The following is a 60,948-nucleotide window of genomic DNA, read 5'->3' as shown; positions in this document are numbered from 1 at the left end:
CTCTGGTTCACACTGAATGCAACTTTGAAATCGCACTACTTCACTTGAAGTAGCATGATTTCAGAGATGCAGATCAATGCGATTTGTACCTTCGATTTCACTGTGGCTTGCAAATTAATTTAACAGAAGTCAATGCAAGTCGCAATGAAATTGGAACTATTTTTGAAATTGTCCTACTGATTATTATTATTATTATACAGGATTTATATATTATTATTATAATACAGGATTTATATAGCGCCAACAGTTTGCTCAGCACTTTGCAATATAACGGGAGACAATACAGCAACAATACAGTTCAATACAAGAGGGCTAGGAGCAGGGGCGGACTGACAACTCATGGGGCCCCCGGGCAATAGGGGATCATGGGGCCCCTGTGTCCTCACCCACACTCAAACCACACCCAAAAAAGCCTATAAAAGGTACCAGGGGCATCTCATGGGGCTCCCTACTGACCCCGGGCCCTCAGGCAGTTCCCAAGCGCCCGAATGGTCAGTCCGCCCCTGGTTAGGAGGGCCCTGCTCCTTGGAGCTTACAATCTAAGATTAGGACAGGGCCATAGAAATACATTAGATGTGACTTCAGGTGGGATTTGTAAATCGCACGTCGCTCCAGTGTGAACTAGGACTAAGTCACCGGTCACACTGCTGCAATTTGTTTGCAATTTCAAACGTAGTTTTCCCAATGCTCACGTTCCTGCAAGTGTTTGGGTGCTGTAGTGACTACGGGCTGGGAACCGCAGACAATCCAGAAAGAAAAATGTCACCAGCACACCAAGGAATCCTCAAAAGGGTCCGAAGCTTTATTTAGTGGTCACAAAATATCAACAGCGGCAAATTTTCGAACATATTGTCTCATTGTTAGTATCAGGGGAAGGATTTGTGCCCTATCATTGGTGTCCATAGTAAGAATAGCACCCTGCTATTGGTGTCAGTGGGAGGAATAGTGCCTTATCATTGGTGTCTGTGGGAGGAATAGTGCCCCATCATTGGTGTCAGTGGGAGGAATAGTGCCCCATCATTGGTGTCAGTGGGAGGAATAGTGCCCCATCATTGGTGCAGTGGAAGGAATAGTGCCCCATCATTGGTGTCAGTGGGAGGAATAGTGCCCCATCATTGGTGTCAGTGGGAGGAATAGTGCCCCATCATTGGTATCAGTGGGAGGAATAGTGCCCCATCATTGGTATCAGTGGAAGGAATAGTGCCCCATCATTGATATCAGTGGGGGGAATAGTGCCCCATCATTGGTATCAGTGGGAGGAATAGTGCCCCATCATTGGTATCAGTGGGAGGAATAGTGTCTCATCATTGGTATCAGTGGGAGGAATAGTGCCCCATCATTGGTATCAGTGGGAGGAATAGAGCCCCATCATTGGTATCAGTGGGAGGAATAGTGCCCCATCATTGGTATCAGTGGGAGGAATAGTGCCCCATCATTGGTATCAGTGGGAGGAATAGTGCCCCATCATTGGTATCAGTGGGAGGAATAGTGCCCCATCATTGGTATCAGTGGGAGGAATAGTGCCCCATCATTGGTATCAGTGGGAGGAATAGTGCCCCATCATTGGTATCAGTGGGAGGAATAGTGCCCCATCATTGGTGTCAGTGGGAGGAATAGTGCCCCATCATTGGTGTCAGTGGGAGGAATAGTGCCCCATCATTGGTATCAGTGGGAGGAATAGTGCCCCATCGTTGGTATCAGTGGGAGGAATAGTTTCCCATCATTGGTATCAGTGGGAGGAATAGTGCCTCATTATTGGTATTCGTGGGAGGAATAGTGCCCCATCATTGGTGTCAGTGGGAGGAATAGTGCCCCATCATTGGTGTCAGTGGGAGGAATAGTGCCCCATCATTGGTGTCAGTGGGAGGAATAGTGCCCCATCATTGGTGTCAGTGGGAGGAATAGTGCCCCATCATTGGTGTCAGTGGGAGGAATAGTGCCCCATCATTGGTGTCAGTGGGAGGAATAGTGCCCCATCACTGGTGTTAGTGGAAGTAATAGTGCCTCATCATTGGTGTCCATGGAAGGAATAATGTCGCATTGTTGGTATCAGTGACAGGAATTATGCCCCATTTTTGGTCTCTGTGGGAGGAATACTGCCTTGTATCTGTGGTAGGAATGGTGCCCCAAGGGCCGGATAAAAGCAAACAAAGGGCCACATCTGGCCCCCGGATCGCAGTTTGGGGACCACTGAGCTACAGCATTCTCTAAGAGTGTAGATTCTTCTGTTGCCAATGCAGCTATGGGCTATGACATACATCCTAGATTGAGCACCAGCTCCACCGAGGGTGGTCACTTGCTGATGTGGCAGAATCCACAGGATGCTCAAAGCAGAACTCCAGGCAAAGCGTTGTTTGTAATATTAATTTAAAATGCATTTATAAAATGATGTATATTTTGTTCTATGAATGACTGCTATAAAATATTATATTTTACTTTATTTGTTTAGAAGCTTCTGGTGTATTTCTCTTTCTTGTCCCTGAAAAAGATTCAAAATGTGAATTGAAACGCGTTGGGGCTATATCAATTTTGGAGATAATTCTCTTGAGTACAGATGAAGCAGTTTCCTTTGGCATTGATCCCTATGTATATCCCATGTTGTCATTTCATTTATGATGTGTGTTTTAGCTATTTTTAGGATAAGAATAAAACTCTATTTAACCAGTTATTGTTATTAAATTATGGTGCTGGGAAAGTCATTTTCCTAAAAGTATGTCTTTAGAAAGATTTGATCGTCATGATCAAACACGTCAAGAATAATTACCTAAGCCTGTAATATACCAATGCTTAACCACTTCCCGTCTGGCCGCTGTATATAAACAACCGGACAGTGGCAGTGCAGGGGCGGGTTGCCGTTCATAAACGGCACCCGCCATTTTGGATTGTGCTCGCTCCCTGGGAACACACGGCACAGCGATCCAGTGCCCACTGTGTCCTCCGGAAACAAAGGAACACCGATCGCTGTACGTGACCTCTGTGTGAGGTCCCGATCATGTGATCACTGATTGGCCAATCAGTGATCACATGAATAAGTGTAAGCAAGATATCACTTCTGACATCATTGCTTACTATGTATCAAATCTGTGAATGATCACAGAGATCACATGGTACAAGGCTATTCACAACAGCCTTGTACCATGTGACAAGCTGTGACCAATCACAGCTCTCACAATATTTCTCAATGGCTGCAAGAATGCAGCTAGAGAGAAGGAGAAATGATTGCTTTTACAGCCTTTATGGGTATAAAAGCAATCAGTGTAAAAAAAAAAAAATCTTCATCACCCCCTACAAGTAGTACAGTGTCGCTATGGTGACACTGTACTGCTAGGGTGACAGTATGTTTTAAAAAAAAAAACATAAATAATAATTTAAAAAAATAAAATAAAAATGTAAAACAAATTTTTGAAAAAATGTATAGTTTTTGGTTAAAAACTAATTTGGTTTTTTTTTTTTGCTTAAAAGATAACTGAATAAATTGTGGCCAAGATTTTTGAAGAAAGATTATTTATTTGCAAAATTTTATAAGGTAAACACTTTTTTTCTAAATTTTCTGAATTTTTCATATATATAGCAAAAAAAATAAAAATCCCAGTGGTGAATAAATACCACCAAAATAAAGTTTCATCTGTCTAAAAAAAATGCTAAAAAAATTCATATGGGTACAGTGTTGCATGACCGCGCAATTGTCATTCAAAGTGTGACAGCGCTGAAAGCTGGAAATTGGCCTGGACAGGAAGGGGGTGAAAGTGTCCGGACTGGAAGTGGTTAAGAAACAGCATGGTCTCTAAGCAGATCTCAGAGTCTATATGGCATATTGTTCATTCTGAGTGCAAAGATGACGTTCTTTCTTAGGTGCAGCAGATAGCACAGAGTATGTAGAAGGCTTTAGAAATCTATTTTTATACTGTTCTGCTTCAAATGCCTATATATGCAATGCCTTACCTCCTATACCCAGTCTGTAGAGACCAGTGGTTCTCAACCTTCCTAATGCTGCGACCCTTTAATACAGTTCCTCATGTTGTGGTGACCCCCAACCATAAAATTATTTACCCAGTAATTATAATTCATGAAGTATCGTTTTACCTCCAATACTGCTGCTTTCAACACAGTAGCTGCTTTTAACAGAGTAGCTGCTTTTAACACTGTAGCTGCTTTCTACACTGTAGCTGCTCTTTACACATCAGAAAAATGTGTATTCTAATGGTCTTAGGCGACCCCTGTGAAAGGGTTCGTTCGACTCCCAAAGGGGTCGTGACCTACAGGTTGAGAACCACTGGTATAGACAATATAGCCACTTGCTATTGATTTTGAGTTGACAAAATCCACAGGCAGCTTAACTCTTCAATAAGACACAGAAGTTAAAGCCAACTATTTTCATTTAGTTAAATATAATACAAATATTTTTTCACAGTCTTTTGACATATAGGAAGACTTTCACAAGCCCTGTTTCTGCAGTGTAAAATGAAATGAACTGTATAACGGGGTGAGGTAGGGAATGTCTTAAATGCTGTCTGAATGGCAGCAAACAGGAGGAACAGTGGAATGTACCAACATCATGAAAAAAAATGAAAACTCTTCTGCGGCAGCATGTAGAACTAATTACAGGCAGCAAGCTGACATTTCCTATCACTGTCTCCACCAGAGACTCCAAGAATGCAGAAGGTAATGAAGATCCAGTCGGAAAGTTCCACAGGGCCATCAGCTCCTCACACATCAGCAAAATATATTGAAGTCAAGGCTCAAGACATGACATGATGTAAAATACTGTATAAGCACTGGCAGATGGCTGGAATGGTTTCAATATTGTCCCACACGTTATTCCACTGTACAGATTATGATGTTACCCGTGGTCTTGGTATAGGCATCTAGGACAACAGAAATGTAATTAAGACCTGTACTTTGGAGAATTAATTCATTTGTCAATGTATCAGATAAATCCTGAAGCAGGGTACAGATATTTCATCATAGTGGTCAGTACTCTAGTATCTACTGTCATATAAGTCTATGAGAACCAGGGGCGGACTGACCATTCGGGTACTCGGGCACTGCCCGAGGGCCCGGGGTCAGTAGGGGGCCTCATGAGATGCCTTTCATAGGCTTTTTTGGGTGTGGTTTGAGTGTGGGTGAGGACACAGGGACCCCATGATCCCCTATTGCCCGGGGGCCCCATGAGTTGTCAGTCCACCCCTGATGAGAACCATCACCCTGGTATGGACAGTCTTCATTCTAAATACCCTGTATAAGAAAGATGTCTATACTTACCTATTCTAAGGGCGCTCCAGTCGGCTTCAGTGTAGAGGAGGGATGGACGACAATGGGTATCCCATAGTAAGTCCATGGGTGACGTCACCCCCAGGCAGTGTCGGGACAAGGTCATCTAGCTCCCTGGGCAAAGATGCCAAATGGTGTTCCCCCTCTCCAGAATGTTTGAGCATTATGTGTCAGGAAAAATCCCCTCCCTCCCCCCCAAAAAGTGTGATCACTAATCTGCACGCTTACACCCAAGCACAAATTCTCTTTGCAAGCCAAAATCCTCTCCAAACAAAAATCCCCCCTTTTCCAGTACAACCCCCCACTGCTGAAATCCCCAACCCAGCACAAATTTTCGCTTCCACCATCCCCCCTCCAAACCTCAAATCCTCTCCCTCCAGAGGCGGACTGACCATTTGGAAACTCAGACACTGCCTGAGGGCCCGGGGTCAGTAGGGGGCCCCATGAGATGCCCCTGGTAACTTTTTCATAGGCTTTTTTGAATTTGGGCAAGGACACAGGGGCCCCATGATCCCCTATTGCCCAGGGGCCCCATGAGTTCTCAGTCCGCCCCTGTCTCCCCCCCAACCCCCCTCCTAGCACAAATCCTCCACCTCAACCCCAACCCCCAATGCAAATCCCCCTCCTAGTACAAATCCCCTCTTCGAGTACAAATCTCCACTCGCAACATAAGTCCTCTTCCCCCATCCCCCCTCTACCCCTCAAATTTCCCCTCTGAACATAAATCTTCTCCCCCCCAAAACTATCCTCCTAACACAAATCCTCCACATCAAAGCTCCCCTCCTAATGCAAATCCCCCCTCCTAGTACAAATCCCCTCACCGAGTACAAATCCCCAATGCTAGCATATGTCCTCTTCCCCATCCCCCCTTTACCCCTCAAATTTCCCCTTTGAACATAAATCTTCTCCCACCCCAAACTGCCCTCCTAACACAAATCCTCCCCATAAAATCTCCCCATCCTAATGCAAATCCTCCCTCCTAGTAAAAATCCCCCCTCCTAGCACGAATCCTCTTCCCCCATCCCCCCTCCCAGCACAAATCCCCCCAAATCATCCCTCCTAGCACACTCCCCCCAGCACATATCCTTTTCCCCCTAAAAAAATGTTGCATCCTAAAATAAATCATATGTCACTGCAGCCCCTTGAATTTTCGCCTCCCAGTCAGGGGCGGACTGACAACTCATGGGGCCCCCGGGCAATAGGGGATCATGGGGCCCCCAGGCAATAGGGGATCATGGGGCCCGTGTCCTTGCCCACACTCAAAAAAGCCTATGAAAAAAGGTACCAGGGGCATCTCATGGGGCCCCCTACTGACCCCGGGCCCTTGTGCAGAGCCCAAGTTTCCAAATGGTCAGTCCGCCCATGCTCCCAGAACAAATCTTCCTCCCTCAATTCCCCCTCCTAACACAAATACTCTCATCTCAAGCACAAATGTTTATTACACTGAATCTGCTCTCATTACGATTGCCAGCTTGTAGGTAGGAGCTCTCCACGCAGAACCCCCCTTCCTCCTACACCTCACATGATACCACAGTGCCCAGGGCAGCTGCCCCTCCTGCCCACCCCTTTTCCAGGCCCTGCCTCCAGGCATTGTAGCCATTGTTAGTTTCAATGCCTATTCACTGAAGCTGGCTTTCACTCTCTCCTCTTCACTGAAGCTGGCAGCTGAAGAGCTCATGCACCTTCTAAATAGGTAAGTATAGACATCTTTCCTTTCCAGGGTAGTCAGGGTAGGCTTAGCATGGGGGTGGGAGCAGGTTTAAGCTTTGTATTTGACTGGACTTTTGACAATTCATGGGCCCCTGGGCAATAGGGTATCATGGGGCCCCTGGGTCCTCACCCACACTCAAACCACACCCAAAAAAGCCTATGAAAGGTACCAGGGGCATCTCATGGGGCCTCCTACTGACCCTGGGCCCTCGGGCAGTGCCCCAGTTCCCGAATGATCAGTCCACCTCTGGTTAAAGCTAAATTCTATCTAGGAAAAATGAAATTAGGAAGGATTTTTATATCAGAAGAAACATAATGGGGTTGGTTTACTAAAACTGGGGAGTGCAAAAATCTGGTGCAGCTGTACATGGTAGCCAATCAGCTTCTAATGTCAGCTTGTTCAATTAACAAAAAACTGGAAGCGGATTGGTTTATATGCAGAGCTGCACACGATTTTGCACTCTTCAGTTTCAGTCAATCAACCCCAATATGTCTCTTCTGCACTAAGTACTTTATACTTGTTGGCTCTCAAACTTCTCATGGGCGGGAGTTATGTCAAACAAGGTGGACCAATCAAGATGGCCTAAGATGCTGACCCTAGAAGAAAAGATGGGCAAAGATCTCGAAACTAGGAAAGGTAGCTTATAGATATCACGGGAAGGGTGGGACTGTGTATGTAAACCCTAACAATTAACTTCTCTTATTAAGGTTTGCTTAATATGCCATTGAAGTGTGTTACTAGATCTGTTCCGAAAGTGCACAAAACTCTTCACCATGCTCAGGAGCATGCTGACCATCTCCTCTTCCCCATCATGTGTCTTACCTTTTCCTCCTAGGCGCCCATGATCACCATGGTGTAGACATTTTGTTACGTATCAAAATTTGCATTATTGTGATATTCATATGTATCCGAATCTCTGAATCATAATAGTAACTAATTTCAATGAATCCAAAATAAATTATAACGAAACAATGAGTTCATTCGTATTTATTTGTTTCATTAATGCAATAGTTTGGGCCTTTTGATCATGTTGGAAGCTTCCAAAATAATGTCATGACATTTCAGATTGATTCGGTCCATTTTATATTCTAATAATCAGCCAATTCTTTTTGTATTAACATTTTTTCAATATTATAATGCAATTAAATGCAATACATGTGAAGTGGAAACATATTTCAATAAATACAGTAAGGTATAAAAGTAAAATAAGAAGATGATTCCTACTTATTGTGTTTGGGTTGGATGGAAGTGGATCTATCAGAACCTCCGAATCATAACATATTGAATGAATCCAAAATTAATTCTGTTAATTCATTACTTTTGGATGCACGCATCTCCAGTCGATATCGTCCAATCAGGTCATTCCATTTTTCTTTGTGGGTTGGACTAGCAGGGATGACTCAGAGTGCATACATAATCTCCCAAAATAACGAATTAACATTAAAATGAATATAATTGTAATGCCCTCCAGGTTAGTTAGATAATTTTTTGGTTAGATAGAGGCTGAGTAGCAGCCTGGGGATGAGTCAGCCTGGGAGTGAGGTAGTGAGGTTACCTCAGGACACAGGGGTGGACTGACAACTCATGGGGCCCCCGGGCAATAGAGGATCATGGGGCCCCTGTGTCCTCGCCCACACTCAAACCACACCCAAAAAAGCCTATGAAAGGTACCAGGGGCATCTCATGGGGCCCCCTACTGACCCCCGGGCCCTCGGACAGTGCCCAAGTTCCCAAATGGTCAGTCCGCCCCTGTCAGGAGAGGCTGCGAGGCTCTAACAGATCAGGGCTTCTGGAGCACTCCCACCTTTCCAGAAACCTATGAGATTTCTGGAGGAGGGGAGGAGGTCCAGATCTGCATGTCTGAGGGACCCTGGCCAATCCCCTAGCAGGAGGCTGGGCATGACCAGAACAACCCTCAAATGTGGAAGAACCTGGGGGGAGGCAGGCAGTGCCGGGGGGAAGATTGATTGAGGAAGGCTGGTGTGTGAAGCCTGTGAGGGGGCCCTAGGGAGGGGAGCACACCTACAGGCTGGTTGCTGGAAATGAGGATCTCCACTGCCTCAACATCTTTAAGGGATGACAGCCTGTGTAGCAGGGAAGGAGCCAGTCCAACATAAGGCCTGAAGGCAGCCACCAACCCACCAAGCTAACAGGAGAGGACAGTGTAAGTACTCTTACACCCCCTGGGCCAGATAAGGGGAGAGGGCAGTCAGGTGCAAGACCCAACTAGCTTCTCATTTGGGACTCTTCTAACAGCTCTTTGGCCCCCTTGCCCAGGGATACCCTCAGGCATGTGGATAAAGAGGAGGAATAACCCTGGGTCTGAGGAGGTACACCGAAGAGCCTTTGGTGCTCTTCAAGGAAAGACTGTTGCTAATCCAAATCTTTGTACATAGTTGCTAAGGAGTTGTCCTCAAATTCCACAGTTCCTCGAGCATCCTATATACCCCTAGATCCCATCCAAGTTGTTAACTCCTCAATAAATCACAAAACCAAGCTCAAGGACTGTTCACTGACTCCAGTGTGCAAAGTGTGAAAATGTGTGTTGCCTGGCCATGCAGAGCAGGGGGGACCCAATTCAAATCCAGTGGCCCCTAAGGGGGTAGTGCTACACAAATACTGTATGACATAAGACATAAAGTGACACAAATGTCCTCTTGGACTAGGAAGGGCAAAAGCAAAACTCTTTGAGTCAGTGCTCAAGCTTCTTAGTCCAGGGCATCCTGGGATAAGTAGTGCCCATGTTCCAGCTTTCAAGATAACAGTACACTGCTCTTGTATCTCAGGGTTGATTCATACTTGTTAATATTGTAAAAGCAGCCTTATTAATATAGTGTGGAGTGTAGCGAGAGTACGTCTCTCTGGTGATTTGCTCTTACCTTACACCGTGGGCTCACTTTCACATTCACCTTCTCCTTTGTGGACGTGAAGGTTCCATCTGGACCTTGGGAGAGAGCATTAAAGAAGAATGAGAGCAAGCATTGAATAATTAAATGCAGTGGCTGCATTAGCCTTGTTTTAGGATTTAATCCTTTATTTTTACCAGGTGATTAGATGATTTAGCCATTAACACACATCCAGTCTTATGCAGGCCATACATGGGTGAAATTCCGAAAGTATTTTCTTTCAAAACTCGTAACTAAGAATTTTTGTTCGAATTTCACACCATTAGAGGGCTGCAGCACCGGCCGTTTTTTGTGCGGCCATTGAATTTGAAATTTTTTGAAAAACAAACAAATTTCTAATCATTGATGGGAGAATCTTGCAAGAAGTATAATCAAAAAGGAAAAGAGCAAGAGCTGTGATCTGGAAAGAATAGATTTGCAGCTACGAAAATTCTTTTTTGTAGAAACATGAGGTGAAATTGAAGGCTTTTTTGGAAGTCAATGGTAGTACCATTGGATAACAAAACGCACAAAATTTCTGATTTTCGAAAGAAAATTAATTCAAAATTCAGAATGGCCTGCCTTATGCAAGCCATAGACGGGTCGAAAATCGGGCCGATTTGTCAGGCGAAAAAAACAATCGGCCGATTTTCGCACCATTAGTGGGTTAATTGGTCAGCCGTTTTTCGGGGTTTTGGCACATTTTTTTTCTATCGGTAAAGTTGGAAAATTTGCGGCCAATTTTCCCAGCAATGATGGGCAAATCGGCCGTTCGTTTTACCGATTAAAAAATCTGCACATGAGCCGTAACCTGCAAAAAGAAGAAAAAGAAGAAGAAGAAGAAGAAAAATAAAAAGAAGAAAAAGAAGTAGAAGAAAAAGAAGAATTCCAGTCTGCTATAATATTTTATATGAAAAGTATTGCGGTTGCAACAATGTATCTATTTGTATCCAAATAAAAACATCTGCATCCAAAATGGATACAAATGGATACAAATGGATACATTGTTGCAACCGCAATACTTTTTCATGTCAAATATAATAGCAGAGCTCTCTGCAAGGGACAGAAGTAATTAAATGCCGGCCGTAGAAGGGACGAAAATCGGCCAATTTTTTTACCGTTGGTGGTAATGTCGGCCGATCGAACGACCGATTTTTCATTTTTTTTTATAAAAAAACCAGCCGATTTTCGACCCGTCTATGGCCTGCATTAGTCCCCATTCACACCTGAAGCTCAGCATCCAAAATCACATATGAGCACTCAAGACACCTGTAGCTTGATGCCTGAATCTCCAAAAGCTACATGAACTGCTTTTAAGCCTGGGTTCGCACTGAGGACAGCTTTGAAATCATGCAACTCTCATGACTTCAAAGTCAGATATCAGTGCAACTTCAAGGTGCAACTCGAGAAACATATGTGCGACTTCATGCACAGATGCCTATGCTAGTCGCATGCAAAATAAAAAAAGCAGTGCAGGAGTCACTCTGATTAGAACGGTTCCATTGCCAATCATTGGGTGTGACCTGCCATGCGATTTGAACTGTCAAATGCACGACAAGTCGCATCAGTGTGAACAGTGGCTAAGGCATATTTGACCCCACAGACTTCAACGGACACGCCTGAAAATGCTTTATTTGTGAGAGTTTTTTAAAGTGTATTTCAGCCTTCTTTTAGCCTATATTAATGGGTCCCCCACCCCTTAATGCTTTCCTTTGGCTAAAACAAAACCTCCTGAAGCTTGAATACATATGTAAAATGCTTGTAATACACTTCCAAATTGTTTTTATACACTTGCAAAAACACTCAAAAACACCATAATAAAAATGCCTGAAAAATCGCAGCCTTGGGTGGTTCCACTCCACTGGAGGAGCAACAGAGACACCCTTAGACAGCAGCATTGTCAGCTCGGAGAGAAGGTAGTGTTAGGCTTAGGGGCAGACTGACAACTCATGGGGCCCCCAGGTAATAGGGGATCATGGGGCCCCTGGGTCTTTGCCCAAACTCAAAAAAGCCTATGAAAAAGGTACCAGGGGCATCTCATGGGGCCCCCTACTGACCCCGGACCCTCGGGCAGTACCTGAGTTTCCAAATGGTCAGTCCGCCTCTGGTTAGGCTCCATTTACACCTCAACATTTTGTAAATGTGTGCTAAATTGCACGTATTTGCATGCGTTTACGAAATGAGTGAAAAACACAAATCATTGTCAATGGCATCCGGAATACGTCAAGCAGACACATGTTTTTCTGCATGGAAAATGTGCAACAAACATGCAGTTTAAAAAACATTTTAAGAAAATTGAATGTGGCAAAAAGCTACAACATCTACTTTGCAGGGTTTATCAAACATTGGGCAGCCCATTGTAATGAATATGCTACCCTATGCGTGTCACATGAAAATGCGCACAAAATCGCACATTTGCAAAAAAAGCTAGCTGTAATGCCTTAGATGTACTAGCCTTAGATGGATTTTGCTAATGAATTAAAGCCAAGCTCCAGCTAACACCTTTTTAAGCATTTTTTTTTCTTTTGGGATAAAGGTTTTATATAAATTAAGAGGTTAATGCAGAAATTGTGAATTTGCTTATAAAATAAAGGATAACAAATCAATGTTACACTAATGGAGCTGCATTCATAGACAAAGTTATATTGGCAACTTACCAAACATTTTACTATCAATTTTCGGATTCCAGAATCTTCTTTGTATCTTTAGGTGCTTTTTCCAACCAAACCCATACCAGTGCCTACTGCCATCATCTTCTAGTAACCTGTATGTATCATGGTAAAGAAAAGAGAGAATGGAGGAGAGAAGAGTAGAGGGGAGGAAAGGAGAGAAGAAGAGAGGAGGAGAGGAGGGGAGGAAAGGAGAGGAGGGGAGGGGAAGGGAGAGGAGAGATGACAAAGGAAGAGGATAGGAGAGAAGGAAAGAAGGGGAAGACATGAGACATAAGAAGAGCAGAGAGAAGAGGGGGGTAGGAAGGGAAAGAGAGGTGAAGAAAGTGAAAGAGAGGAGAAGAAGAAAAGCACAGGAGATAGACAGAGAAAGGAAGGAGGAGGAGAGAAAAAAGGTGAAGAGAGGAGAGCAGAGGAGACAGGGAAAGGTAAGGGAAGAGTGGGAGGAGAGGGAGGAAGGCAAAAAGAGGGGAAGAGATAAGGGAAAATGAGAGATGAGGAAAAAACAGAATACAGGAGAGGGGAGGAGACAGGGAGAGGATAAAGAAAGAAGAGATATGAGGAGAAAGGGAAATTAACATAGAAAATAAGAAAAGAATAGTGAGGTTACAGAAGGAAAAGAATGGAGAAGACAAAAAATTGGGAAAGAAGAGAGGGGAAGAGAAGAGAGGGGAAGAGAAGAGAAGAGAAGAGAAGGGAAGAGAAGAGAAGAGAAGGGAAGAGAGGAGAAGAGAAGAGAAAAGAGAAAGGGAGGGGAGAGAGGGAAGGGAAGAGAAGAGAAGAGAAGAGGGGAGGGGAGAAGAGAGGGAAGGGAAGGGAAGAGGATGACCAGAGAGAAGAAAGAGAGAAGGAGAAAGAAGGGAAATTAAGAAGAGAAGGGAAAAAAGGAGGTGAGAAGGGGAGCAGTGAGCAAAGGAGGCAAGAGGAGGGAAGGTAAGGGAGAAGTGAAGATGGGGGAGCAAGAGCAAAATAAAAGAGAAGGGGAGGGCAAATTAAAAGAGAGGAGAGAGGGAAATATATTACAGGAAAGGAGACAGGGGAGACAAGAGAGAGGAATGAAGGAGAAGCGAGAAAGGAAGGTAGAGGGGTAAGAAGGTATCGAAGAGGAAGCAGGGGGAGAAAGAAGAGGAAGATGAGGGAAGAGGAAAGAGAGAAAAGTAGGGGAAGAGAAGAAAAGTGGAGAGGAGAAGGAAGAGGAAGAGAGAAAAACAGGGGAAAGAATGAGAAGCATTGAAGGGAGAGGAGGGGGAAGGAAGGGAAAGAAAAAAAAGGAGAGAGGGAAAAGAAGGGGGCAAGAGGTAAAGAGAGGAGAGAAGGGAAGGAAGTGGAAAGGAAGAAAAGAACAGCATGTGAGAGAGGGTAAATAAAAAATACAATTTAATTAATCACATGTTTTTGTATAGTATACACTCAGAATCCCATCGCATATACACAAGCAAACACACTAGGTCAATTTTGTTCAGAAATCAGTCAGCCCAGTTATACACAATGAAAACAAAAAATATTCAGACAGGCAAAGGGCATTAGTTGACATTGTTTTTAGTCTACAAGGACTGGGCTTTTTTGACAAAACAGTGGTATACACACAATAAGGACATACCAATGGGTTAGAAATTGTCCCACTAGTTGGATAAATGACCTAAAGGTAATTGGGACAACACAAAACTAGCACCTGTTTTAGGTTCCTCACAACTGTTGAGTAGTCATTAGCCGAATGCACCTGATTTTGGTTCATGCGGATTTAGGTGAAGTTCAGATGCTGAACTGAAGTCAATAGGAACACAATATTAGAATCAGCAATGGCCATTTTCTGGGCTAACAGGCAAGTGAATGTGAAACAAATGACATGAGGGGGATTTTGTGAGCACTGACGTGGGGACATGAGCCAAAGCAAATGTGAATGAGTAAGTGCTACATTGTGCACCTACTCTTTCACCAAAAGAGCAAACAGTAAATAAAGACACCACAATTTTTAAGTCCTTTAACACAAAAAGTCTCATGATGTCAATCCATAGTCAATATAGCTCCCCATGAATCACAATGAACAAAGCCCCTCCCCCCAGAAAAAAGTCTGAAAACATGTCTGATCCTGTTGCTCACTTGTTGCAAATGGTAGCTCCCCAGTTGACAGTAAAATGTAAACAAAGGGAAGGATTACACCAGGTGATGTCATTGACCAAATACCGAAACAACCATGTTTGGTCAATTACATCACTTGGGATCCCGTGACATCATTGACCGAATGTGGTCATGTTTATATCTGGTCAATGATGTCACCTAAGAGACCCTGTCCCTTTGTTTACATTTAGCTACCAGTCATAATAAACTAATTGGAACCGGACATGGCATATTTTTCTATCATTGGGTGTCATTCATTGTGATTGATGAGGATTTGCATCCCTGGACCACATGATTGATGGGTCTGGTATAAAATTTGAGGGGGTTCCATGTTTTTTTTTTTCACCATCACCGAGTCTTTGTCTATATTCACCTGTCATAGCTGAAAAGACCAGGTGAGGATATAGTAACTGGTTGTTAAGACTCCAATGGCTGCTGTCTTCCAAACAACCAGCCTGAGAATTAAGCTGTTGCATTTAACAGTGGTAATACACTTCGAACCCTGAGAATTCTCTTCAAATCCATGGTATTGACAAACCCCAATTTTATCCCTAATAAGTATCCTTATTTATTTTTGTAAAAATTACAATTATTTTCACCTCAGTCCAATGAGATTTTGAAAATAAAATTGTCACGAGGCAGAAAAAAAAAGATCAATGTCCTGCAAAGGTTCATTTTTTGAGCCTCGTGGCTTCCACAAAGTAGTAATGGCACCGCTTTTCCAGACAGGTTTTGTAAGGTGGTCCAAAATAGACCAAGGTGGTCCAAAATACTCATTGCTCCTCTAGTCCTTCTACATAAAGGCCATGGCACCCATTTGTTTGTTATACTGTACTACAGTATTTTGCCAAAATTTATGGATACCTGCCGTTCAAGTCTATTTTATAGTCAAAGGATTGTGTTCAGACATTGCCAGTAAAGGGTACTGGTGATGGTACAGCATACAAAGACATTTTAGGCCATTGGGCACTTGCAACCTTGTGAAAACACCACGTGGAAGGCCCTTTTCTATTCCAGCATGACTGTACCCCAGTATACAAAACCAGCTGCAACATGCCATTGTTTGATAAGCTTGGTGTATAGGAACTCAAATGACCTGTGCAGAGCCCTGACCTCAACCTTACTGAATGCCTTTGGGATGAATTGGAATACCAACTGGTAGGTCTTCCTGTTCAATATCAGTACCTGACCTCACAAATGCTCTTTTGGTCTGAATAAGCACACATTTCCACGACCACTCCAAAATCTTGTGGAAAGCCTTCCAAAAAGAGTGGAGGTTGTCATAGCCACAAAGTGGGGCAACACTATAGTAAATGGCCATGGTTTTAGAATCAGATTTCCAACAAACTCACATAGATGTGTTCGCAAACGTTTGGCCATATACTGTATTTCTGAGCAAATATCAAGCAATCTTTTTGCTGGTACTTACATCTCACCGTCTGCAACACGACGCCGACGCCGGCACAAAGCAATGACCACAATAATGATTATGATAACCAGAACGATCAGGCCAACAGTCACTCCTCCAATGACGCCAGGCTTGCTGACTGCTGTCTCACAATGGCTTCCTGTGTACCAGTACTCATCTGAAACATCACAGCTGTGAAGACATGAAGAGAAGAGTTTGTACAACCTGACATTAAAGAACTTGTACTGAGATCATGACAGATAAAGATGACTGCCATTCCCGAACTATCGTTCTCAAATGGCAAAGGGAAGGCTCTGGGATTCCATTACCAAGATTGCAATGGGCCTAATGAGGGACAATGCATATTGTGGCAAACTTGCTCATCCTTGTTGGAGTGGAGTCCCCCTTTTCCACTCTCTTTTTCGTGTTCTGTCCGTTTATTTGAGGCATTCCTCAGGCTCATTCCTACCCTCCTCCCTTCCTGAGAGGCAAACGTTATCTCCTGGCAGATGGCGTGGAACAACCAGGAAGACATGAGAGTGGAGACAGGCCGTCTACTAAAGTGTAACTTTTGTCACCCAAAACGGTGTAAGTCCACATATTATCAAACTGACCAGAGTAAATGCACATTCCTCAGGTCAACTGTATGGTTCATATCATGGGATATGAAGCTGGTAGTTTAGAGTTCCCCAATGACCACTCCCAAAACGTGTAGTCAGAGCCCCCCCCCCTCCCCTTGAGAGGGACTTTCAAGAGAGTTAGAGCTTGTCACACACACTCAGAGATCTCCGAGGTAACATCGTAACAGAGGAGATCAAAGAACCTTTCTGCTCTGCATCTTGGATTTGCAAACCCAGGCATATGGCAAGTAACTTAACCCTGTAATCTTCTTCCTAATTATCTCTTTGCTGTGTCTTTATATACATATATATATATTTTTGTGACATCTCTTTATAAATATTTTATCGCACCTGTTTTGACCCTGTTAGAAATAAATCTTTCTTTCTGAAAGTGTTAAACTGTTTCTAAGCTCTTACTTGCAATTCACGAATCCCTGCCTTTGAAGAGACGCTACTGTTTGTTATATCTCTGTATAGCAGGTCCGCGGGCCGTGCTATATAGATCAATATTTCAATCATTATAGTGTATATTTGATAACGGGAGTTTCCCAGTCTCCGACAAAAGTGGTGGTGGCAGTAGAGGGTTAGTTGCGTAATTAACCCGACCCAGTAACAAGCGCATTCAGGCTGCAGGCACAGACTGTAGACCATTAGCTGGGTAATCGCTGTGTAGGGTGCAGCTGGGTGGGGCCTTGTTACGCGCGTCACACCACGGTTTTGGATGGGCCGGCCCTTCGGTCACGAGTTTGGTGAGAAGGTCTGGGGTCTGACGCCGTGGGCGTGACGTATTACTGTTAGTCGCGGCTATGCGATTGTCACCTGTTGGTGGCGGTGACCGTGGGCCGTGACACATATCCCCAGCTTTGAATATAAAGGTGTTTAATCACTTCATGTCTGGACACTTTCACCCCCTTCCTGTCCAGGCCAATTGTCAGCTTTCAGCGCTATCACACTTTGAATGACAATTGCGCGGTCATGCAACACTGTACCCATATGAATTTTGGTAACTTTATTTTGGTGGTACTTATTCACCACTGGGATTTTAATTTTTTTTGCTATTTAAATGAAAAAGTCCAAACATTTTGAAAAAAAGTGTTTTTCTTATAAAATCTTTCATCATAAATATTGGACAAAATGTATTCCTTTATCTTTTTAGTAAAAATATAAATAACCCAAATTAGTTTTTAATCAAAAATTATAATTTTTAAACTTTGTTTTACATTTTTATTTAATTTTTTTATATTATTATTGTTTTTTTTTTTATAAATATACTGTCACCCTAGCAGTACAGTGTCACCATGGTGACACTGTACTACTTGTGGGGGGTGATGAAGTTTGTTTGTTTTTTTTACACTGATTGCTTTTATACCCATAAAGGCTGTAAATGCAATAATTTCTCCTTCTCTCTGGCTGCATTCTTGCAGCCATTGAGAACTACTGGGTGAGCTGTGATTGGTCACAGCTTGTCACATGGTACAAGGCTGTTGTGACTAGCCTTGTACCATGTGACCTCTGTGATCATTCACTCATTTCACACGTAGTAAGCAATGATGCCAGAAGTGATATCTTGCTTACTGCTCTGCATTCGATCACCGATTGGCCAATCAGTGATCACATGATCGGGACCTCGTGCTTGTGCACGCTCCCAGGGAGCGTGCACAAGCAGGGGCATGCACAAGCAGGGGGCGGGAAGGCCGTTTATAAACGGCCACCTGCCCCTGCACTGCCACCGTCCGGCCGTTTATATACAATGGCCATAGGGGAGGTGGTTAAAGGAGAAGTACAGCCAAAGCTCTATTGGTGTACAGAAATTCTCAATTTCTGCCTATGTGACTGGCTGAATGCTTTTGCCAAATGCAAGTCGATACATGGAGGAAAGAAGGGAAAGGCGAGGCAGGACTGAAACCATTACACAAAATATATTAAGAAGGCGAATAAGGCTCAGGAGGGCAGGATTTTCAATATGAAGCCAAGACCAAGAACATATGGATATGACCTCAAACTAGCAGGAGGAAAATTCAAAACTAATCTTAGATAGTATTTTTTGAAGGAAGGAGTAGCTGATGCTAGGAATAGACTTCTAGCAGAGGTAGGGAGCCAGTCAACAGTAGGTGGACTCAAACATGCTTGGGACAAACATAGATCTATACTCACACACAAATGTTAACAAATTGAAATAAAATTTTAAAAAATGATCAATATATGAAGGAAACATATATTTGCTCCCATGCTGATTTTGAATGTTTGCCTGCTCACAAAGAAATAATCAGTCTAAAAATCGAATGTTCGGTGCATTGTAACACTGAGAGACAGAATAGCAACAAAACATTCAGCAGAAATGCATGTCTACCAAATGATGACTGATTTGCATGTTCATGAGGGAAATAAGTATTTGAGGTGAGATCTTGCATGATGCACCAGACTTAGGGAGACGGACAGTTGTTTTGTGTTTCTTCCATTTGTGAATGATTGCACCAACTGAAGCGTGGATGAGCATGGATGAGCTCCCCTTCCCTTCTTTGTGTGACCTGGAAGGCGACGTCAATGATGTCACTTCTGGGTCACGGCTGTCACTTTCCGGGCTAAAATAAACGGGAAAGATGTATTGCAATGCGGTTTGCATTGCAATACATTTAATGGATCACAGAGAAGACATTGGCGGTCTTTTGGACCCTGCATTTCTTAATAAAGAGAACCTGTCACGAAAAAAAACATCACATAGGGGATTTTGTGTCTCCTATGTGATGAAAAAAAAAGTTAAGTAAAACATTTTTTTTTGTAAAAAATAAAGCTACACTCAAGCACATAACATCTCCCCCCAAAAAATTTTTAAGCCTCCCCACCCCCACATTTACACATACAAACATAAACACACACGTGAAAATGTCAATACACATGTTACATATCACCTCAGATGCCGGAGTGAGAGCAATAATTCTAGCCCCAGAGCTCCTCTGTAACACTAAATTGATGACCTGTACGGGCTCTGGAAGCATCTTCTATAGAAATTATAGGGTACAGAAATTTGACGCCATTTCATAGGCGCACACAAATTTAAGGTTTGTATCTATTTACTCGGCGCAACCTCATCTTTTATATTTTACCAAAAATGTGGCTAATTTTTTGTGTTTGTTTGCCGTAAAATTCAGAAACAGATATTTACTGAAACTTTACATTTGCTAAACCTTTGCAATAATATCATGCAACATGCAAAATTAGAACTACCACTATTTTATTCTCTAGGGTGTCTGCTTTCAGAAAATATATCATGTTTGGGGATTTTGTGTAATCTCCAGGGAGAAAATGATTTTATAAACATGTGTGCAAAAATGCACGAAAACGGCTCTGGCAGTGAAAGGGTTAAGGGCCGCCCTGACCCCCCCATGCCAAGCTTCCTGCTTGGGTATTGGTCAGAGTCCCTTGAGCATGCAGATCAGCCCCTCTTCACCCCCACCCACTGTCTTCCAGAAACTTCTAAAGCTTCTAGAGCAAGGGGAGGTATCACGGAAATGGCCCGCAGAGCCCTCAGCCCGAACCTAGAGTAACCTGGCTGACTCACCCCAGGCTGCTACTCATCCTCTGCCAAAACAAAACTAACTAGCTAAACTTGTGGCATTGCTTATGGCAACTAACTAGCTAAATAGCTTACTAGCTCCCCCTATCTAAACTTGCGGCATTGCTTGTGTCCTTCGGATATGTTGGCACCAGCGAGACAGTCATGCAGGGTTTTTCCTGCGTTTATGATAACCCGTGCTTCATCAAGCGGGAGTGCACTGATGGGTTTGCAGGCTTGTAAGGCACTGAGCCCGGGCAGTAACACAAAGACAGTTCACTGATGATTGTAGAACACTTGGTTCCAGCCATTGATGGGTGGATGAGTAGTTGCACAGGTAATAATGGTCCGCAATGGTTGCTATGGGCAACAGCGAGATACGGGATACACTCCCCACTAGAAACAATAAACCACAAGATCACAGAGTCACTGATTCCAGCTACTTTGGGGCAACTGGACATTTGTAATTCACTGGGTAGCAGGCTGTTCCGGTTGCTCTGGACAACGACAAGCAAGCACTGACTTCAGCGGGCTTCAGCAATAGTAGAACATAGGCCTCAGTCGGTGGTGGGCGCCAGAACATTTGTAATCCAAAGGAACACTGTAGCTCGCCATGGTTGCTATCGGCGACGGTGAGCAAAGCAGTAGTACAGACACAAGGTCTACTGTTGTAAGCAGGCACATAATGAACATAGTCTTTTGAGGTAGCCACATGTAGAGCAGAACAATACTTTCACATACTGATGGACCACTCCAGATGCTCGGGGCAATGGCAAACAGGATAACAGCGGACATTTTACTGTCTTTAGCAGATAGATCATGAACATAGTCTCTCACACCAGCTACCTGTAGAGCAGCAGGAAGACTTTTGGATGGGTCCAACATGGTTGTTGAGGGCAACAGTATTAGCAATGAGACTTTAATCACAGCAACAGTCACAATTCCAGCAGTGCAGCACACCCCCACTTTCCTGCTTGGCTCCATGATACTTTACAGCAGCAGGCACGATTTCCTGGATCGATGATTGCTGGGTGCTAGGGGCAACAGGTTCACATTGCTATAGGGACATCCCGGAATTACGAGCCCCCACGTGTAACACTACCCCCTTAGGGGTCGCTACGTTTTGGGTCCCCCTAAAGCTCAGCACGGCCAGACAACACACATTTTCTTCCACACCTGCACGTTGGAGTCAGTGAACAGTCCTTGAGCTTGGTTTTGATGTTTTATTAAGGGGTTTAGAACTTTAATGGGGTTGAGGGATGCACGGGAATCCCAAGGGAACTGTGAACTGCGAGAACAAACTCCTTAGCAACCATGTTCAAGTCTGTGGATAAAAAAAGTCTCTCCTTTGAAGAGCTCTCCAGCCCTTCTGGTGTACCACCTCAGACCCCAGATGAATCTTCCTCATCACCCAGCTGCCTGAGGGTATCCCTCGGCTAGGGGACCCAGAAGCAGCCCCAGATGAGAAGCTAGTTGGGTTCTCCACCTGACTGCCCTCTTCCCTTATCCGGCCCAGGGGGTGTAGAATTACTCACTCTGTCTCTCCTGCAAGCTTAGAGGGTTGGTGGCTGCCTTCAGTCTCTACACTGGGCTGGCTGCCTTCCCTGCTCCACAGGTTGTCCTCTCTCAGGGGACGTAGAGGAAGAGAGATCTGTCTGTAGGTAGGCTCCTCTCCTGGGCCCCTTCCCAGGCTCCACACTCCAAACTTCACTCCTTCTTCCACCCAACACTACTCCTCCTGCTGATCAGGTTCCCTCATACTTAGGACCCCACTTACTGACCCCATGTCAAGCCTCCTGCTTGAGCATGCAGATCAGCCCCTCATCACCCCCACCCACTGCCTTCCAGAAACTTCTCAAGCTTTTAGATCAGGTGGAGGTATCAGGGAACTGACCTGCAGAGCCCTCAGCCCTGACCTAGAGTAACTTGGCTTACTCATCCTAGGCTGCTACTCAGCCTCTGCCTAAAAAAAACTAAATAGCTCTAGCTAAACTTAAGGGGCGCTACATATATATGGCAAACTTGGTCTTTTTTCTGCCGTCACTCTTCTATGGTTCTGGGTCCAATGGCAGGCTCCCCTTGCATCAGGCGCTTCATATTTAGTGAGGCTCATCCACATCTAAAAGAATTTAAAGACAATGTTGCTTTTCCATCCAAACCCTGAGATTGCCCGGATGATTATAATGAAGCCAGACCCTCCAATTATAAAAATCAATCTGTAAAAGGAGATGCTGAAAGATTCAGCACTTTCTCCAGAGACGGGTACAACTCTGCCAAAAGTTTTCTAAAATCCTTGCAATGCATATTGTGTGCAAGAAAAAAAAATTTTTCACCTTCACTTTAATGGGTTTTCACATGCTACTGGGTGTCTTTTTAGCCACAAAGGTTCTTATATTAGATATCTGAACCCCCATGGCTGTTGCTTTCTAAGAGAAGACAGGGCACACTGTAATGTCAAAGATAGTTGAACTGAGAGAGAACAACAGAACATGTACATAAAACTGGAGCACTATGGTTATAGCCACATCCTTGGTGATTGATGTGTATATGGAATAATCAGTTAAAGCCTTACTAGCAGTCAGGTCCTGAAGAACTAACGGCACAATGCCCCCAGTTACAATTGATTGGCAACTCGTAATTTTTGCTGCAGTCTGTGATGCATAGTACAAAAGTTGTTACATTCAAACCGTGGAAATAATTTTTCATGTCCCGTGGGATATCTTCATCCTGAGAACAGAAATCTGCAAAATAAAAGGCATATTATCATCCACAGCTCATTTATTTATATAGTTGCATATATATATATATATATATATATATATATATATATATATATACTATATTGCCAAAAGTCTTGGGCCAGATCTCCAAATCATTGGATGCAGGTGTTCCAATCACCTCACAGGTGTATCAAATCACCTAGGCATGCAGACTGCTTTTACAAACATTTGGGAAAGAATGGATTGTTCTCAGGAGCTTAAAAGGGGATTATGGTGTGGGATTATTTTTTAGGGGTTGGTCTCAGCCCCTTAGTTCCAGTGAAGGGAACACATAAGGTGTCAGCATCCACCACAGTTGTTTTCCGTGGTCTTCCGGGTCTTTTGGTGTTGCTGAGCTCACCGGTGCGTTCCTTCTTTTTTAGAATGTTCCAAACAGTTGTTTTGGCCACGCCTAATGTTTTTGCTATCTCTCTGATGGGTTTGTTTTGTTTTTTCAGCCTAATGATGGCTTGCTTCACTGATAGTGACAGCTCTTTGGATCTCATCTTGAGAGTTGTCAGCAACAGATTCCAAATGCAAATAGCACACTTGAAATGAACACTGGACCTTTTATCTGCTCATTGTAATTGGGATAATGAGGGAATAACACACACCTGGCCATGGAACAGCTGAGAAGCCAATTGTCCCATTACTTTTGGTCCCTTAACAAGTGGGAGGCACATATGCAAACTGTTGTAATTCCTACACCATTCTTCTGATTTGGATGTAAATACCCTCAAATTAAAGCTGACAGTCTGCAGTTAAAGCACATCGTGTTTGTTTCATTTCAAATCCATTGTGGTGGTATAGAGCCAAAAATGTTAGAATTGTGTCGATGTCCCAATATTTATGGACCTGACTGTATATATATATATATATATATATTAGTAATGGTGGTGAACAGTGACTTTTAGTGGGACTATGACAGTACGGCTGGCATTCTGACACTAAATGAACCTTGGTGGGAACTGATTAACTGCTAATAACATCTCCAGTGACACTAATACAGCGATCAGTATATACATAATGTCAGAAATATCGTTATACACTCTAAAAACAATATAGACTGAATCCTGAAAATGACTAACACCGAAATGATGGTCCCCTACTAAAAAATAATAAATCAATTTGCACCAATGGAAACACACGGTTTAAACAAAACCCCTTGTAAAATACACAGTGACCACATGAGGTCACTAAAACTCACTAAAGAGTGCTCTGCTATACAAAGAATGGCCATATGATGTCACTAGAAACACTAAAGTCACTTTCAGAGTTTGAGTCATTAGCTACCGCCCAGGGGCGGACTGACCATTTGGAAACCCAGGCACTGCCCGAGGGCCCGGGGTCAGTAGGGGGCCCCATGAGATGCCCCTGGTACCTTTTTCATAGGCTTTTTTTTAGTTTGGGAAGGACACAGGGGCCCCATGATCCCCTATCGCCCGAGGGCCCCATGATTTGTCAGTCCGCCCCTGCTACCGCCATAAAAGGTACCGCCATGACCGCCATGACACTTCACTGTGTTATACACCCTTGGCAGTCAAATGATTAATAACAATAAAAGGGTAACTCTAACCTAAGTATGTTATTAAGATTTGGATAGATGGGGAAGGGTTAAAACAATTATTGTTGGGCACTATTTATCCTCTACCCCCCACTGGGCACTGCTGTTCCTACCTACCCCCTCTGGGCACTATTGTTATCCTTCAACCCCCCCTACTGGACCCTATTGTTCCTCCCCACCCCCGGCTTGGCACAATTTGTCTTCCTCACTCCTGTGTTGGGCATTATTCTTCCCACCCCTCACTGGGCATTATTGTTCATCCCCACTAGGCACTAATTATTCTCCCCACCCCTTACTAGGCAATATAATCCCCCACCTCCCACTGGGCACTCCCCCCCCCCATGCACTATTGTTCCTCCCCACCCCACTCCCACTGGGCATTACTGTTCCTCCCCACACACCCTAAGTCTGGACACTATTGTCCTCCACCCTCCAGTGGGCACTATTGCCCCCCACTGGGTACTATTGTTCCACCTCATCCCCCACTGGGCATTATTGCTCCTCCACAGAACTCCTAAGCCTGGTCACTATTGTCCTGAGCACTATTAATCCTCCCCAGCCCCTGCTGGGCAATATAATCCCCCACCCCCACTAGGCACATCTATTCTCCCCACCCTCAACTGAACACTATTGTCCCTAACCCCCCCCGGGCACTATTGCACTATTTATCCTCCCCCAACTCCACCCCCCAGGGCAATATAATCCCCCTTCCAACAGGGCACTAATGGACCCCCCTGCTAGACATCCCCCCTCCCACATCTCACTGGGCACTACTATTCCTCCCCACACCCTCTAATCCTGTGAACTATTGTCCCCCAGCCACCTGGTGAGCACTATTAATCTCCCCCAACCCCTTCTGGGCAATATAATCCCCCACCCCCTACAAGGCACTATTTGTCCCTCACCCCCCCCCCCCCCCCCGGGCACTATAAATCCTCCCCCAAACCTCCCCCCCATTGTAATATAATCCCCCCTCCAACAGGGCACTATTGGACCCCCCTGCTAGACATCATTGTCCCCCACCCCCAGGCACTATTATTCCTCCCCACTGAGTGCTGTTGTCCCCCACACCTCACTAGGCACTACTATTCCTACACACACCCTCTAAGACTTGGCACTATTGTCCCCCACCCACCTGCTGGGCACTATTAATCTTCCCCAACCCCCATCACATCAGTGCTCCCTGAACCTCTGGTTTATCCTCCTAAAGTAACTTCTGCCACCATTGCCATTGGTCATTGCATCCCAGATTGGAGTTGCCCTTTTTTCCAACAAGCCCATTTGCCAGTTTAGCACTTTATTTGCCTAAGAGCCTAAATGCTACTCTTTTCCTAGACAACATGCAATTCAGGTGTCATTTAAAGGGAAAGTCCTAGCCCTTTCTTCAACCTCCTCTTTACATCAATCCTGTCAGGAACTATCACCTACATCACCTACAGTCCTGTTTATTTGTGCACCAACTGGGCCCCAGTGAGTGCGCAGAAGAGTCCTCACTGCACCTAAAGGGACATTGAGTACCCTGGTCAGGGTTGCTACCACCTCAGGTTGGAGGCATTGGGTTAATTTCTGAAAGCAGGCCTGCTAACATTCAGTGAACTTCTGCTATATGTCGTACTTCTCTGCTTAGAGTTGCTAAGAGTAATTATTGCCATTCCAAGTATCAATACCAGTTCAACCAAATTTACATTCAAGTTTAATTTAAACCTCATATCATAATCTGTGAGTTTACTTTCTGGTGTCAGTTTACTCTGGTAAAAGAAACCTTGTGGTGTCAGCAGGGGTTGGGCTCTCAGAGAAGGATCCAGAAGGACAGGGAGCCCAAAAATTACTCAGTGAATCCTAAGGGGGTAGTGCGACACAGAAATCTCCAAGGATCAGGCCCTCCTATCCCTCTTGTATTGAACTGTATTGTTGCTGTATTGTCTCCTGTTATATTGTAAAGCGCTGAGCAAACTGTTGGCGCCATAAATCCTGTATAATAATAATAAATAAATCCTGTATAATAATAATATATAAATCCTGTATAATAATAATAATATATAAATCCTGTATAATAATAATAATATATAAATCCTGTATAATAATAATAATATTTAAATCCTGTATAATAATAATAATAATAATAATAATATATAAATCCTGTATAATAATAATAATATATAAATCCTGTATAATAATAATATATAAATCCTGTATAATAATAATATATCAATCCTGTATAATAATAATAATATATAAATCCTGTATAATAATAATAATAATATAATAATAAAGCATGCTTCTTATACTGATTGTAGAACCTAATGGGTTAATCCTCCACATTGTGTAAAAAGGCTGTTTGATCCTGTCGTCTCTTGTCCTCCCCTACATCTACTGTCTCCAATCCATCTGCTGATGGAACAGAGCCTTGAGGGAAAGCTGCACATGCTCAGTTTGGTGTGTAATGCTAGCAGTTTTTTTTTTCTTGGGAGGGTGCATGTGATCAGCACAGGGCCAATCGACACTGTCCAGACAGAGGTCAGGGGTCCAGCAGCCTCATAGGACAATCAGAGGAGAATGAAATCTCCTCCTATTACAAGCTTTAACCAGGGCTCTGCTAGATACTAATAGAAGTCACAAGACTGCTCTAACTGCTGATGAGAAAAGGTATTTAGCAGTTTATATTTTCTAAAATAATTGCATTTCCATGTTGTGTGTACTGTGGGAGACCAGAGAGAGTGAATGTAGGGTCCGGGGAGAGCGGATATAGTGAATGCAGGGTCCGGGGAGAGCGGATATAGTGAATGCAGGGTCTGGGGAGACCAGAGAGAGTGAATGCGGGGTCTGGGGAGAGTGGATATAGTGAATGTAGGGTCCGGGGAGAGAGGATATAGTGAATGCAGGGTCCGGGGAGAGCGGATATAGTGAATGCAGGGTCTGGGGAGACCAGAGAGAGTGAATGCGGGGTCTGGGGAGAGTGAATATAGTGAATGTAGGGTCCGGGGAGAGCGGATAAAGTGAATGCAGGGTCCGGGGAGACCAGATATAGTGAATGCGGGGTCCGGGGAGACCATATATAGTGAATGCAGGGTCCGGGGAGACCGGATATAGTGAATGCGGGGTCCGGGGAGACCATATATAGTGAATGCAGGGCCAGGGAAGACCGGATATAGTGAATGCAGGGCCAGGGGAGACCGGATATAGTGAATGCAGGGTTCAGGGTTTAGTAACACTTTTGAGCCTGGTAAAACATAATATATTACATTTTGTGGGATTAGTTGCCCTCTGCTATACCAGTGATGGCCATGGGATGTCACTAGCAGATTTAGTACATACAGATTATTCTGCCCATTGAATTACCTGTGTAATTGACTTCTTTTGCTGTGACAGTAGACTTGTATAATTGGAAGCACAATTTCTCTATGAGAGAGAACAAGAACATTATTAAAAATTATTAATGAATTCTTAATTATTAATAATAATCATAATAATAATTAATAGGTCAATGTGTTAGCACTGGTTATGTTTGCAAACAAGGATAAAGCAGCACAGTGGCTAAATGATTAGCACTTCCGCCTGGCAGTACTCGGGTTGTTGGTTTGAATCCCAACCACAGCACCACCTGCCTGGAGTTTGTATGTTCTCCGTGTGCCTGTGTGGGTTTCCTCCAGGTACTCCAGTTTCCTCCCACACTCTGCCTGTAGGTTAATTGGCTCCTGTCTTAATTGGCCCTAGTATGTGTATGTATGAATGTGAGTTAGGGACCTTAGATTGTACACCCCTTGAGGGTTAGGGACTGATGTGAATGTACAATATATATGTAAAGTGCTGCGTACATTGATGGCGATATATAAGGACCTGTAATAAATAAGGATACATCTCACTGTACAAATATGGGACACAGTTCAGGGAATGCTTTGTTTTTTCTCAATGAAGACAAAATGTTCTCTGATTGGACGAGTTGGTTGTGACGTCACACTCTGCACCTTGCCCAAAGCATTCTCTAAGGGCCCATTCACACCAGAAATTGCATGTAGCTCTGCATTTTTTTCCTTGTACCTATGCATGCAATTGATGTGCATTTTACATGCAGTTGATGTGCGCTTTTCTAACTGCATTTGACCTGTGAGGCCACTCCCTTCTTCTTCTTTCCTTGGGCTTCTATGTGCTCTGTGATGCGTTGCAGTGCATTTGCATGCGTTTTGCGCATTTGCGGTACAGAAAAATTCAGCATGCTGTACTTTTCTGCACTGCACTGAATTACACTGCAATGGTATGAGCTGTGCCCATAGGATTGCCTGGATGTTGGCTGTCTATGCAGTTGGAGTGCAGTTCAAAATGCAGCCAACTGCATTCAACTGCGTTCGGTGTGCGTTCGGGCCCTAAATGGCGCCCGTGCTGAGTGTTCAACCTCCTGTGTTCACAATGCATCAGGCTAATCACTTAACACGGGACCTGAAAGCAAGTGCAGATCACTAGAGTAGCGGTGTCTACATCAATGATTTCCAGCTTCCAGGGGCATCACGCAGGCATGGTATATACCAGGGGCGGACTGACCATTTGGAAACTCGGGCACTGCCCGAGGGCCCGGGGTCAGTAGGGGGCCCCATGAGATGCCCCTGGTACCTTTTTCATAGGCTTTTTTGAGTTTGGGCAAGGACACAGGGGCCCCATGATCCCCTATTGCCCGGGGGCCCCATGAGTTGTTAGTCTGCCCCTGGTATATACGGATACATTGGTACACCTTGCAGTGCAGCAGTGTAGGGAGGGGTCACTGCATTGGTAGGTTTTTTGTTGTTCTTTTTTTTTTTTTAGATTTTCTTGGAATTGGGTTTTAAAGTTTAATTCTGGACACTTTTTTTATTCTCTTTGGCTTTATTACACGGATGTCAAACTGGCGGCCCTCCAGCTGTTGCCAAACTACAAGTCCCATAAGGCATTGCAAGATTGACAGTTACAAGCATGACTCCCAAAGGTAGAGGCATGATGGGACTTGTAGTTCCACAACGGCTGGAGGGTCGCCAGTTTGACACCCCTGCTATAATAAGAGAGAATTCAAATTTCTGTCTGTGATTTCCCTTCACTTCCTGTCCCTGTGACACCCTTACATGACATGGGAAGCGTAGCTGTCAATGGGATGGTAAGGCATGGACAACGATAAAAACGCTGCCATGACTTCTACGTTTTCCCCACTCTGCTAAAATTCGATTTTTGCTTGTGTCCCTTTTGGAGGGATCACGTCCTGTCCTGATAGGAAGCATGCAAAAATCTCACCAATGGGCTTACAGGTGGCAAAAATAACCTGGCAGGGGCTCTAAACATCCCATGCTTTCTCCAAAACTGGAGTTGAGCTTAAAGCTGCATTTACATCTGAGCTTTCTGGAACAATGTGTGTTTCTGCACCCGATCCGGCAAAATGTGATGTTCCTCAGATCTTGCAGATGCATGCAGCTTTAAAATGGTTGTAAACCTCAGCCATGAAATTTGAACAAAGCACATCCTTCTATAGTGTGCACTTGTCTCAATCCAGAGCACTAAGTGTCATTTCTGTCTGCTGCCTCCTTCCTATGCTATCTGCATAAGTCACTTCTGACAGCCTTTTCCTGACACCAAGAGAAAAACGGTGACAGGGGAGAGACCTCCAGCACACAGCCCGTGATTGACAGCCTCAGCTCTGTTCCTGTGTGCTATGTGAAGAAGCATGTGTCCCTACAATCAGCTCTCAGAACTCTCCTCACATTGTGTAATTTCTGCTCCCTCGCCCCCTGATTTCTGAAAGCTCGAACAATCTGTATACAGATTGAAAGGCTGTAGAAAAGAAATGGCCGCAGATAAACAGGTACAACGTATGTAAGAGGATTTGGTTGATTTCATTTCACTGGGTATATGTAAGGGACTACAACCATTTTTAGCTCCCCAAACAGTGCCAGCAGATGCACGTTTTTGTTTGCGTCAAAGCATGTGCCAAGTGTGCAACAGATGCACCAAAAAGGTGCAGGAGCTTTTCTGACGAATTTGTTGCATGTAGAGCAGCCCTTTCAAGTGAATGGGCTGCCCTATGTGCACCGCATGAAAACATATGAAAAACATGCAAAATAAGCATGCAAAAACGAGTGTTCCCGCCAGGGGCGGACTGACTATTCGAGCACACGGGCACTGCCCGAGGGCCTGGGGTCAGTAGGGGGCCCCATGAGATGCCCCTGGTACCTTTTCATTGGCTTTTTCATAGGCTTTTTTGGGTGTGGGCAAGGACACGGGGGCCCCATGATCCCTTATTGCCCGGGGGCCCCAAGAGTTGTCAGTCCGCCCCTTGTTCCTGCTATGCTAGGTGTGAATGGGCCTTAAAGTGGAACTAAACCCATAATTTTACCGGCTTCAAAAAATTGTTACATTCCCGCATGCATGGGATGCTGTCACATTTGCTTGTGTTCTCATCCAAACTGTCAAGCCATCAGATGGCTGGAATCATAACTGACCACATGGGCAGCGCCATAGCAGTTGAAAATCAAACAGAGGCCAAGATGGCAGCTTCCTTCGCTGAAAAGAAGAGGAGGGTTTAGTTCCGCTTGAAGGCAAAGCCTTCGTTTTCTAGCCATCTCCGAGCCACAGAGCCGCCCTGGTTACCTGCATTGTTGGAGGTACAATTGTCCTCATTGAATGCTTTCTGCAGTAGCTGCCTGCTTTGTTCTGTCTCTTCCATATACTTTCTGAAGTTCACCCGCACCAGAACCTCGTGATCCACAACGATACTGCCATTGCTGGAGGAAGAAGGAATATAGAGGAATGCCAGACAGCAGATGGAACTACCGTATTATGTCCATTGACTGTACCAGAATAATGTCCCCCACCAGGGCTGCTATTAGAAACCACAGAGCCCCATACAGCCAACCTGGCAGGGCCCCCCTTTCCAAAAAAGACCCACAGTTTACTATGCTTCAGTTATGAGTGTAAACAGTGAGTGATTGGCACCGATCACTCATTGTGTTCATTCAGGAAAGAAATGGGCTGGTAAATGTGACATATTCACTGGACCTTTCCCCCCGCTCTCCATCCTGAACGAACACAATGAGTGATCGGTACCAATCACTCACTGTGTTCATTCAGGAAAGGAATGGGCTGGTAAATGCAACATATTTACTAGACCCCCCCCCCCCCCCCGCTCTCCATCCTGAGGGACATATTTACTGGACCTTTCCCCCCTCGCTCCATCCAGAATGAACACAACGAGTGATCGGTAGCAATCACTCACTGTGTTCATTCAGGAAAGGAATGGGCTGGCAAATGTGAATATTTACCAGACATTTCCCCTGCTCTCCATCCTGAATGAACACAATGAGTGATCGGTACCAATCACTCACTGTGTTCATTCAGGAAATGAATGGGCTGGTGAATGTGACATATTTACCGGACCTTTCTCCCGCTCTCCATATTGAATGAACACAGTGAGTGATCAGTACCAATCACTCACTGTGCTCATTCAGCAAAGGAATGGGCTGGTAAATGTCACATATTTACCTGACCTTTCTCTCACTCTCAATACTGAATGAACACAATGAGTGACGTACCAATCACTCACTGTGTTCTTTCAGCAAAGGAATGGGCTGGTAAGTGGGACATATTTACCAGACCTTTCCCCTGCTTTTCATCCTAAAAGATCTTAGTGTGTGCTTGCAGCTGCTGAAAGGACATAAGCTGGCAGCACTGCTAGGGGGTGGGGGAACACAGGGGGGGCCTGAGCAGCAGGAGGAAACATATGGTGCACAGGGAGGGGGATGGGTGCAGTGGGGGGCAATTACTGGAACCGATCCCCTGTATGGCTCCTTCTGCAGCAGCTGAAAGCCCGTGGGAGGGAGAGGAGAAGAAGCCAGATTTCAGATCAGTAATTGCCCCCCCCCCCACCACCACCACCATACCAATCACCCTCACTGCCCACATCTAATTCACCCAGCTGCTAGGGCCCCCCCCTGATGGCCTTGGCCCACGTACACGAGGACTGGTGGTACCCCCTTATCCACAGCCCAGTCCCCCACCTCTGCAGATGCTGGTACCACCATTTTTTCATCAATATTATCCCACCATTTTTACTCCTTGTTCTCATCAATGGGGCAAATTTGTAACCGGGACAGCAGATGACCCAGAGAGGACAACTAGTCCCATTATAACACAGTTCTGTAATCCAAAGAATGTTACAGCTCTCACCTGAACGAGCTGACTCTTACATCCTTTAAATTGGAAATCTTGCTGTTATAGAAAATGTTTATCTAGAAAAGAACATAACAGCAATACATAAGATTCGGTGATAATTAATCCCTAGTGCCGGCCACACACTTTACCATCTGACCGTACAATTTCGGCAATATTCCCTTCAGATCTATGAATGACTGTGAAGTGTGAGGTTTGCCTAAACAAGGCATTCTATTCACATCCAGTAGGACAGACCCTCACACTGCTTAGCTGCTGGGACTGTCAATTGAAAGAGTAACGTACAATCAGATTGTAACATGTGTTGCCAGCTTTAGCTTGGACCATGTACAGTGGGTATAGAAAATAATCAACCCCTTTAAAAAAATCACATTTTGTTGCTTTGCAGCCTGAAATGAAGACGGACACAGTTTTTGTTTTATCCAGCTGTATTTCCTCAGTGTAACTTAGAACATCCAAGTGAAAGATATAACACCAACATGTCAGGAAAAAAATAAAAAACAGAATCAACAAGTTGGAAAAAGGATCACCCCCTCCTAAAAATGACTTGTAAACTCAATCAGATGTAGCTTCCTTACTTGTGCCTGTCCACAACTTTATCCCAGAGATCTTTTGACAGTGCCTTGCCACCCAGTGTTGATTGTTTGCTTCAGTTGCACTATCAAGGACTGAAATGCTCCAGGAAAGCTCTTTTCATGCTGAGCTAATCAAAATGACCACAGCTGACCACAGTTGAATGGCTTTGTGTGCCGTTGAAAAGGTTATTAACTTTCTCAATGGCACACAAAGCCATTGAACTGTGATCAGCTGTGGTCATTTTGATTAGCTCAGCATAAAAAGAGCTTTCCTGGAGCATTTCAGTCTCTGATAGTGCAACTGAAGCAAACAATCAACTATGGGTGGCAAGGCACTGTCAAAAGATCTCCGGGATAAAGTTGTGGGCAGGCGCAAGTCAGGAGATGGATACAAAAAAATGGCAAAAGCTTTATCAATGCCTAGAAGCACAGTGACGTCTATTATTAAGAAGTGGAAGGTATTTGGTACAACACAGACCCTCCCTGGATCAGGACGTCACTCCAAACTGGATGAAAGAGCCAGGAGGAAACTGGTCAGAGAGGCGACCAAGAGGCCTACAGCAACTCTGAAGCAGTTGTAGGAATTGGTGACAAAGAATGGTCATTGTGTGCATGTGACAACAATATCACAAATTCTCCACAAATGTGGCTTGTATGGGAGGGGTGCAAGAAAAATGTCACTCCTCAAGAAAGGCCACATACAGTCACCTTGAGGATTCTGAGGCCACATGGAAAAATGTGTTTTAGTCAGAGAAGACTAAAATTTAATGTTCTGGCCTCAACACCAAATGATATGTCTGGCAGAAATCCACTCCAGATCACCATCCAAATCCCACCATTCTTACAGTACACCATGGAGGTGGGAATATCCTGTTATGGGGTGTTTTCTGCAGCAGGGACTGGAGCACTTGTCAAGATAGAAGGGAAAATGGATTGGGCAAATACAGATTCTTGAGTAAAATCTGCTGCTCTCTGCCAGAAAGTTGTCAATGGGAAGAAGGTTTACCTTCCAACATGACAATGACCCAAAGCACACAGCAAAAATGAGCACACAGTGGTGGGAGGAGAGAAAGGTGAATGTCCTTGCATGGCCTAGTCAGAGCCCAGACTTAAACACCATTGAAAATCTGTGGAATGACTTGAAGACTGCAGTCCACAAATGTCACCATCAAATTTACCTAAACATGAGCCGTTCTGCAACGAAGAGTGAGCAAATATTGCAAAGTCTAGATGTGCAAAATTAGTAGAGACCGATCCCAGGAGACTAAAGGCTGGAATTAATGCAATAGGGGTTTCAACAAAATACTGACACAAGAGAGTGATCCTCCAACTCAGCGACTTCTGTTTTTGTTTTTCTTTTCCTGACATGTCGGTGTTATATCTTTCACTTGGATGGTATAAGTTGCACTGAGTAAATACAGCTGGATAAAATAAAAATTGTGTCTGTCTTCATTTCAGGCTGGAGGAGAAGACAGGACAGGACAGATAAAGGAGAGGAGAAGGAAGATGATGGATGCGGAGATACGGGTAGAGAAGAAAAAAGGAGAAGGGAAAAAAAGAAGAGCACAAGGGAGAGAAGGGAAAGGGGGAGAAGAAGGGGTAAAGGAGAAGAGGCAGAAGAGAAAAAAGGGAAAAAGAAGACGAGGGGAGGTGAAGGGAGAAAATACAAAAGCGGGGAGGAAGAGGAGAGGAGAGCATAGTATGGGAAGGGAAAAGATATGAAAGGGGAAGAGAAGAGAGAAGAGAAAATAGATAATGATATGACAATGAGATAATAGTGGAGGAGATAAAAGGAGAAAAGGGAAGGAGAGATAAGGGGAGAGGAGATAAGGGTAGATAAAGGAAAACAAATAAAAGAAGACAGGAGAGTAGAATGAGGAGGGACAGACAGTAGAATAGAAGGGAGAAGATGAGGGTAGTAGGAGAAGGGAGAGAATAGGGAAAGAATATGAAAGGAGAAGAGAAGGGCAAGGATGGAAGGGGGCATAAGAGCGGAGGAGATAAAAAGGAAAGAAGGGGAAAAGAAAAGCACTGAAGAGAGGAGGAAAAGGGGAAGGAGATGAAGTAAAGTAAACAAGGATGAAGAGGCTAAAGGGGACGATGTGGGGAGAATACAAAAGAGGAGAGGAGAAAAACAGTGGAGGAGAAGAAAGGTAGAGAGAATAAAAGAGGAGAAGAAGGGAAAGGGTGGAATGGAAGATAAAGGCAGAGAAACAAATAAGAGAGGAGAGAATAGAATGAGAAAGAAGTGTATAAGAGAGGGGGAAGGGGAGTGACAAAGAGAGGAGGGGAGAAGAGAGAGGAAAAAAGGAGAAGAAAGGAGAGAAGTTTTGGAAAAGAAAAAAAAAGGAGAGAAGGGAAGGGAAACAAGGGGTAACAGGAGATAAGGGAAAGAGGGTAGAGGAGGAGGGAGGAGGGGAGAGGAGAGAAGGGAAACAAGGGGTAACAGCAAATAAGGAAAGAAGGAAAAGGGATGGGAGAAGGGAAGAAGGAAAAGAGAGGAAGGTGGAGAGGTAAAGACAGAAGAGGAGAGGAGAGAAGAGAGGGAAGGGGGAGGAGAAAAGGGATGGGAGAAGGGAAGAAGGAGAAGAGAGAAAGGTGGAGAGGTAAATACAGGAGAGGAGAGGAGAGGGGGAGGAGAAAATGGATGGGAAGGATGGAAGGGAGGAAAGAAAGGAGATAAGGAAAAGAATTAGAAGAGAGGAGAGAAAGGAAGAAAATAAAAGAAAGGAAAGAAGGGAAGAAAGGAGAAAAGATGAGAGACGGGAAGGAAGAGAAAGAGAGGAAGGTGGAGAGGAAAAGACAGGAGAGTAGAGAAGGAAGGGAAAGAGAGGAAGACAGAGAGGAAACAACAGATGAGAGCAGAGAGAGAAGAAGAAAAGGATTAAGAAGAACAGCAATGAGTAGTGGGAAGGAGAGGGGAGAAGATGAAAGATGAAGGTAGGAGATGAGACCAGAGGAGAAGATAGGAAAGACGAGGAGAGAGGATGGACATGAAGGGAAGGTTCCTTCATAGGAAAACCTCTGTGAATCTGGTGTTATGGTTGCACCATTATCACTGTTGTCCACAATCATACCTCTGTGATAAATCTTTTATGGAAGATTTGGTATTCCTTGGATGATGGATCCTTCAGTTCTGGCTGAAAAATCACATTTTCCACATGAACTGTAACTGCCAGTTTGGTGTTGACCTTATCTGGAGAGAGGGACAGAAAATGGGTTTAGTCTAAAAATAACCGAGGGTGATGACCTTTACATCTGTATAGTTCCCCCAGAAACAGTTTTCTAAGTGTGTAGCACTGCCAATCATTCAATACTGTGGGGTAAAACATGAATTATGTTACTGCAACACAAAGTGTGAAATTGGGTTTAAAGTATATGTAGACCCAATCATTCAAATCTCATAAGATTAAACAAGTTAATATAATTTCAAAAGTATTTTTTAATCATTTGACATTTGCAGCTTTCACTAAAGTAATACCATGGTAATCCTGCCAAAAAGCTCTTTGTCAAGGCACTTCCTGTTACAGTGACAACTGTCTCACTACTGTGTTCCTATGTTGTCATCCTGTCACAAGGGCTTTTAAAGAAGAATACAAGGGGCCATTTCAAAATACACAAGTCCAATCCAAGATATCGCCAGCACACCATATTCAAATAAATGCACAGGTCACTCTAACGTCACCAACAGAAAGCTTGAACATGGCATGCTGGTGATGTTGTGGATTGGGCTTAGAATTTGGTGGTGCCATTTCACTATAGCACCCTTATAAATGCTGGACTCTTCGTATTTATTTCAACACACATTACACAGACACAGTCCATTACAGGGGCGGACTGACAACTCATGGGGCCCCCGGGCAATAGGGGATCATGGGGCCCCTGTGTCCTTGCCCATACTCAAAAAAGCCTATGAAAAAGATACCAGGGGCATCTCATGGGGCCCCCTACTGACCCCGGGCCCTCTGGCAGAGCCCGAGTTTCCAAATGGTCAGTCCGCCCCTGGTCCATTGTTGCCACCATCAGGAATCCCACCCTGAGAAATGCCAAGCAGCCATCGCTGGACTGCATGCAGAAAAGAAGTGGCTACAAGGAAGCTGTAGGCTATCAACAGCACTGTGATGGAACAAAGATTTAAAAAGTGATGTATAGTAGCATATCAAAAAACATAAAATACAGCGCAAATAAATAAACAACTCGAAAAAATAAAAATAATACAAAAAAATCATACAGAGAAAAATATCTGATTGTTAAATAGCCCCACTCCAAAAAATAGAATATGGTGAGTAGAATGAAATTGAAAGTCCTTATTCCAAGACCCTTGACCCGTGTTCACAACCATTTGTGCTAAAATCACATACTGCACTCACCAGATATTGGTGAAAAAAACGCCTTATGTACGGGCTCAGGAACCCTAGATCCCCTCAACTCAGCCTCCAATCACCAGGTCAAGATGGAAATCCCCCAATGCAGGTAAAGGTATATGCCTCAAAACTCCAAACTGTAGATTAAATCAGCCTCCGACCTCCAGGACCACCAGAGATCACTCGCCATAGATCTCTATTCTATTTCTAATCTATTTCTATTTCTATTCTATTTTTTGGAGTGGGACTATTTAACAATCATATATTTTTCTCTGTGTGATTTTTTTTGTATTATTTATATTTGTTTTAGTTATTTATTTGCGCTGTTTTTTATTTTATTAGTGTTGTCACTAAGGAGCAGCAGCATTTATTTGGGAATTATTTCATAAATATTTTTTGGTGCTGGTGATTTTTTGTATAATATAGTAGTATATAGTTTTAAAAATTAATTTGTTTATGATAGTAAATGCTTTCGCCTTCTAAAAGTCATTCTGTTATGGTAGCTCTTACTGTAAACCACCTCTTTCGAGCTTACAATCTAGGAGGGAGGGGATAGTGGTACAGGAGGAAGTGGCTGAGGGGGATGGAGTGGTAGGAGTGGAGGAGATCGGCTGTTAGGTGAGAGTGGGGTAGGCTTCCCTGAAGAGATTGGTTTTCAGGGTGTGGCTAAAGGTGAGGAGGGTAGGTGACAGTCTGATGGATTGCGGTAGTGAGTTCCAGAGGATGGGGGAAGTCCTGGAGAAGTCCTATGGTCGGGCGTGGGAGGAGGAGACCAGGGAGCTAGAAAATAGGAGGTCTTGTGAGGAGCGAAGAGTACAGGTTGGGTGGTATTTGGGTATCAGGTCGGTGAGGTAGTTTGGGGCAGCGTTATGAATGGCTTTGTATGTCAATGTTAGTAGTTTGAATTTAATGTGTTGGGCAATCGGAAGCCAGTGGAGGGAATGACAGAGGGGGGGGCCATAGGGTGATTCTTCTTATGGAAAGTATTGGGTTACGGCATTCATCACCAGATTTGGTTTAATGAAATTCTGGCCAAAGCAATGGAATAATAGTAGGCAACATATTCAGTTTACCTAATCTGATATCATCTTGAACGAACATGCAGTTCTTTCCATACAGGTACTGGGGACAGGGACATCTCTTGCCCTCACAGGGTGCTGCGAATGGAGAACATAAGGATTAGTATAAAAAATTGAGCTTATTCAACAACAAATTGTAGGCTCAGTCTCTTACTGATTAACCTGTCGGGAGTAGAACATCACCCTTCGATCAACTGGGGTAGCCTTTTATCCCAGATGCACCCATTGCCCACCACCTTGATCCTGCTCACTTGGCTTGGTGTCACAGCTCCTACTCTTTCTGTTACCAACCTTTCACCAACTACAAATGAGTATATCAGACTGAAGAAAGCATTGAAAGAAAGTGAAAAAAAATCCCACAATTTGGGTTGTCCACAGAACAGGAACAGAAAAAATCTTCCAACGGGGTCACTATTTCTGGTGACAACCAGGCATTCCTAAACTTTTGAAGGATATCTTCTCACGTCCTGTTTTGGCTATGGGATAGGAAGTGAATGGAAATCTCCACAGAAGTAACACCACCCTCTGGCACTTGGTAAACAACATAAGTAACATTCACACAATTACACAATTTAACTGATGTAACAACATCAAACAGTGATGCATCAGAAACACCATTTATTAATACAATGGTGACACATGAAGCTACAACCATAAAAGACAACACATCTGGAACTGCAGTCACATGTAGTCCCCAAAATTAATATTAGAAGATCACAATCAACAGATATTCAAAGAACAAAGGAAAATACAGATTTCCAACCCAGAAGGTGTGGGAGCACAAGTCAGCAAAGGTGCCCAACAATGCTACCCAGCAGACTTACCCTTCTTCTCCCAATCTCTTCCATCCCCTCCCCAACTCAGCCAAGACACTAATCACTCCACAAGGTATAGGCCGCACGTTATAGAAGATACAAGTCCTAGTCCTTCCATTTTCTTTTGCTTTACTGAGACATACCTGGTAACATGCCTTATAAATAGTCTTTAATCCACATGGCAATGTTTACTGCAGAACAGTGGTGCCCATCGCTTGGCCACGTAATGGGGTATCCTCCAACAGAATCCTTACACTCCCTAAGTGAGGTCCACTTAGGAAAATGTTTTCAAGGTGTTTCCCATCAAGAGAGAGCAGATACATGGAGCTGCTACATCTTGACATGGAAGGCCCCAGACCTTCCCACAAGGGCTCAGAACAGATAGATTGCACTCCCTGTTTGTGGTACGCCTCTCACTACTCCAACCAACCCTCTTACCTCCATCCATCTTTATATACCATACTCTAGAAGAAGAGGGAGACTACCACTCACCCAAAGAAATAGGGAGAAGCAGTAAGGTTAACATCCCTTTGTATTTTCCTATGTGACACCCCTCTACAAGCGGTGTCATTGTTTATGGTCCTGGGTCTTGTACTTTCTGTTACAATTACTGTATCACTAGCTGTATTCTTTACATCTTTTGTAACTGTACTTTGTATGGCTGTTGTTGTTATAGAGGTTGCCTTACCGTAAGTGTCCTCTGACTGTGTGGAGTGGCTGAATTTCGCTTCTGTCTCTGTTGTCGTATTCCTTTCTGTGGTTGTTATTTCCATTACAGAGGTATATTTTTTAGTTGTAATCGTAGATGTCCCATGAATACCAGTTACTGGTGTCTTGGTTGTCTGACTGGTTGCTGTACTTGGTGTTGGAGTGTTTCTGGTTGTGGTTGGTTTCAAAGGACTGGATTCTGTGACTGGAGTTTTTGATGTTGGCTTGCTATAAGTGATTGGCGAACCTGTTGTAGAACTCACTGAAGGTACTGACACTGCTGTCAGATCACTCTTTGATGTTGTTGTTTTGGTTAAAGTGTTTATTTTTGTGAAAGTTACTTCCGTTGTTGAGTGAGTGCCACTGACTTGTGTTACTTGTGTGGAACCATGTGTAGTTCCCATATTGTCTGTCGTTCCTTGATTATCAGTAAATAGTGATCTTGTAATATGATTTGTGGGGGTCTCTGACCCCGTTGTTGCCTTGTTATTTGAGGTTGTACTACCTGTGGATGTAGTTGCAAATGTGCTGTCTTTTATGGTTGTAGCTTCAGATGGCTCCGTAGTACAAATATATGGTGTTTCTGATGTATCACCCTTTGATGTTGTCGTTTCAGTTAACGTATTAATGTTAGTAAATGTTATTTCTGCTGTTGCTTGAGTGCCACTGACTGTGGAACCAAATGTTCTTTGGCTATCACTAAATTGTGATCCTGGAGTATGCCTTGTGGGGGTCTCTGACCCTGTTGTTGCCTCACTATTTGAGGTTGTACTCCCTGTGGCTGCAGTTCCAGACGTGTTGTCTTTTACAGTCGTAGCTTCAGATGTCTCCATAGTATTAATATAAGTGTGTATTTTTGTGAATGTTGCATCTATTGTTGACTGAGTGCCACTGACCGGTGTTAATTGTGTGGAACCCAATGTGGTTTTTGTATTTTCAGTTGTTTCTGTCACAGTTGATGTATCGGTGTCCAAAGTTGTTGTCAGGGAGTTGACTGTTGGATCTACAGTTATTCGTGTTGCCGTACTATCAGTAAATGTTGGCTCTCTCGTACCAGTATTTGTATTAACAAATGGTGTCTCTGATGTATAAATCTTGGATGTTGTTGTTCCAGTTAAAGTGTTAATTGTTGTGAATGTTACTTCCGTTGTTGCCTGAGTGCCACTAACTGGTGTTACTTCTGTGGAATCAGATGTGGTTCCTGTATCTTCTGTGGTTCTTTGACTTTCAGTAAATTGTGAGCCTGGAACGTGACTTGTGGGGGTATCTGACCCTGTTGTTGAGTCACTATTTGAGGTTGTACTCCCTGTGGCTGCAGTTCCAGACGTGTTGTCTTTTACAGTCGTAGCTTCAGATGTCTCCATAGTATTAATAAAGGTGTGTATTTTTGTGAATGTTACATCTATTGTTGACTGAGTGCCACTGACCGGTGTGAATTGTGTGGAACCCCATGTGGTTTCTGTATTTTCAGTTGTTTCTGTCACAGTTGATGTATCGGTGTCCAAAGTTGTTGTCAAGGAGTTGACTGTTGGGTCTACAGTTATTTGTGTTACCGTACTATCAGTAAATGTTGGTTCGCTTGTTCCAGTGTTTGTATTAACAAATGGTGTTTCTGATGTATAAATCTTGGATGTTGTTGTTTCAATTAAAGTGTTAATTGTTGTGAATGTTACTTCCGTTGTTGCCTGAGTGCCACTAACTGGTGTTACTTCTGTGGAATCAGATGTGGTTCCTGTATCTTCTGTGGTTCTTTGACTTTCAGTAAATTGTGAGCCTGGAACATGACTTGTGGGGGTATCTGACCCTGTTGTTGAGTCACTATTTGAGGTTGTACTCCCTGTGGCTGCAGTTCCAGATGTGTTGTCTTTTACAGTTGTAGCTTCAGATGTCTCCATAGTATTAATATAAGTGTGTATTTTTGTGAATGTTACATCTGTTGTCGACTGAGTGCCACTGACCACAGTTAATTGTGTGGAACCCCATGTGGTTTCTGTATTTTCAGTTGTTTCTGTCACAGTTGATGTATCGGTCTCCAAAGTTGTTGTCAAGGAGTTGACTGTTGGGTCTACAGTTATTCGTGTTACCGTACTATCAGTAAATGTTGGTTCGCTTGTTCCAGTGACAGTTACTTCTGACAATGGTGTGAGACTGCCTTTAGTTATAATGTTCGTAAAACTGAAAGGTGAAACTTCAGTTGTTGGTTGGCTGTTGGTTGTTAAGTCACAATCTGTATGTTCCTCAGTTATTGGCTCACAATCATTTGTAGTGTCCGGCATGTTTGTAGAACAGCCTGTCACTACATAGATTACTTCACACTCTGGAGATTCTGTGCATTCGGGTATATCCTCGCAGACAATATGTCCTCTTTGAATTTCTGAATAATGGTACGTTGTTCCTAAAATGACAATCAGTGATACTTTTTAGTAAGAAAAATAACAACTTTGAAGAAACGATACACTCAGATATAACCTGGTATACTTTTGTTTCCTGAAGAAAATGCTGCCCCAGTCTCCCTGCATTGCTGGTTAATAGGTATGTAAAAGGGCGGTTCTATTTCCACCCTAATCCACCCTCTCTCCTGCTCTTAATATACAAACAATTGTATATTGTGTCCTCACTGCTTCCTTCGCCCCTCTATGGCACCCACCACCTCCTCCTATTACTCCGCTCTCCCACTGACCCCAACACCTCCACTAGGAGTTTCTCACGCTCCTGCACATCCCGCTCCCATGCCACCTTTCTCACCCTTCTCCTCCTCCTAGCCGCAGGGGACATCTCCCCAAATCCTGGCCCTCCACCTCCCTCACCCGCTCAACACCCTCCCACCTCCACATCCTACTGCAACCCCCACAACTTAGTATCTGTCCCCCTGCTCCCTAAAATCTCCCCCCCGTTTTCATGTGCACTCCTGAACGCCTGTTCGGTGTGCAACAAGCTTACCGCCATCCACGACCTCTTTGTTTCCCGCTCCCTCAACCTCCTAGCGATCACGGAAACCTGGATCCAGCCCACTGACTCTACCTCCCCTGCTGCACTCTCCTATGGAGGTCTCACCTGGACCCACTCACCGAGGCCTAACGGTCGTAAAGGTGGTGGGGTTGGTCTGCTCCTGTCACCGCAGAGCACCTTCCGAGTCCTCCCAAACCCCCCCTCCCTATCCTTCTCCTCCTTCGAGGCCCACTGCGTCCGACTATTCTCCCCAACCCCCCTGAAGATTGCTGTGATATACAGGCCTCCTGGATCTATACCATGCTTCCTGGATGACTTCTCCTCCTGGCTACCCTTCTTCCTCTCCTCTGAGCTACCCACCATCATCCTTGGGGATTTAAACATCCCTGTCAACCTTGACAACCCAGACACAGCCTGTCTCCTCCACCTAACCTCCTCCTTTGCACTTGCACAGTGCATACAATCCACCACCCACTCTGACGGAAATATCCTGGACCTTGTCTTCTCCAACCGCTGCGCTCCCCACAACCTCACTAACACCCCCTTCCCTCTCTCTGACCACAACCTGATCACCTTCTCTATCTCCTTGTCCTCCAACGCCTACCCCTCCAAATGTCACACTACTACCAGCCGTAACCTCCGCAACCTTAACCCTGCCTCCCTCCACTCTGCAGCTGACCAACTCCACGACCGCATCCTCCCCCTGTGCTGCCCCGACTTGGCTTTGACCGCCTACAACAATGCGCTCTCAACAGCCCTTGACTCACTAGCGCCTTTAACCACACGCAACATCAGACCCCGACCGCTCCAGCCCTGGCAGACTGATCACACCAAAACCCTCAAACGACAAAGTCGTGCCCTGGAGCGACTATGGCGCAAAACCAAATCCCAACAAGCCTTCACCCGCTATAAATCTGCCTTCCGCACCTACACCTCCTCCCTCCATGCTGCCAAACAGGCCTACTTCTTGACCCTCATCAAGGCCCTCTCCTCCAATCCTCGCCGACTCTTCTCTGCCTTCAACTCTCTACTCTCTCCACCCCCACCTCCACCCAGCACCTCACTCACTGCCCTTGAGATTGCCAATCACTTCAAAAACAAGATTGACACAATTCGCAAGGACATTGCCGCAACTCACACGCCCTCTCAACCCGTCCCCTCTCACACAGCTACCCCCTTATCCCCCCTCCCCCTCGACATAACCCGCAGGGACTTCGTCGCTGCTCAAACTCTCTCCAACCCCCTTCACCCTCACTCAGCTACCCCCTCATCACCCCTCTCCCACGGCCCCACCACTGCTCTGACCTCCTCTTCCACCCCACCCTACATTCCTCATACTGAAGCTCCCCCCACACTCCGCACCTTTGACCTTACTACCATCGAGGAAGTCTCCAAGATCCTCTCTGATGCCCGCCTCACCACCTGCCCCCTCGACCCTATCCCCTCACAACTCCTACGACCTTCCTCCTCCTCCATCCTACGCTCCCTCACCCACATCTTCAATCTCTCCCTCTCCTCAGGCACTTTCCCCTCCCCTCTGAAACATGCACACATCACCCCCATACTTAAAAAGCCCTCCCTGGACCCCAATGACCCGAACAACCTCAGACCCATCTCCCTGCTCCCATTTACATCTAAACTCCTCGAGCGCCTAGTCTACACCCGCCTATGCTCTCACCTCAACGACAACAACCTCCTCGATCCCCTACAGTCCGGCTTCCGTCCCCTACACTCCACCGAAACTGCCTTACTCAAACTCTCCAACGACCTGCTAACCGCCAAAGCTAATGGCCACTATTCAGTGCTCCTACTCCTTGACCTCTCTGCTGCCTTCGACACAGTCAACCACCCCCTCCTCCTCAAAAAACTACACTCCCTCGGCCTCAGAGATTCTGCTCTCTCCTGGCTCTCATCCTACCTGTCACAACGCTCCTTCAGCGTTACCTATAATGCTACCACCTCCCCCTCACTCCCCCTCTCTTTTGGGGTCCCTCAAGGCTCTGTCCTCGGGCCCCTTCTCTTCTCCATCTATACCTCCTCCCTTGGCCAACTCATACACTCTCACGGCTTCAACTACCACCTCTATACCGACGACACACAAATCTATCTCTCAACCCCCCACCTCACCCCCTTGGTCTCAGCCCGAATCACACACCTACTGAGCGACATATCAGACTGGATGTCGCTCCACTTCCTTAAATTGAACCTCTCCAAAACCGAGTTTCTTGTCTTCCCCCCAGCCCGGACACCACCCCCCATTAATTTCTCCGTCACATCCAACAATGCTACCATCAAACCCGCCCTGCAGGCCAGAGTACTGGGTGTCATTCTGGACTCCAACCTATCCTTCCAGCCCCAAGTCCAATCTTTAACAAACTCGTGCAGACTCCACCTCCGCAACATCGCCAAAATCCGCACGTTCCTAACCCCAGAAACCACTAAACAGCTCATCCACTCCCTCATCATATCACGACTCGACTACTGCAACTCCCTCCTCACTGGCCTGCCTCACCGCTGGCTATCCCCGCTTCAGTCCATCCTGAATACGGCTGCCAGACTCATTCACCTTTCCAACCGCTCTGTCTCCGCCACCCCCCTCTGCCAATCCCTCCACTGGCTTACGATTGCGCAACGGATCAAATTCAAAATCCTAACGCTGACGTACAAAGCTGTCCACCATACTGCCCCGAACTACATCACTGACCTAATATCCAAGTAACGCCCAGCACGCACACTCCGCTCCTCACAAGACCTCCTTCTCTCTAGTTCCCTGGTCTCCTCCTCCCATGCCCGCCTCCAGGACTTCTCCAGGGTGTCACCCATCCTCTGGAACTCCCTGCCCCAACCCATCAGATTATCACCTACTCTCCTCTCCTTTAGGCGCACCCTGAAAACCCATCTCTTCAGGGAAGCCTACCCCACCCCCTGCTAACTTGCCGACCTCCTCCACTCTTCCTACCACTCCATCCCCCAAGCTATCTCCTCCTGTACCACTACCCCCTCCCTCCTAGATTGTAAGCTCGAAAGAGCAGGGCCCTCGATCCCCTCATGTTTTGCATTGTATTGGTATTGTTCTGTCACATGTTCTGTCCCCCTTTGTAATGTACAGCGCTGAGCGAACTATTGGCGCTTTATAAATACTGTATAATAATAATAATAATAATCCACTTGTTTATTATTATAATTGCTGCTGTCAACAAATGAGAAGGGAGAACATGGGTCAGGACAGGAATGAAGCACCTTGTTCTGTGCAGTGATGGTCTCTGCCCCTTTATGCAAATATAGGATCATGAGGACATACTAAGAGGGAGGTGTGCAAAGCTTATGACCTCAGTGTTGTGCAGCTAGCGGAGCTGAAACCAAGACATCTTAGAGAATCTTAGGTCCTGCTGTGTGCCTGCACAGCACATAGGAGACCTGGAAAACCCAAAATACACATAGTTTGCAGGCATTTATGTAGTTGGGATATTATAATACATAATGGGGGATATGATCTCCATGTATAATACATAAGGGGGGATATGATCTCCATGTATAATACATAAGGGGGATATGATCTCCATGTATAATACATAAGGGGGGATATGATCTCCATGTATAATACATAAGGGGGATATGATCTCCATGTATAATACATAAGGGGGATATGATCTCCATGTATAATACATAAGGGGGGGATATGATCTCCATGTATAATACATAAGGGGGATATGATCTCCATGTATAATACATAAGGGGGGATATGATCTCCATGTATAATACATAAGGGGGGATATGATCTCCATGTATAATACATAAGGGGGGATATGATCTCCATGTATAATACATAAGGGGGATATGATCTCCATGTATAATACATAAGGGGGGATATGATCTCCATGTATAATACATAAGGGGGGATATGATCTCCATGTATAATACATAAGGGGGGATATGATCTCCATGTATAATACATAAGGGGGGAAATGATCACCATGTATAATACATAAGGGGGGATATGATCTCCATGTATAATACATAAGGGGGATATGATCTCCATGTATAATACATAAGGGGGATATGATCTCCATGTATAATACATAAGGGGGGATATGATCTCCATGTATAATACATAAGGGGGGATATGATCTCCATGTATAATACATAAGGGGGGATATGATCTCCATGTATAATACATAAGGGGGGATATGATCTCCATGTATAATACATAAGGGGAGGGATATGATCTCCATGTATAATACATAAGGGGAGGGATATGATCTCCATGTACTGTATAATACATAAGGGGGGATATGATCTCCATGTATAATACATAAGGGGGGATATGATCTCCATGTATAATACATAAGGGGAGGGATATGATCTCCATGTATAATACATAAGGGGGGATATGATCTCCATGTATAATACATAAGGGGGGATATGATCTCCGTGTATAATACATAAGGGGGATATGATCACCATGTATAATACATAAGGGGGATATGATCTCCATGTATAATACATAAGGGGGGATATGATCTCCATGTATAATACATAAGGGGGGATATGATCTTCATGTATAATACATAAGGGGGGATATGATCTCCATGTGTAATACATAAGGGGGGATACGATCACCATGTATAATACATAAGGAGGGATATGATCTCCATGTATAATACATAAGGGGGGATACGATCACCATGTGTAATACATAAGGGGGGATATGATCTCCATGTATAACACATAAGGGGGATATGATCTCCATGTATAATACATAAGGGGGGATATGATCTCCATGTATAATACATAAGGGGGCATATGATCACCATGTATAATACATAAGGGGGATATGATCTCCATGTATAATACATAAGGGGGGGATATGATCTCCATGTATAATACATAAGGTGGGATATGATCTCCATGTATAATACATAAGGGGGGATATGATCTCCATGTATAATACATAAGGGGGGATATGATCACCATGTATAATACATAAGGGGGATATGATCTCCATGTTTAATACATAAGGGGGGGATATGATCTCCATGTATAATACATAAGGGGGGATATGGTCACCGTGTATAATACATAAGGGGGGATATGATCTCCATGTATAATACATAAGAGGGGATATGATCTCCATGTATAATACATAAGGGGGATATGATCTCCATGTATAATACATAAGGGGGGATATGATCTCCATGTATAATACATAAGGGGGAAATGATCACCATGTATAATACATAAGGGGGATATGATCTCCATGTATAAATCCATCAGTGGTTCATATAGTGAACTCGGTGTAGAGTTACTCACCCTGAGGTCATCACAGAGGACAAGGGGGCACTCTTTACTTCTGGAGGAAAATAAATTTAATCTCCAAACACGGAAAGGTTTCTTCACAGTGAGAGCTGTGAGAATGTGGAATAGACTCCCTCAACAGTTGGTTCTGGCCAGCTCAGTGGATTGCTTCAAAAAAGTCCTGGATACTTTCTTGGATACACAGAATATAACTGGCTATAACATTTATAGGAAAAGTTGATCCAGGGAATATCCGATTGCATCTCGGGGGATCAGGAAGGAATATTTTTACCTGCAGGAGCAAATTGGATCATGCTTTGCTGGGTTTTTTGCCTTCCTCTGGATCAACTGTGGGTGTAGGATTATAACTTTGTTTTTTTCTATGGTTGAACTGGATGGACTTTTGTCTTTTTTCAGCCAGACTAACTATGTAACTAAACTATGATACTGATGAATGAATGCTGGATCTTTCTAGAAGAATGTTCCCGCACAAACAAAACATAAGCATAGTCCAAATATTGTGCACATTTACGTGTATATACGCACGTATACAGACTTATGCGCATAAAATTTTTTCTATCTCTCACAAAGCTAAATAATATAGTAGAGCTGTGATTCATGTGCATATTTGTGTGCATTTGTGTTTATTTGTATGTACACATGTCAAATACTGACCACCGATGTACGAGGGGTATTCGAGTCAAACCAGGACTTTTCATTTTACAAGTATAAAAAGGGACACTAGCGTGGTGGTACTACATGCAGTAGTAAGTGGCAGGTGCGTCCTTTTACAAAAAATATTGAAATATACCCACACTAAATGCACTCATCGTAGTGAAAAAGCTGCTACCATCAGAATGCAGGCAACATATGAAACAATAACAAAAACAAAAATGTAGCACTAATTCATAACATAATTGCACCAAATATCATAGAAATGTAATAAATAAATAAAGCCCTCAAAAAAGTCCAATAAATGTCACTAAGTGCCAAAATGAAACAAAATCTTCAAGGAGTGGTGTGCCACGAACGGGAAGGTAAAAGAGAAAATCCTCCACCATCACCATTCACAGCCTCCTACCGGAACAAATGACCTCAGATCATGCAGTCAAAATCAACAAATGAGGAATAACAATGGACGTATTGGATCCTTTAACTTTTCCCCCAAAAAGGCAGTTCCCCCGCAAATGGTTCGATGTCAAAGATCCGGTATAATGCCTCAAGGATAGTGGGATGTATAGAGAGAACAAAAGCTCCTCATCAGGGGCAGACTGACAACTCATGGGGCCCCCGGGCAATAAGGGAGCATGGGGCCCCTGTGTCCTTGCCCACACCCACAAAAGCCTATGAAAAAGCCAAGGAAAGGTACTAGGGGCATCTCATGGGGCCCCCTACTGACCCCAGGCCCTCGGGCAGTGCCCGAGTTCTCAAATGGTCAGTCCGCCCCTGCTCCTCATAGTGTAGTAATTTAAAAGTAATATGAAGTGTAATTAAGGTATTACACTTACAAACATGAGACAGAGTCAGCATGTAAGAACATGAAAGTTGCCAACCAACAAAATGGCTGCGGTGTGTGACACGATGACGTCACAAGCCGTAGCTCCACCCTACGCATTTCGTCACAAGCAGATGTTGCCAGTGTGTCCTATTACTGGGCCAGTCCAGAGACCATTAATCAAGATGGCAGACAACAGTGTTAGTGCATGCATGGAACAGCATGTGGTGATGAAGTTTCTTGTGAACGAAGGCGTAAAACCCTTGGACATCTACAGAAGACTTCAAGCGCCGTACGGTGATGAGACGCCCATCTGCAGTAAGACATCTGAATGGTGTAAACATTTCAAAAGATGGCCGTACATCTGTCAGTGAGGATCCCAGCTGTGGTGGTTCCCACTGCAGAGCAGTCATTCCTGTGAACATTCAGCGCATGGAAAGCCTGATCCTGAATGATCGAAAGACAACCTGTCGAGAAATTGCACAAGAGACAAATCTTTCTGTGGAAACAGTGAACACAATGATGACGAAGTGAAGCCGGCTGTCCTTGGATGTTTCAGGCGACAAATCTTTCTATGCTGAAGCTTTCCAGGCATTAGTTACAAATGCTGAGATAAGTGCCTAAATGTAGCAGGGGAGGATGTTGAAAAATAAATGTAATTTCCACTCCTTATTTATTTATTATAGGTACTTATATAGCGCCATCAATTTACGCCGCGCTTTACATATATATTGTACATTCACATCAGTCCCTAACCCTCGGCGTACAATCTAAAGTCCCTAACTCACATTCATACATACACATATTAGGGCCAATTTAGACAGGATCCAATTAACCTACCAGCATGTCTTTGGAGTGTGGGAGAAAACCGGAGTACCTGGAGGAAACCCACGCAGGCACCGGAAGAACATGCAAACTCCAGGCAGGTGGTATCGTGGTTGGGATTCAAATCAATGACCCTACTACTGCCAGGTGGAAGTGCTAACCATTTAGCCACTGTTCTGCCCACACCTTGAAATTTGTTCTCTTATTATATAAACTCAAAAGTCCCTGTTTGACTTGAACGCCCCTCCTAGATTTTTGTATTTTTTTAAGATCTACCCATGATGCTAGTTTATTAATTTTGAAGCAAAAGGCTACAAATCAGTAAAAAAAAAATGAATGAATGTCTAAAAACATGGCCCTAAATGCCTATAATAAATAAATAATAGTAGTCATGTTGATGATTTTTCAACCGCCACCAGGGGCAGACTGCCCATTTGGAAACTCGGGCACTGCCCGAGGGCCCGGGGTCAGTAGGGGGCCTCATGAGACGCCCCTGGTACCCTTTTCATAGGCTTTTTTGAGTTTGGGCATGGACACAGGGGCCCCATGATCCCCTATCGCCGGGGGCCCCATGAGTTGTCAGTCTGCCCCTGACCGCCACTGCGGCAGGCGATGTGGGGAATTGATTGATGGATAGTCACCCAGGTGCTTTGTTTTTTCTGTTGTGAGCTGGGTTCCCTTCTATATGTTATGGTCCTGTTATATTGTCTATAAATGATTAGGCCTTGAATATTATGTGTGGTCCCCCCCCCCCTTTTTTTGTTTTGTTTTTCTCCCTTGGGTTGTTTTGAACCGTTGTTGATTTACGTACACTCTGTTGGGATTCGACCCTGCCCCTGCGTGGGCGTCTGTTGTCTGTATGTTTTTATATGTTTAAAATTAAAAAAAAAAGATTAAAAAAAAATAAAATTCATAATAGTAACATTATTAGTGATAATCTAAAGGGAAACTGCCAATAATTGTGTGCTCAAGGTCAAATTAGACAACACACAAAAAAACAACCTATAATGAGTGGCTCTACACATGAATTGCTACACTGTACTACAATATCAGTGCTGTGAAACAGAGGAACCCATTATTTGCAATTATACTAATAAATGTAACATTTTATTACGTCAGTTAAAAAATCATATCCCTGGGGCTAAACATAGAGCATGCTCAACAGTTAGAACATTATATGCATAGTATATTGTATGTAGCAATAACCATTGTGTTGGGTTACATTCTTTGACACCCCTCTACCAATCAGTATGATGTTTAAGTGAGGATAGCCTCTGAAATATAGCGACCATTAATTGTATGCCCATTCCAACTGAGGCTGCATTTGTTCCACATTCCTAGAACCATGCCGTCTCAATATATAACCGTGCATAGTACAGAGATTACCACGTAACGTATATCCCTTAGTTACCATGCAATGTATACGCTTTGTCCACAGATTCCTAGTCTAGAATTATTTTAGGATGGACCATCTACAACCTTTAAATTAGCAGACAATAACCACACAGACTTCCTATTTATAAAAGGTCTTCTAACATTAACCAACAGTAATTTAACCCCTTCACACCTAAGGGTAAAACAAATCGAAATGCCTAAGCACAATTCTGCAACGTTGACGTGTTAGTAAAACCGTACATATCGTCACAACTACTTTGTACATCCGGGTGGATTATACCTTGTTTTTTTCAGGACAAATTGGGCTTTCATTTGGTGGTAAATGGTCATGGATAGCTCCTAATTTTTTTTTATTATTAAAGGAAAACTGGGCCAAAATAGTAAAAAAAATCATTTTGTTAAATTTAACTGTGTGTTTCTTGTTACGACCATAACCTACCACCAAAGAACAACCCAAAATACATTCTCCAGTTCTTGACGATCGCAGCGATACCATATATGTGTATGTTATTTGTTGTTTGTACCCGTAGTACAGTCCAGAAACAACAGTGCGCATTTTGTTTTTGTCTTTTTTTTTTTATATATATAAAACACACTGTCACTGACATTGACATTAACACTAACTGACACTGATACCAATTTTTTTTTTAATCCTGACCTTTGACCCTGACCTTTGCCCTTGACCCTGACCTTTGACCCTGACCTTGACCCAAACACTAACCCTGGTACTGAACTAGATCAAACCTTGATCTAGATATTTTTCTTTATTTTTTCTTTTATTTTTTAATATTTATTTATCTTTTTTTTTTTTTTTACAAACTTTTTTTTTATCTCTCTATGTCAGGAGTTCGAGAGATACAATATATCTCTCTTCTCCATTCATAGAGAGAGAGAAAACAAGGGGGCCGGGCTGCACAGTGAGTGATCACTGTGATAGCCAATCAGAGGCTATCACAGCGATCACGTGACCCGGAATCGGGGGTCCCGATCGTTAGAACGGGACCCGGGGCTCTCAGTGACACCGCGGTCTTGATGCTGGGAGCGCGCCGAGCGGAGCGCTCCCAGCACAAAGACAGGTACGCAAATATGCGGCCCCACGGAAAAAAGCCCAGGTCCGTGAGGCCGCATATTTGTGTTACGTCGGCGTCAAGGGGTTAAGCATGCATGTGAGCAGAGGCAGACTGAGAACTCATGGGGCCCCCGGGCAATAGGGGATCATGGGGTCCCTGTGTCCTTGCCCAAACTCAAAAAAGCCTATGAAAAAAGGAACCAGGGGCATCTCATGGGGCCCCCTACTGACCCCGGGCCCTCAGGCAGTGCCCAAGTTTCCAAATGGTCAGTCCGCCCCTGCATGTGAGACTTGTTTGATGGTTGAATGTCAAAGTCTGCCCTGGCATATATTTCATCATATCTTCTTACCAAATTTTCTTACGTTTGGCACCTTTTAGAGTTCCAACCATGGCTTCAAATAAATTGGCACATTGGTCATCATTAACCTCCCTAGCGGTCTGATTATGTCCATATTTCTGTGCTCAAAGCGGTACTTTTTTTGCATGTAAATATGTTTTTTTTTTATTATAGGCCTGTAATTCTTAGGAATAACTCACTGAAATCTGTCCGAACAAGAGTCTAGTAAACATCCCGGGTATGATAAAACTTGAAACACGAAATCATAAATTATAATTTAATAAATAATCATAAAAAATAATAATATAATAATAATAAAAAATGTAATTCAATAATATAATCAAACCAAAAACACTGAAATGTGAAATATAGCGCCAAGTTCGCACATCGCTAAGCAAAGTCACAAAATCGTTTTCAGTGTCTGATGAGGAATTTCCCCCACGAATCATTATCACTCAATTCTGCAAGTGGTTCTGATTTACTATCGCTGTTCTCTAGCCGGTCTAAAACCGATTTTGACCTAAAGGGACGCTTTTTGGACGCCATGGACGTTTCTCAGTTTCCAGGCAGAAAGGGCGGTAAAAATGCAGGCAGGGCGCAGGACAAAGCACTCGGAACAAAATGTATGTGAAATGGTTTGATACAGTAATGTTATACTATGTGATTTTAGTGAATTTAGTGAATGTCACTTTTTGTCATTTTCAAATTTCCCGCCATTCCGTCTCTCGCACGTCCCGACGTCGCAGGGAACGGAACCCAGAAGACAGATGCCGGCATCGGCCGGAGGACATTACAGGGGACTCTGCAGGAGGGACATTGCGGGAGCGCAGGACAAGGTAAGAGAAGAACAGATCCCGCCGCATGGTAAGCCCGAGTGTAGCTCGGGGTTACTGCTTGTGGTACTGAAACTTTACCCCGAACTACACTCGGGAATACCGCCACGGAGGCTACATAATACACAAAATTTTACTTTCAGTTTCCCATCCTTGTCTCTTGTGCCAAGACGATGGACCTGCTCTACCAAAAGACTAACTTCATGGTCTACATTCATTATCAATCCAGTAAGTTTGCTCCTCTGATCTTTAGGTGGTTTCAGATCATAGTAAAAAATCTAATTCAGAAAGCAAAGTATGAAATACTGCTTATGAATATTATATATTCTCATTTCAGCTCTATGTTTCTTTTCACGTTTTCAATTCTATCCTTATCTGCTTTTATGAAAAAAAAGTGTTCTTTACAGAGCTTAGTAGCTCAAGTTGTCATTTAAATCACTGTGTTGAATAAGTCAAAGAAGAGTCCTGTCCAGCTTCTTCCTCTGCCTTGGCTGCTAAGATGACATGCAGAGTTTGGACCAGAGAAAGATCCAGCAGTTGGAGTTGTGGGCTTCTTTTCACTTGTTTACATTTCTGTCCTTATCTGTTTTGCTGAAAAAAAAGTGTTCTTTACAGAGCTCAGTAGCTCAAGCTGACATTTAAATCACTGTGTTGAATAAGTCAAAAAAGAGTCCTGTCCAGCTTCCTCCTCCGCCTTGGCCGCTAAGATGGCATGCAGAGTTTGGGCCAGAGACAGATCAAGCAGTTGGAGCTGTGGGATTCTTTTCACTTGTTTGCATTTTTTGTCCTTATCTGTTTTGGTGGGGAAAAAAATGTTCTTTACAGAGCTCAGTAGCTCAAGCTGACGTTTAAATCACCCTACTGAATATGTGGGGCAGCACAGACATGCAGAGTTTGGACCAGAGAAAGATCCAGCAGTTGGAGTTGTGGGCTTCTTTTCACTTGTTTGCATTTCTGTCCTTATCTGTTTTGCTGGGGAAAAAAATGTTCTTTACAGAGCTCAGTAGCTCAAGCTGACGTTTAAATCACCCTACTGAATGTGTGGGGCAACACAGTGGTTAAATGGTTAGCCCTTCTGCCCTGGCAGCACCAGGGTCACTATTTAAAATCCCAGCCACAGCACATCCTGTGCATGTTCTCCCTGTGCCTGCGTGGGCTTCCTCCAAGTACTCCGGTTTCCTCCCACACTCCAGAGACATGCTGGTAGGTTAATTGAATCTTGTCTAAATTGATCCTAGTATGTGTATGTAGCACCAGGGTCACTGGTTCAAATCCCAGCCACAGCACATCCTGTGCATGTTCTCCCTGTGCCTGCGTGGGCTTCCTCCAAGTACTCCAGTTTCCTCCCACACTCCAGAGACATGCTGGTAGGTTAATTGAATCTTGTCTAAATTGATCCTAGTATGTGTATGTATGAATGTGAGTTAGGGATCTTAGATTGTACACCCCTTGAGGGTTGGGGACTGATGTGAATGTACAATATATATGTAAAGTGCTGCGTAAATGGATGGCGCTATATAAGTACCTGAAATAAATAAATAAGTCAAAGAACTGTCCTGTCCAGCTTCCATGTCTGCCAAGATGGCATGCAGAGTTTGGACCAGAGAAAGATCCAGCAGTTGGAGCTGTGGGCTTCTTTTCACTTGTTTGCATTTCTGTCCTTATCAGATTTGCTGAAAAAAAAATGTTCTTTACAGAACTCAGTAGCTCAAACTGACATGTATGCAATCAAGTGAATGAATCAAAAGACTGCCCCATCCAGCTTGCTCCTCTTCGTCTGCTAAGATGGCATCCAGAGTTTGAATCAGAGAAAGATCCAGAAAGTGGAGCTTATTTCTTAGCCAGCAGTTGGAGCTTTAGCCCTCATGCACACGGGATGTTTTTACAGCGGTTGTTTTTGGCGTTTGACGTTTTTTTCTCTACAGTCAATTAACTCCCCGGCATGTTATTCTATGTGTCCATGCACACATAGGCTGTAATCAACGTTTTTTGGGTGAGATGTTTTTTGGCTGGAAAAAACAAACAAAAACTAGTGGGTTTCTAGAGGAGTTTTTTAGCTGTAAAAACGCTCTAACATTGAAAAACGCTGAAAAACATGGCAAAATGCGGTAAAACAGCACAAACATTTTGTTTGTCAAAAAAAAGCTAAAATCGCAAATGCAGAAAAATGTGGGAAAAAGCTGCTAATCGGGGGAAAATGCTGCTAAACACTAATGCAAAACAGCTAAAAAAAAGCTGAAAAATTCACGTTTTTAACGTGACTTTACACAGCTAACATTACCTGCGTTATCAAAACGTCCCAAAACTAGTGAGTTTCTAGAGGAGTTTTTTAGCTGTAAAAATGCTCTAACCAGGGCGGACTGACCATTTGGAAACTTGGGCACTGCCCGAGGCCCCGGGGTCAATAGGGGGCCCCATGAGATGCCCCTGGTACCTTTTTCATAGGCTTTTTTGATTTTGGGCAAGGACACAGGGGCCCCATGATTCCCTATTGCCCAGGGGCCCCAGGAGTTGTCAGTCCGCCCCTGGCTCTAACACTGAAAAACTCTGAAAAACATGGCAAAATGCGGTAAACCGGCGCAAACTTTTTTTGTCAAAAAAAAGCTAAAAACACAAATGCAGAAAAACATGGGAAAAAAGCTGCTAATTGTGGAAAAACTCTGCTAAATGCTAATGCAAAACGGCTAAAAAAAAAGCTGAAAAATTCACGTTTTTAACATGACTTTACACAGCTAACGTTACCAGCGTTATCAAAAAGTCCCGTGTGCATGAGGGCTTATGCTTCTTGTGTTTGCATTTCTATCATCTGCTTTGCTGGAAAAAAATGTTCTTTACAGAGCTCAGTAACTCAAGCTGACATTTTTGCACTTACGTAAATGTGTCAAAGGAGCTCCCCATCCGGCTTCCTTCTCTTTGTCTGTTAAGATGGCATGCAGAGTTTGAATCATAGAAAAATCCAGCAGGTGGAGTTAATTTTCAGCCAGAAGTTAGAGATGTAGGCTTCCTTCATGTGTTTACTCAAAAGATGCACTTGAGGATGATTCCAAAAAATATATATTAACCTCCTCAGCGGTCTGATTATTTCCGATTTTTTGTGCTGAAAGCGGTACATTTTTTTGCATGGAAATATGTTGTTTTTTTATTGTAGGCTGTAATTTTTAGGAATAACTCACTGAAATCTGTCCGAACAAGAGTCTAGTAAACATCCCGGGTATGACAAAATGTGAAACACGAAATCATAAATTATAATTTAATAAATAATCATAAAAAATAATAATATAATAATAATACATTTAATTCATTAATATAATCAAACCGAAAACACTGAAATTTGAAATAGAGGTAAATTCGCACATCACTGAGCAAAGTTGCAAAATTGTTTTCAGTGTCTGATGACGAATTTCCCCCACGAATCATTATCACTCAATTCTGCAAGTGGTTCTGATTTACTATCGCTGTTCTCTAGCCGGTCTAAAACCGCTTTTGACGTAAAGGGACGCTTTTTGGACGCCATGAACTTTTCTAAGTTTCCAGGCAGAAAGAACAGTCAAAATGCAGGCAGGGCGCCGGACAAAGCACTCGGGACAAAATGTATGTGAAATGCATTGAAACAGCAATGTTATACTATATAATAATCATTTTTAAAAAAAATGAAATTTTTTAAAAATTTCAAATTTGCCGTCCCGACGTCACAGGGACCGGAACACGGAAGCCGGATGTCGACATCGGCCGGAGGAGATGGCCGGGGACGCTGCAGGGGACACATCGTTACCGCTTCTGGTACTGAAATTTTACCCCGAGCTACACTCGGGAATACCGCCAAGGAGGTTAATGGACCAGTACACCAGGGCGGCACAGTGGCTTAGTGGTTAGCACTTCTACCTTGCAGTAATTGGGTCATGGGTTCAGTTCCCAACCATGGCGCCTCCTGCATGGAGTTTGCATGTTCTCCCTGTGTTTGCATGGGTTTCCTCCCACACTCCAAAGACATGCTGGTAGGTTAATTGGCTCCTGTCTAAATTGTCCTAGTTTCATCCCTGGCCACATGGATCTCCTGCATGGTAGGGGTTGGGGAAAGACCTGGCAACCTACCCTGTAAAATAATTGCTAAGAAAATTCATGGAAAAAGTCGCTTACGAGTGACAGTCCATGCAATCGCCAAGGGTCAGATACGACTAGATAGACCAGTACACCTCCATCCCAATTAGGTGTTGTCACCATAACACAAATAACTACAAAGTCAACAAAAAGCCCAACAGGTGGGCACAGTGGTTACTTATGGTGACAAAACTTGGGGACTGGTAAATCAAGTACAAAAAGATAAATTCAACTATTTTCCAAAATACAATAATTTTATTCACTCAAAACATTAAAAAACCACCAGCGTGGAATCCCAACATAAATTGACTCAAGTCCAAATACTTTTGGCAATTTAATGTGTATTTACATATAACTTACAACCCATATACAATACAATAATATAAATTCACTAACAGCAAGGACATCTGATTCTAAAATGTCAACTAACTTATAAAAATATCAGTTCTCTATGCAAAGCCAGCACTGAGTAAACAAACATCAATCATATATACAGTATATCTATGTGTGAAGATGATTTAGCTGTTTCGCTTTACTCTGGTTTTTATGAATCACCTGAATGATCTTTTATTACCCAGCTGAGGAGCACTTCAAACAGTACCCCTGGAAAGCATCCCAAGCTCTGTCCTCAAAGGCTGAGTATTAATGAAGGAGATATCCATGGAATGTCCAGGATTAGTACACAACAATTCCACCTGCTGCCACTGTAACACCACTGCAGATCCTAGATCCTGGGCATTAGAGGAATGGCTGTGTTTAGACTGAGCCCTGTCGTTGGCCATCTGTCGTCAGAAGACATCAATGACATAGCTATTCTGGTCATCTGCTACCACCACTCTCACTGTGGGCAGGTATGAGAACAACTCTCTTTGTCATGGACTCACCAGAACAACAAAAAAGTTTTGCAGTTTTGTTTGATACTTTTTTGGTCCGAGACAACAATGTATTTTTCAGGACATGGTTTAAGGATTTTCATTACGTCAGGAGAAAAAAGCATCCAGCTACAATAAATGAAAATCAAAGCATGTGTCTGCAGAACAAATAGAGCACCAGCGTTGTGTTATATCTTCAATAAAACTTTATGGTGTAATAATATATTGTACTTGTAAAGGTTCTTGGCGACACAGCATGCTGCATACAATCCATCCACGGTGACGCCTGCCCTGAATGCTCTGATGAGAAGGGTCAGCCCTTGAAACGCGTCAACCGGAGATAACATTGGAGTATGTTAACCACTTGAGCCCCAGAGGATTTACCCCCCTTAATGACCAGGCCTTTTTTTGCTGTTTGGCGCTGCACTAATTCAAATGATAATTGCGCGGTCATGCAATGCTGTACCCAAACAAAATTTACGTCCTTTTTTTCACACAAATAGAGCTTTCTTTTGGTGGTATTTGATCACCTGTGCGCTTTTTATTTTCGGCGCTATAAACAAAAAAAACACAAAAATTTTGAAAAAAAACAATATTTTCTACTTTCAGCTATAAAAAATATATTGTAAACTCAAAGTTAGTCATAAATTTAAGCCAAAATGTATTCTGCTACATGTTTTTGGTAAAAAAAATCCCAATAAGTGTATATTGATTGCTTTGTGTGAAAGTTATAGTGTCTACAAACTATGGTATAGATACTGTAATTTATGCCTTTTTTTACTATACAGCGCTGCACTAATTCAAATGATAATTGCGCGGTCATGCAATGCTGTACCCAATCGAAATTTACGTCCTTTTTTTCACACAAATAGAGCTTTCTTTTGGTGGTATTTGATCACCTGTGCGCTTTTTATTTTTGGCGCTATAAACAAAAAAACACGAAAATCTTGAAAAAAAAAAAAATTTTTCTACTTTCAGCTATAAAAAATATATCGTAAACTCAAAGTTAGTCATAAATTTAAGCCAAAATGTATTCTGCTACATGTTTTTGGTAAAAAAAATCCCAATAAGTGTATATTGATTGCTTTGTGTGAAAGTTATAGCGTCTACAAACTATGGTATAGATAATTTGAAATTTACACAGCTTTTACTTTCTGACCGCCCATCACATCTCTTGAGGTGCTAAAATACCAGGATAGAACAAACACCCCCAAATGACCCCTTTTTGGAAAGCAGACACCCTAAGCTATCTGCTGAGAGACATATTGTGTCCATGGAAGATTTATTTTTTTTCCACAAGTTTCTGGAAAATGACAAAAACTTTTTTTTTGTTTTTTTTTTACACAAAATTGTCATTTAAATGATTTATTTCTTGCACAAGCCATGGGTATATGTGGAATTATACCCCAAAATACATTCTGCTACTTCTACCGAGTATGAGGATACCACACGTGTGACACTTTTTGGGAGCCTAGCCACATACAGGAGCCTGAAATCCA

The 60,948-nt window shown here is 43.7% G+C and overlaps 1 protein-coding gene across 1 annotated transcript; it reads right to left on the bottom strand.

The window, feature by feature from the left end:
• Window positions 1–4,358: 4,358 nt before the first annotated feature.
• On the bottom strand, window positions 4,359–40,020 carry LOC149453952 (mucin-3A-like). The gene is made up of 11 exons (XM_089687989.1): window positions 40,011–40,020; window positions 38,752–38,835; window positions 36,392–36,510; window positions 32,737–32,798; window positions 31,162–31,295; window positions 27,898–27,957; window positions 22,808–22,976; window positions 16,084–16,254; window positions 12,525–12,631; window positions 9,862–9,926; window positions 4,359–4,865 (listed from the first exon to the last, which is right to left on the bottom strand). Exons 1-11 carry the CDS (start codon window positions 40,018–40,020, stop codon window positions 4,833–4,835), a joined length of 1,014 nt encoding a protein of 337 aa, XP_089544115.1. The 3' UTR covers window positions 4,359–4,832.
• Window positions 40,021–60,948: the final 20,928 nt, after the last annotated feature.

The sequence above is a fragment of the Staurois parvus genome, unplaced genomic scaffold (genome assembly GCF_062004578.1).
Source record: "Staurois parvus isolate SC_StPar_1 unplaced genomic scaffold, SC_StPar_1.0 ptg000444l, whole genome shotgun sequence".
Classification (NCBI taxonomy): Eukaryota; Metazoa; Chordata; class Amphibia; order Anura; family Ranidae; genus Staurois; species Staurois parvus.
Note: the sequence above shows the minus strand (reverse complement) of the source record. Positions and strands in the feature narration are given on the sequence as shown.

Bases quoted from the DNA above. Each gene is read 5' to 3' on its own strand.
- LOC149453952 (XM_089687989.1), bottom strand. The intron at 36,511-38,751 runs GTAAACTGAATA...CCCTCTCTCCAG, and splicing joins TCAAGATGATATCAGATTAG to ATAAGGTCAACACCAAACTG. The intron at 32,799-36,391 runs GTATGATTGTGG...GTTCTTTTCTAG, and splicing joins ATAAAAGATTTATCACAGAG to ATAAACATTTTCTATAACAG.